Raw genomic sequence first — 71,397 nt, forward strand, 5'->3', positions numbered from 1 at the left:
TAAGAATAGAGATTTGCTATTTTCTAATTTGTGGTTACCAGCTACATAATACGTGTCAGCTGTGCAGATAAGCATGATGTGCTGCCGTCTGATCGCTCTAACGGCAGGCACAACAAATGTTGATGTTGTCAACATCGCTATCAAATACCATCCAGCTAAGTCGCCCGATATGAACGTACTCGAATTGGGTCTGTTTAACTTGCTACAGTCGGCTCAATACCGCACACCAGCGTACAAGATCGATGCTTTAATTGCGGAAGCTGAAAAAACTTACTGTGATCTTTCTAGTAGGACTATAGATAAGTGCTTTTTGACAGCACAAAAAATACCAGAATCTGTCATTGCGTGTGATACATACAAACTCCCCCGAGTTTCGAAGCATCACATTCGCAACGGAGTGCTTCCAATTGCCTTGCGACCCTTTGGCAAAAAGGGCCAGGAGACACCTTAAAAAATGAAGGGCCACCAACTTAAAATTAGTATCTTTTATTTTATGATGAACACTTTTCTACACACCTTGTTTTATTTATTTTCACCTTTTGCGAGATCTAAAATTTGTCAGATTGTAAATACATAGATGTAATTGGTCAAAAGCGTTTTTCAGGCAAACGCGGCACAGACAGCAGCTTTTAAAGAACTATTTTCACATCTTGTAAGACCGTAACAAAATCGATCTCTTCTGGAAACCTCAGCAATTTTCCAACACTGGGAAGCCCACTGCGAAACCAGACGTCCACCTCGTCAAAACGAATGACGCTCTTTTGCTCTGTACTTCGTTGCTGTTTGACTATGATCTACCAAAAAAATACTGCTTTATAGAGCTAAGGCAGGGCTTTCCGTAGTAGGCTCGTTTAGCTAAATCACACCATTAGTTTAATAAATATACCAGCAAAGGAGAAGTGTTAGATTTGAGATGGAACAGAGTGGTACGTCCTAAACGAGTCCTCGGTGCATACTGGTATTCTCCCAATGCACCAGTATAAATACCCTTAAGTGGGGGTATTTTATTTGGAATTAACAGAAAGGAAGCGGATTTAGTATAGAATATGGTTTGAAATACGGAATGGATTTACCAGCGCAAACATAAGCCATTGTTTGCTGGTGTAGCCTGGTGGCCACATCGATTACAATATATACAGGTGGATTCAGACAAATATTTAGCTAAATATAAGGGAATAACTATTTTTTACTTTCATTTACGATGACGCAAAGCATCTCCAGAGGGCGTAAATACCAAATAGAGCGTTAAAAAGCACATATTTGCCCAGTCGGTGCTCTATTGGTATCCGACGATATAAGTTACCTAGCCGTCTATTTAAACTAGCGAATTGTAATTCAGTCAGTGCTCTATAGCTATCTGAGCTAATAACTTACGGATTGGTGAGCTATTCGGAGCACAAGTAGCCCGCAATCACCTGTCCACAAGCGACTTGAGATGTTTTGTAGCGGACGCCCAGGCGAGGGAGCCACACCTCTCAGTCTACAAGTTTATAAGAGCATCTCCAGTCAATGGGTCGCGGCCGCAAGTGGAAGAGCTTTCAATGTGAAGCATTGGTCCGATTGTACCTAGACATATCACAGCATGCCATTAACGACACGGAACAGAAGACATCTTCCTTTTGCAATTCAGTTTGGGAGTCATTCAAGGCTGCTACAAAATCAGTTAACCAGGAGTACTCTCGCTCCGCCACAGCACGCACAATAGCTCGTCGAGTATCTCTCATGATGTAGCCAAATTTGTCGGCTGTCACAGCGTTGTGAAGGCTCGGAACGACTCAGGCAAGAGTGAGGCTGACGTTTTAAATGACGCGCGATGCTATACACAGAACAGCAAGAATCATGCTTTATCTTCGAAGGTTGCTGGTTAATTCTTGGTAGCTGCTCAAAGTTCATCGAGAGAATGAGTAGTCAAAGTTCCACGAAGGATGATTCTATCGTTAATGTGGCGTAGTCGAAAGAGTTGTAGTGGGTTTCGTTAACAAACACATTCCAATTGGGGAAGCTGCCACTTCCAAAATCTAGTACGCCGATTATATTCCCAGTGAGCTCCGTCGAGCAAATGGAAAAGTGAGCAACGCCTTGGTTGCTGCACTTCCTTTCCGCTAAACTAACACTTCTTTTAGTTGCCTTCAGCTAGAACCCGTTCCTAATTCAACCATGAACTATCGTGTTGAATTCCTAACCGCCAGCTAATATACTTGGTGTCCGATCGCCAGTACACTCCTGTGAGCGAGATTTGGCTCTACATCTAGGCCATCCCCTACTACAGCCCCCCCCCCGTGGCTAATCTCGCCAAATGCAGTCCGTCACAATCGGGTTTCAACATTTCAGTGGCCTTGGAGCATCGACCTGTCGATGTCCTTCGCTGCCTGAGTTTACTGCGTAGTTCTCCAGTACTCGTCCGTCATGATGTAGCTAGCTTGATACCACTGCTGCCATGAAGTCGTTATCATGGGTCTATTTTGCGTAAGTCTCCACCATGATCCTCACGGCCTTGTGCATAGACTGCATGGGCTCCCACGAATCTTTAATTTCCTCTAAATCATGCCAATGCACCAACAACTCGTAGTTCTTGAATCTGTAGTTCCAACGATGACCACAGATGTTGTCCACTTTGAGTACGATGCTACGTGTTCCAGAAGCTCTTCGCTTACGCTTAAGTCTTTATCCGAATAGAGCTTGAGTCGAGATGCGTGTACCTCACTCTCCTTGCCGTTGATAAAATTTTTCACACGAAACGAGTGTGAGTCAGCAGGTGTGATGACAAACGGTCAAATCCACGTGACAAGCAACTTATTGCAAACCTTCTCATCAACACGGAACTTCAACACGTAGTCACCCACGGAAAAGTTAACCGGTTGCCCACCACGCTTTTGGTTTAGGTTCAGTAGTGACTGCTTTGCTCGCTGGTACTTCATCTGCCGATGCATCTCCTGGAAATACATTGCTGCATCACTGCATTCTTGAGGCACGCGTGTGGCGGTGTAAATTTTCTGATCGGCCATGTATGACAAGATTTCACGCCACGCCTCCTCCAGTGGCAATTGCCAGAATCCACGTATGAAATCAAACCGTCCAAAATGCTTCAAATCCCTCATATGTTCCGTTATGAGCTGGAGAATGGGCATCCGACCCGCCAGCGACTCTGCCATTGCGTTCGCAGGAATATAGTCGTTCGTTTACCTGTATTCTGATGAGCCGGGCTTCTTCACTGGTACTGCCGGACACGCCCACCTGCTGTTGGGGTACTCGAACACCCACCCAAGCTTCACAAGCTCCTCGTTAAAGTCTTGTAGAAACCTTCTCAGATGTGGCGGGTACTTGCGTGGCTTGCACCGGTACGGTTTTGCTCCTTCCCTTAGCTTAATCCGCAGCGGAGGCACACTCGCAGGAGGATCAGAACCCAAGTTGATTCTCCCCACGTCGTTCATGAAGCTAATTACCCTTATGCTGCCATCCAGTTCGGGCGAAAAGCCATTCCCTAGTGCTCGCTGAATTAATTCTTCGACAGCCTCCTTTTCCTCCTCGCTCGTGAACCTCTGATACCTCGCATCGGCATCCATTTCAACGGGGTCATCATTTTCCTGTGTCGATCGTGCGAGTTGCTCCAGTTGTTGGTTGAAGTCTATTCCGAAAGTACGCAAAATGTCTTGACCGAGGATGAATTTCTCCGCAGTAGCCTCAATCACTAGACATCTAAAGCGCTGCGTCGGTATCACTGGGCCGGTCGCAGTGTGAATGAGAATCCGCACCTCAATCACATCTTGCTGCTCCAGTGGTTGCAGCACCACACGGTTGTCCAATTCGAAAAGCTCGTCCGCTTTGGATCTCCCGATAATACTGTTGACTGGGCCATAGTCAGCACAGTACGGCATCCGCAATTTACCATTGATGCGAATGCTCCTGTCGTCCTCCACAAGGCAATCCTTAATGCGTTTGGCCCTTTGCACGTCTCGTCCAGTGTCTTTCGCTCACCACGACGCGAGCGAAGTAGGTCCTTTTTCTCCTCTTCGCTAGCGTCTGGGCACTTCGAGACGTAATGAGCTACACCACACTTCAGATAGCCTTCGCGTGGGCCCTTGGTCTCACCAGACTTGGAGTCTCTAGCGGAAGATGCACTCGAACGCTGAAAGTTTCCAGGCCTGAACGCTTGGTTTTCGTCCTGTATGTTTAGCACTGCGGACTTGCTGCGGTGGTATTGCTCGACTTGGCGAGCTGAAGTGTTAGTCTTCTTGCGACTACGGTACTCCCAGTCCTGCATCAGTGCCATTTTCACTACCTAATCGAAACGCTCCCTTTCATTTTCATCAGCAGCACGATTCTGGTACTTAATGATGGACTTGATGTTGTCTCGAAGGATGGCTGGCTCAATCGAAGCGACGAGAAGCTTGTATTTTTATTTCACCCCTTCGTTCCCTACAAAACAGCCCTCCAGACTTTCCTCCTCGACGAGTTGCCAAAACAGCCTAAAGTACTGGAAAATTCTCTCCCTCACGTCCGTCTGCGTCAAATCCAGCTTCAACTCCTTCTCGAAGAATGCCGGTATGTTTGGCATTAGGATCTTTTTATCCGTCGCAACGACCCCCTGGAGCGCCCCCATTACCATCCCGTCCGTGACGGTGTCCTTGTCCATCTTCAGCTTAAGATCACACCATACATCTAGCAATGTAGGCTCAAACGAGCTCTTAACACTTCTTATTATTTTGGCTTCATCCTCGCCATGGACCGCACAGCGCTCACGAGCAGTCTCGTCGTAGTTCCGGTTGCCTTACGGCCATTGCACTAGTTCCGCATACGACGTGTCTATGAGGCGTGGCGCATCAACGAGTGGGAATATGGCATTGCCATTTTTCTTTGTTGGAGTTTTGACTTTCAGCAGTTACCGCTGCAGCAGCAGCTGCCTTCGTCATTGGCTTACGTTCCTTGGTATGATTAGTTGTCGATTCCCAACAGCTAAAGGCGACTTTGTAGTAGGTTTCAATAACAAACACACTCCAATTGGGGAAGCTGCCACTTCCAAAATCTAGTACGCCGATTGTATTCCCAGTGTGCTCCGTCGAGCAAATGGAAAAGTGAACAGCGCCTTGGTTGTTGCACCTCCTTTCCGCTAAGCTAACACCTCTTCTAGTTGCCTTCAATCCAAACCCGTTCCTAATTCAACCCTGAGCTATCGTGTTGAATTCCTAACCGCCAGCTAATATACTTGGTGTCCGATCTCCAGTATACTCCGGTAAGCGAGATTTGGCTTTACATCTAGGCTATCCCCTACTACAAGGGTGAGAGCGACCTGTTGGACACAAAATATTAAAGACCGTCGCGGATGACAAAGAGGAACCAGAATCTTGAAGCAGTTGGTTACAGGCAACAAAGATCGCAACAAGGAACACTTGACCCAAATGAATAAAAAAACGACCTATTGAAGAGCAGTTCGCTATTGTTTTCTATAAGATAGATCCTGATATCGAATAATCAAAAACATTTTCACGCTAATGCTAAAAAACGTCTCGCTGCTGTGATGCAGGATCGCTCCTGTGAAACTTCTTCTAGCCCCCCTTCCCCCCCCCCTGCAGCGGGGCTGCCGTAGCTTTAGCGTCAGAGGAAGACGTTCGACTCAAAGAGTCACTAATACTAACTTCCTTATCAAAAGGAGCTTACAGCCCACGACCAGGGCTCAAAGTTAATACCTTAATTTTTATGCTTAAAAATCAGAAGTGTTTTATGTACTATTATTGCGGCCAAGCCATTTAGGGGTAAATGTAATCAAATGCATAACGTGCCGCTTTCAGCCAACGTACTGAGAGACCTTGTTAACTCTCCGGCTTATGTACTGATATTTTGTTAGCTCTCCGGGTACTTCGTACCCCTGTGTGTTCCACACCATGTAACCCCGCTACACTCTCCTCCACTAAGATGTGAACATTCCGTTCTCGAAGCTTTTCTCAGCGAGGTCATGTCTTGTTAAGACAATGGTTGAGCGCTGGCTTTGAGAGCCACAGGTCGGTGGCTCGAGCCCACCAGGGCACAGCCCTCTCGTTCCATGAACTGTTGTCCTTGATTGGACAAGCTTAAGGGCAACACCCATTTCGCTCAGTGGTCGAGCTTTGGCTTTGGAAGCCACAGGTCGGTGGTTTGATTCCACCCAGGTGCAGCCCTCTCATACCATGAGTAGTCCGTACTCGGACAAACTTACGGGCATCGCCCATATAGCTCAATGGTAGAGCTCCGGCCTGGAAAGTCAAAGGCCAGTGGCTCGATCCCCGCCCGGGACACACCATTTTCGCTGTTTCAGCGCATTCACATCTGGATTATGCTCATCGAGCAAGTTGTTTCAAAACAGCTATGTGTCTATCGGGACGCTTGTGCCTGAACCTTGTTCAGCACAACACGAAGCACCTGCTTCCTTCGGGACCACATCCCTAACACCACGAGGTATCTCCACCTCCTGCTCCCGCTGCGAGCAGCGCTCAAATGTACGAGCTGGCTGCTGCAGCCACTGATCAGAGCCTGAGCTCAACTACTGACCTGTTCGCTCCCCACTCTGGTGGGAGGCGCCCAGTGCCTGACGACGCTGTCGTAAGCCACAGTGGCGCTTCGGCACATGATGTGCCTGGTCGTAAGCGTCCACGACGCCAGAGCAATCTTGCCGGAGGATAACCTCAACCGCCCATGTGTTCTGTGAGTGCGGGTAACCCCTCCACCTCACAAAGTACTGGGTACGACCCTGGCGTCTACGCCGCGCCACAAGGCGTTCCATGTGATAGTGAAGCTCACCATGCTCATCGAGCAGAGCGGGAGGAGACCTTGCCTCAGCTGGGCTCTCGTGGGGATGTCAGCACTTGCCGGAACGGTGGCTACGTCCATACGACGCCGGTGTCCACGACGCGAACGTTCCCGTTCACCGCCCATCGGTCGATCTCGAAGAGATGATCCACCTTGTGGATAGGTTGCAGTCATCACAGTTGACTCACAGCCAGGTCTCGTAGCTTGAGGGTCCCGTCGCTCGGCCGAACGTTCAGCTTGCCTTGCTCCTGCATCTCGAGCACTTTGCATGAGCTGGTAGGTTCTTCGCGTTTAATAAACTTGGTCACCGACCTCAAACCTCTCAACATTGCTTCTGCCCTTCGCATGTGCATGTTCCTTCTGCGTGTCTTGGCTTTCAGCCATAGCATCGCCTACTTTACGCATTACGCTCAGTCTCATTGAGACAACGTCATCGACTTGCTTGCGAGCCGCAACAGGGCTGACATCAGCTAGCAGCTCGGCTAGACCTCCCCAATCAAGCCCTGAGCCACTGCGTGGCGGCTTCAGTGGGACGCGAGGGTTAACCAAGCCGTTCACATAGAATGGAGTGTAGCCTATCGAGGCGCGCACTGCATTATTTAATGCGAACTCAACGAGTGGGAGCATCTCGCTCCAGCGTTTTGGCGCTTCAGCGCATACGCTTCGGAGGATATCCACCACAACGCGATTTACACGTTCGGTTTGACCATCAGTCTGCGGATGGTCCGCTGTTGCCATGTCCAAGCGAGTTCCGAGCACTCTGAAGAGGGACGTCCAGAACTTCGCGGTGAAGTGCGGGTCTTGGCTATCCCTTCCTTACAAGCCCTGATCCACTGCGTGGCGGCGTCAGTGGGACGCGAGGGTTAACCAAGCCGTTCACATAGAATGGAGTGTAGCCTGTCGAGGCGCGCACTGCATTATTTAATGCGAACTCAACGAGTGGGAGCATCTCGCTCCAGCGTTTTGGCGCTTCAGCGCATACGCTTCGGAGGATATCCACCACAACGCGATTTACACGTTCGGTTTGACCATCAGTCTGCGGATGGTCCGCTGTTGACATGTCCAAACGAGTTCCGAGCACTCTGAAGCGGGACGTCCAGAACTTCGCGGTGAAGTGCGGGTCTTGGCTATCCCTTCCTTACAAGCCCTGATCTACTGCGTGGCGGCGTCAGTGGGACGCGAGGGTTAACCAAGCCGTTCACATAGAATGGAGTGTAGCCTGTCGAGGCGCGCACTGCATTATTTAATGCGAACTCAACGAGTGGGAGCATCTCGCTCCAGCGTTTTGGGACCTCAGCGCATACGCTTCGGAGGATACCCGCCACAACGCGATTTACACGTTCGGTTTGACCATCAGTCTGCGGATGGTCCGCTGTTGACATGTCCAAACGAGTTCCGAGCACTCTGAAGAGGGACGTCCAGAACTTCGCGGTGAAGTGCGGGTCTTGGCTATCCCTCCCTTACAAGCCCTGATCCACTGCGTGGCGGCGTCAGTGGGACGCGAGGGTTAACCAAGCCGTTCACATAGAATGGAGTGTAGCCTGTCGAGGCGCGCACTGCATTATTTAATGCGAACTCAACGTGTGGGAGCATCTCGCTCCAGCGTTTTGGGACCTCAGCGCACGCTTCGGAGGATATCCTCCATAACGCGATTTACGAGCTCGGTATGACCATCGGTCTGCGGATGGTTCGCTGTGGACATGTCCAAACGAGTTCCGAGCACTCTGAAGAGGGACGTCCAGAACTTTGCGGTGAAGTGCGGGTCTCGATCCGAGACAATTGCCTCAGGCAAGCCATGTTGGCGAAAGCCTCGGTCTAAAAACAGCAAAGCTGTACATTCACCATCAATGGTGTCCGGCACCGCCGCTAAATGAGCCATCTTGCTCAATCACTCTACAAAGACCACAATACCCGTGTTTCCCGCTTTATCCTTGGGAAGACCAAACACAAAGTCCATACTCATGGACTGCCAACATCCCTTGGGGACAGGCAAACTCGCCAATGGTGCTGCCGTGCTTGGCGTGGACTTTGTCCGTTGACACGTCTCACACGTGCGTACATAGGTGCCGACCCATTTATGCATCTGGGCCCACCAGTATACCAAGCTCACCGAGCCATAGGTCTTCTCCCGACCTAAGTGCCCACCTACAAGCGTATCATTAACCTCACAGAGGATTCTATTCTTTAGATTCTCATCATGAGGAACGACTACACGAGGGTTATCCTCAGCGTCGGTGCTGTAGTACAGCAGGCTGCCGTAGAGCGAGTATCGATGCAGCCTCGCGCGTAAGCGCCCAGACAATTCCTTGTCAGATTTTTTAAACGCTTCGCTCCCAAGCGGTCGTAGCAGCGCAACCCACCATGCCGTCCTGTGCATACGCTCCGCATATCAAGTCAGACACTGACGACGTCACTGTCCTGACATGGGCTAATTCGTAGTCCGGCCTGCGCGAGAGCGCATCGGCCACTTCATTAAGCCGCCCCGGCTTGTATTTCACCTCGAACTCGGCAAAGAAGGAAAGCCATCTTGCCATTCTCTGAGAGAGATGAGGCGACTGTGTTGCAGTGCGTAGCGACGCATGATCAGTAAAGATCACAAAAGGCTTAGAGCCTAGCGGGTGTACCCTGAATTTGACTAGAGCATACTTCATTGCAAGTAGCTCTTTGGCATGAGCTGGATAGTTTTTTTCTGCGGCTTTGAGCTGGCGAGACTCAAACGCAATCACGCGTACACGTCCTTCGGCGTCTGCTTACAGTAAAGCACAACCGATTGCAAAATCGGAGGCGTCACAGACGACGCTAAACGGACGGTCCGGGTCCGGTAGTGCTAGGATCGGAGCCTGAAGGAGGCTCTCCTTCACAGCATCAAAGGCTCCGTCGTGCTCGACGTTCGAGCACCACGGTGCGTCCTTCTTAAGGAGATCTGATAATGGTCGAGCCATATACGCGTAGTTCGCGCTGTACCTGTGTAAATAATTGGCTAAGCCTAGCCCCTTGCGTAAGTTTTGGTTCTTGGGAACCGGCCAGTCCACGATGGCCTTGACTTTGGCAGGATCTGCCCGTAAGCCACGCTTCCCAATGAAGCACCCGAGGAAAGTATTTCCTCCGCGCCAAAGACGCACTTGTCCAAGTTGGCTTACAACCTATTAGTGCGCATGCACTCGAGCACCGCTCGCAAGTGGTCAATGTGGTTCTCCACGTCTGACGTTCCGTGCTCAGCACGACTATGGACGAATATATCGTCAAAGTACGTCTGAGCGTACGCCCGGTGGGACCTAAACAGCTGCGTCATAAGACGATTGAGCGCTGCTGGTGCGTTCGACAGCCCCTGCGGCATGACCAGCCACTCCCAGAGCATACCGGTTGGAGTACTTACCGCTGTCAGCGGAATGTCGCTCGCTCTCATAAACAATTGGTAGTAACCATCGACCAAGTCGATTGCGCTGTACAACATACAGCCTACCAGTTTGTTCTGCAGAACATCCTTGTGAGGAATCGGCGTTTCCGCCGGGATAGCGGCCGCATTTAGCTTGTTAAAAGCCTGAACAATGCGCCACTTGCAGTTCGGCTTTCTGACACAGAACATGGATGTCGAGTGCGGAGACTTACTCTCACACACCATCCCTGCCTCGTACCTTGAAGGGAAGAATGTGTCAATGACGTCACACTGTTCTCTCGGCAAAGGCCATTGCCTTGAAACGCAGTATTTGGTTCCAGGAACCATGTCAATCTCATGACACACACCTCGATCCGGCGGCAGGCCCATCGGCGGGGCTTTCGAGACAACGTCTCCATACTCCTTCACCACAGGGAGAAGGGATCCGAAGGACCTTTTAGAATCTCCAATCCACTTCTTGTACTCAGCGCCTTTTTGGTCTCCTCAAGGACCGCGTCGTCCACGACGGATGAGGGGTTCAACTCCTCCTCAGGTCCCAGCAGGACCACCTCGGCTAGCTCGCCCGCCTTCAAGGCTTTCGCCAAACTTGGCAATGGACATCTCGTCCAGCTCTATCAGAGCATCTGCAGCGGGCTAAGTGTCAAGGCTGATGTCGCCTTCTACCTCCCCCAGCACTCCGTTCACGAGTGTGTACAGCCGTTCACAGCAATCGCGTGGAGCATCACCGCTCGTCACGTTGGACACATCGTCCGACGTCGAAGACGTCACAGACGCGCTACGTCTCCTTCTACTCTCCCTCCGCGACCGAGCCCGGCCGGATGAGGGCGATGTGGCGACATCTCCATCACCACCACCGGGTGCAGCCGCACCATCACTCCTCGAAGAGGATACAGTGTCTCGCAAGCCGCTCGGCTGAGAGCCAAGAGGTCCTTGACCCTCACACAGTGAACTAGGTGTCACTTCACTTGCATCTCCTGGGCCGCGCCCATGAGGCCTCGACTCGCAGTCGACCGCGGCCCTCGGGCCACGCAGCGGTAGGGCATCGACCAGATCCTTACCACTCAGTGGATTACGCGCCAATCCGCGTTCGTCCTCACCAGGACCCAGTAGTTGGTCCTTGACCTGACCTGCACCCCTCAGCGAATAACGTGCCGCACCACGTACGCCCTCAGGGCAAACAGCACCCTCGTTGCTAACAATTTCTGACATACCAATGTCCAGCACTACGGCCGCCTCGGCCTCGTGCTCGCACCAAAGCGCTTCTGCTTCCTAGCAGGGGTGGGTTCATGGCTCACCAAAGCTCCACTAGGAGCAGGGTGCGACGCACCCAGCACTTTCGCCTTCCAGGCGATCCATGGCTCATGGCGTTCCAGCCATGACATGCCAAGGATGAGATCATACCTCGCCTCCAAATCTAATACCGAACAGCGTTCCACGCTTTTGAAGATCTCAAACTTCACTCCAAGGTTGACAGAAACGTTCGACACCGTTACCAGTGTCCCCGTCGCGAGACGCACAGAGATTCTATCTCTCATTAGCAATTCCAGTGCCTCAGCCTACAGCTGACTCCCTTCCAGGCTGGAGTGACGGGCGTAGTTGCCCGAGGCTCCTGGGTCAATCAAGACTCTCCATGGCTTTGCAAAGCCCTTCACGTTCGCTTGAACGATCAGCAAGCCCGGCTTGCACACACTCTTCTCGTAAGAGAGTTCAGCTCTCTTCGGGGTTGAGCCCGGTCGCCCTCTACCACCTCGAGGCACAACAGAACTCAGTTCTTCCCCAGTAGGCCGCCCCGCGCCTACTGGGAGCTGTCGTTTCCCGGCGATGACCCGGAGGGTTGGCCCACCGGAGCCTCGCGCTTCTTGCGCAGAGGGCAATAGGCCCTCAAGTGCTTAGTGCTATCGCACCCAAAGCATCGGCGGATGCCGACGCGCTGCTCCGCAGCAAGAAGCTTCGCTTCTCTGTCTTCAGCATAGCTGAGGTCCATCGGCTCCGGACCACTCGAAGCGCTCGCGCTACCAGCGCTCCAACCAGGTCGAGCCGACCTGACGTTGTGCTCGGCATTCAATGCCACATCCACCGCCTTTTCGAAAGAGCTAGGTGTACACGGAATACTTCCGTTCGAGCTGCGCTCACACGAAGTCCCTCCATGAACACGGTCACGCTGAACAGTTCCGGAAGAGGGTCCGCTGCCATTCCGGCGAAAAGAGCTCTCAACGCTTGGCCATAGTCCAATAACTCCTTCTTACCCTGTCGGGTAGGAAGGAACTTCGACCGGGTACGGTACGCCTGATTAGGCGGCGCGAACACACGCGAAATCTGTTGCTTCAGCTGATCCCAAGTGAGAAATGCAGCGTCAACAAACGTGCTGCACGTTAGTACCCATTCGCGAGCGCGACCTCCAAGCCTAAAGATAGCCAGCTCCACGCGCTGATACTCAGACTGGAGCAGGGCTGATCCTATGTCCATCTCGACCTCACGGGTCCAGAGAAGGAGATTCTCTCCATCCTTCTCCTCGAAGGTTTTTACGCTCACCATGAGCGGTTTCAGTCTCATAGACTCTTCACGCGTCATCGACGCCGCCTCCGTTGCGGCGCTCATCTTCTCTTGGACGTGCTCCAAGAGCGCGTTCTCGTAGCGTGAGAACGATTTCAGCCTGGCGGTGACCGCCTCTGGGCCTTGCGATGCAAGATGAGCCACGCCCTCCGGGCCAAGCAAGGACATAAGCTTAGTAAGCGCGTCCTGCTGCGCCGGGGGCAAATTCACGAACACGGGGTGTTCCATCCTCGCAGAGGATATAGTCAACCGACTTAGGAGCGGGGTTGACTACAAGTGCTACCAAGTGCAGCGGGGCTGTCGTAGCTTTAGCGTCAGAGGAAGACGTTCGACTCAAAGAGTCACTAATACTAACGTCCTTATCCAAAGGAGCTTACAGCCCACGACCAGGGCTCAAAGTTAATACCTTAAATTTTAATGCTTCAAAATCAAAAGTGTTTTATGTACTATTATTGCGGCCAAGCCGCCTAGGGGTAAATGTATCTGTTTAACTTTCTAGCATAGTTAGACCTAATCAAATGCATAACGTGTGGCTTTCAGCCAGCGTACTGAGAGACCTTATTAATTCTCCAACTTATGAACTGAGATTTTGTTAACTCTCCGGGTACTTCGTACCCCTGTGTGTTCCACACCATGTAACCCCGTTACCCCCCCCCCCTCCACCCAACGATCGCCATATTCGAGACGATGATCTATAGTACAGCTAGAATAAAATAGCAAATTTCATTTTTTCTTATAGCAACTACATTTCTGAATAATGGTTTCAGATTTTGTAGTGGCTTGTGCTCCAGTTCTCGAAGTGGCGGTATAGGACTTTCCGCATCACAATGGCTGTATTTTCATCTTGCAGGGTCTTCAGACGTTTGCACAACTCTAAAATAGAGCCCTCGTCACTAGTAGCGACTCCAATAACAGTTGCACGCGAACCGGAAACACGGCATTCTCTTTCAGATTGCTCTGATGTTGATTCTATGCCGTACAGATCTCTAACACACACTCTCAGCGGGACTGTGTTATCATTGTATGCTGCAGTAGATGACGTAATTCATTCTGTGCTGGTACCAGAGTCTCGAAGGTACAGTGAATATTTCAAAACTCGACTTTAAAATCCTAAAGGTGCACTCAACATCCTTTCTAATTGCTTCACGAATATTAGTGAATGTCTGATTGCATTAAAGCATATGCCATGCTAGATATATTCCATCTAGTTGTACAAAGCTCCATCAAATTTGTAGCTAACCCTATTGCTGCTAATTTACTTATGGGTTTTGTAAATAGCATTTTAATACTAAATATATAAAACACACGTACTTGCTTGGTTTACCACTACACCCGGACGATTTGCAGGGTTTTGAATTGCGATATTTAAACGTAAAACATGCGTGGTTGCCTCTATTTTCCGCTAGATACCTGATTGGTTAAATATAAATTCTAAAGTATTTCAAGTGCGTTGGCCCAGCGAAAAGTTGAACACATTTTCACAGTCGGCTTCGTATAATTACGCGCGCGAGTTGACACTTTTTGGAGCCGTCCAGGTTTTAGGGAGTGATTACTTGTAGTCCAAACACACTTTGAATGGGGTAATTATATTAATTGCTGTATGGGCGACGTGCTGGGGTATTTATGTGAATTTTCATATGCTCGTAGAAAGGAAAAACACTCCAATTACTAATGTAAATGTTGTTCTTCGAACTGATTTTCTGCACAAATGCTATTGGTTGATTAAACATAGAATATACCCGGGGTTCACTTTTTTTCAAAAGCAGGTGGATTGTCAGCGCCGTAAGCATATTGCCCTGTTCTAACATAGTGGGAACAACAAGACGCTTGGTTTTGGCGGCAATAGGGTTAACACACGGACATGTATTGTTGAGAAAGCTGTGAAGTAGAGGTGATTAGTCGAGTATGTTCAAATCATTATTAGAATCTAGTATACCAAGACAGAGCGCCAAATCCAGCGGTCCGCACTCGCAATGGCCTCCAACACAACGGTAGGGGGTCCTTCTTTCCCTCGGTGGTGTCCATGCCATGCTCTTGGGCCTTTTTTAGCGCCAATGAGTACAATCCAGTGAGTCTAGTAGACCTGACATACCCCTACGCTCGTTTCAGCGAAGGATATCGTGAATATCATTCGCTGTCGGAGAACGCAGGTACTCTTCGCCATAGATTCCAACAATTGACTTGCAAAACGTGCTGAGGATTTCCACGATGGTAGATATAAATAAGCTGCAGTACTCGTCTTGTGCATCCGCTGAAGCACCATTCACCAACTTTCGCAGCGTTGCAATCATTGTTTGCTCTCGTGAAGCTGCCGTTTTACCAACCGCATCAGGTCTCTTCTAAAAAAAAACGAATTCACTGCTGTTAGCCCCGTTGCAATCTTTTGATGAGCACGGAGGGTAGTTCGTAACGACGTTGAAGCAACGTTTCATCTTAGACTGAACGTGGGTCAAGGTAATTACTGCCAAGTCAGATCTGAGTGGCTCAAAAATTAATCCTTAGTTTGTATATTTGGTACGTGTCGCTCGAGCCGTTTACCATCGGTAACATATTCTGGTCGCGGAAGCAAGGTAGTTATTTTTCAGATACGGCCCTGACATTCGTATCAAATAGCACCTTAAATTCGTGAAGGTTGGCTTTAGACGAAGCAGTCAGTGATACGATACCTGGAATGCCAAATCTGTAGGTTTTGAAGCATGGGGGGGAGCGTGGATGTTCGAATTCAAGTTCCGACGCATCTGGCAAGCATATTCACGTACAAGTTTTCAGGCAAAAAAAATATTATCTATATGGTGAACGTGCACCTTTAACCCCTTCCTTACCGACGTCGTAAGATACGCCATATATGAATTCCTATGTCGTATTATACGACGTAGAGCGCACGACAATAAATGATGGCCCAGGCAATACTTTATCCAAGTCATTATAAAATAATAAGATCCGAAAGGTCAAACGAGAAAATTTAGAAACAGGTCAGGGGTAGGGTGCGGAAAGAAGAGACGGAGCTAACGGGACTGCGATACGCGGATACAGAGGGAATGGCCAACGATGCCAGTCATTACAGAATTTGCCGGATGGCCTGCATCCGCTCCAGCTCCCGAGTCAAACCCGCTGATGTTGCTGCAGCGGCCCGTGACATAGATTTCAGACATCTCTGGCGGCAATTGCGAGGTGCAGGATGGACAGCCAAGCGTCCTCGTGGTATTCAGCGTGAGTGGAGCTACGGTAGTCCATACGGCGCGGAAACGTTTGTCGGTGAGGATGCAGTTGTACTGTTTGCTATTGAGTCTGGATTGATCCAGGACATTGAAGGCAGCGAGAGCGCAGACGGAGGTAGCGGGATTGAAACAGCCGAGGACACAGCGACCGAAGGAGTCCAAAAGCTGCTGAGGATGCTGTGGCTGACGACGTCCGTCCGTCTCAAATTGACACTACCGCTCAGCTATCCCAAAACACCTTGGATGGGTTGTTTGGAGCATCCAGCGACTCGGATGTGGAACTTTCGCAGGCGGCGGTGGCTCGGGCGTTTAACCTATCGCTAAGCAACGTACCGTCGGCGGAGCCAGATCTGGAAGCAGCCTCCAACCTGCAACTACTGTCAGACGCGTCTGGAGCCGAGAGCGATGCTACCCCAGAGGCGACGCCAGCTGCACCAACGGACCGGATTTTGCGTCCAAGAAACGGCGTCAAGAGCGACGTGAATTTTGTTCGAGACGACGAGGATTTGGACGCTTATGAGAGCTTCAGCTCCGGGGATAGTGCCGCAGAAGACTTTGACGATGGAAGTGATGATGTTGGCCGCTACGCGGCTGCTGAAGACGACTTGGATTTGGTATCGGACAACGATGCAGTGTAGATGGACGAAGCGTTCGCTACGTCGCTTCAAATTGGCGCAGAGACGCTGAGGAAGAGCTGATTCCGCAGCCAGCGGGGGCTTTACGTGGTATGCAGTGGACACCAGCAACGCCGTCGTTTGAGGAAAACGTTCCCGCTTATCCTGGGCTCAACATGGAAGATGCTTAAAGCGGAAGACTTTGCTGGTGTAGTGGTTACGCCGCCGCCAAAGCGTAGACGTGCACCCGTTCGGTTGACGCACGAGCTGGAGCAGTCGGAGGACTGGGTGACTGTAAGTGGAGTTCAAAACAAATGACGTCAGAGGTCTTGTAAGGGGTGTGCACCCCGAGGACCAACCCGAAGAAAAAATCCTTCGCGGCAACTTACTTCTGTGAGCGATGCTCGGTCGACAACGCCAAGTACTGGCTGTGTAACAAGCTGCGGCATACTTACAAGGGTGAAGCGAAGACGTGCTTCTCTATTTGGCATGATGACTTCGACTGTGGTCAAAGTATTCCTGTGGCGCTGGGCAAGAAGGTCGACCAGCGCCGCCCTGGTAAGACGGTGGGTGAACGGAAGAAGACGCGACGGGAATTGGAGCTCCGCGGCGACGGTGCTGATGACGAAGGAGCAGGAAACGTAGCTGGCGGTGACGAGGATTAGTACTGCCTGGGCCACAGTCTTTGGAGTCAGCACGATGAGCTGATATGCAAGCGATGTTGAGTGTTAGGTGCTAATGTACTTTTTCTCAATTTATGTATTTTTTGTTTCCTGTTTTACCATGTGTTTCGATTTGTTGTGCTCATCTTTTGGTCGCTTCTGCTGTCAACCAGGGTAGCTTACGACATCTAGGAGAGGAAGGCCGCCATCTATGTAGTATAATTGACGACACCTTTTAGCAAAACCTGCTGAAATCTTATGCAGTTTCCCGCAGGCGGTAATGTACGCCATACAAATATACTGTGAAAATCTTCGTCGTATATACGACGTAAAAGTACCGTGATTAACGTGTTCGAAGGCCTGAGTTTCGGTAAGGAAGGGGTTAAAGAGCAGTCGAACCGCAGGAGATATGACGAAACAGGATTTCCATCACGATCTTTATGTCAATAGATTTTGATACATTTCATAACTTCGCGAGTGAAGAGCTAGAAGAAAATTTAACTATATATGTGTTTTCGGCTTAGTGGAAACCCACCGGGATATTACTTTCACTCGTAGCCTTCTGGATGCCTGAGCGTTGGTTAATTCGCAGTTTGTAAGAGCTGTCGCTTGAACTGCTCAAAGGCCATTTGTGATTTATCTTCGGGAAACGAATGTGTTTAGTCATCCTTGGAGTGCTCTACAGCTACGTGTAATTACAGTGCCGACAGCCATCGGCCTTTACTATGTGCATGCGACGTAAATACAGACTACATGAGCTGCGAATCCGCGGGCTGGCCAACCCAGAGCCAAATATGAGCCAACCTCTGTATTGTCGCGGCCAAAAATACGGACTGTTCTCGCCTTTCCCTACCTAACCTCGCTAGATACTTTGTTGAATCCAGCTACTGCAACCTTTCCACCATCTAAATAACAACAAACGCGGACGCTTGCTACCCCTATATATACTTTCTATGGAGTGTTTAAGGATGCTCTCAAATCAGAAAAGTTGTCTAAACAAGATCTTCAGGGATGCATTCTTAACTCGCTATGCTCTTAAAGTCATACCCATTAGGGACCTCACGGCTAATCGCAGGTCCCAGGTCATCGGCTTAGTAAGCCGTCCGAGCCCCAGACAATGTCGCAGGGTGAAAGGTAGTAGTAGGTTCGTCAAAACCTGCGTAGCAAAATTCAGGGGCGCTGAAAACGCTGCAAGCAAGCCCACCATGATGGGGCTACACCCAAATATTATTTTTCGGATTTGGCAAGCGAGCAGGTGGCGTAGGGTCTACGATGTCTCCACGCTCAGAGCGATCGCGAAACTGAGAAATAAGGCCGTCAAGCTTGCCGAGCTTCTGTAGCATCCGAAGTGCTTTTAATGCTGTACCTAATGCCATATCTGAATAGCCGGACGTCTTTAAGAAGCCAAGTTCGCTGCTTTGCGCGGTTTCCCTAAGCGCCAAGACCTCGCTTTTATATGCTGGGGACGAGATATCGAGTGCAAAGCCGAGTGGTAAGAACAGCATAATATATCCTGTAACGTGTCTATGCTTGTACAAGGTCGTCTTCGTCATGGACCGCGAAGCGTATACACGGGGGTTTTCGGTGAACCATTCAAACCAAATTGCTGCCATCGACTGGGGCCATTTCTTCTCTGAGAGAGCGACTGTAGTGTGGTGTAGTGATTTCTTCATAGTTGCGGATAATCGCCCGTCGACAAAGACGCGGCATCGCCCAAGATGTTCTACCAACAAACCCTCAGTCACGTGATGTACGGTGACGCCAAGGTGCAAGAGACTCGACGGCGTCACTACCGAACTCTCAACGGATATTGGATACGGTCCATATGTCACTGAGTCTAGGCTGTCCTTATTATTAATAATGGACTGGCCGGATTCGCATTCAGCGGCCAAGAACTGACCATCTACGGTACGAGCCCTCGGTGGCGGTTGGGATGAGTTCGCGGAAGACTCACCGACCCTTTGAAGGCACGTTCACCGTCTGGGACAATGCGCGAGCTGTTAAAGATGCCCATTTAGAGCAATAACTGTTAATCCTCATCTGCAACTTGCACCATTTGCAGACGGTTTCCAGTGAGGGGGGGGGCTCAGTTTTAGATTGCCAGCAACAATGTATACTTTACAATTGCAAAGTTATTTTGAAAAGGCGCCGAAATGAAAAGTCGCAGCGTCCGCCGTATCGTAAAAAAAAACATCGCGTATCCAGTTTAGTCGCATTTTAAAAAGGCGGTAAAGGCGGGCTGAGACAACCGGTGCAGACGACGCTTGGCGTGCAAGAAGATCCATAACGGATCATTGTTCACTTGATATTTGTAGACTTGATTAGGACTTCTTATTAGGAATAGACCCGAAAGGGTAAACATAAATACAGAACAGAATTTCCACTCAAGCACACAGATCGACGTCCGGCTTCTAGGTAAGCGTCTGGTCAAGCTTGTTTGAGTGTGTTATGTCTGTCGGTGAACTCGAAGCTCTGTAGCGAGGGTTCATCCGGCAAGGCCAAGAGACTGTGTGTTTTGGCCAATTACTATCGGGAGGTTTTACGTGACGGCTTATTGTTGCCTATTTGCACGACTGGGAGTGCTTGAATTGCATCCCTTTTATTCTTCCAGCCGCGTGCGGAACTCTCGGCACCCTCGTAAAAGGCTTACCCGTGCCTGGTACCCTTCCGCTGTTGGGACCCCGAGGATCAATAACACCTATTAACTTTGCTCGTGCTAGTAGGGTGCTCTTATTTTTACTGGTTGGCCTATACAGTACAAGTAAGCTTACAAGGTCCAGTCTGTCCCGGTGCAAGGGCAGAACTCAGTACTTCAGGGCCGCCCGAACGATCGTTTGCTATCCTAGCAGACGTATTGTTGTGGGAACGTCCTAACTACATTTGTAGCTAGAGTTCACGTGGGAATGCCAGCACCACACACCGAAGACGGCCACGCTATCATCGGGGCTGAGCGGGGCGACCAGGTCCCTTTCGAGGAACCTCGCCGACGAGCTAGATGACGTTGCGGGACCAGGACCGGTCTATGAAGACTATGACGATGGGACCGAGGGTTCTAAGCCTTCGGTGGCGAGTGCGAAGCATTCAGCACTGCTGAAGGCCCTCGCTCACCTATCGACAGTGATACACCAGCCGCCAAGCGCGTTTTCGGCCGCATACAAGCGCTGATGCAGAATGATGAGTGGATGCAGCTGTTCAAGCTCATCCCCAAGCGAAAGGCAGACTTGCCCGCGCTTGCGCAGGAACTTCAATATCCAGTCAACCCGGTGTCGACTAGCCAAGTTGCCGAGGATTCAGCTTCGCTACTATTGTCGCTGGGCTTCGAGAATGATACGTACCCATCGACGATGTCGCTATAAGATTGGAGTCCTAATGAAGCCGGGACTGCTCTCCAGAAATGGAAGAAGAAGCTTCGGAAGGCATTTGGCGCTGTCGGCATCAACGCTGGAAAGCAGCCTGTGAGTCGACCAACCGTTCATGATGAAGATCCGTTCTACCGCAGACACCCCAGCGACTCGACCGTACTCCTCCGACCAAGCGTTAAGTTGATCGTGGTGTTTTTGGCACTACCGAAGCTTCATCGTACTTTCACGACTCGCGCATGGTTACGCCACGTTCGGAGAGCCGTATGCAACGCGTGTACGCTGGTAACGAGGGTTTGTTCGGTCGCTGAGGCGGTGCGCGAGTTTCCAAAGGTGGTACCATGACATTTTGGTGCGTACGTTCGACGAGGGGGATCCTCAAGTCGAGTTGATGCGTCAGATGAATGAGCTGGCGACGCTGAACGACGTGGGCCCGACACCGAGGATTGCAATGGCATCGCACCGACCATTGGATCGCATCAAACCGCTCTCAGCCTCTCGCAACAAGAGCGAGAACTGTATGCAGTGGCTCCGTGGGTTCGTCTACGAAATTACTGGAACCGTCACAGATGCCGACAAATGGTGCATTCCATTTGAGTTTAGTCTCCAGGACGGAGTCATTCATTGGTTCCGTCAACTTCCGAAGAAGACGAAGCGCAGGTGGAAGCTGTTGAGTGATGCGTTCATTCGCTACTATTGCTCGCAGTTCACGCAGACGGCACTGTCCCGTTACTACTCTGCAACGCGGGAACGTAACGTACATCTGTGCGACAGCATAAACAGGCTGAATGGCTACGCTCGGAACGCCCGTCTACACTTCGATAAGAGTGGTCGCGACGCAGAAGAACACGTACAGCAGCTCCTGGCAACGTGTGATGATGACAAGTTGGCGGAGAGTCTCTACCATACTCGAGTCACCGACATTCACAAGCTCGAAGAGATCATCGAAGGTGTTCTCAAGGGCAAGGAGAGAATGGTCAAGCGTGGCAGTGAGTACCGATACTCCAAGAGTCGAGATGCACGACGCGACGATGCGTACGCCCGCAACAATCGGCGTGATGACCTTCGCCGCGATGCCAACCGCAATAAACCAAGAGTGACGCTCATTGAAGCCACGGTTGATGGCCCATTAGCTGAATTAGAGGGTCGTGAAGCTGCTCAGGGGGGGGGGCACCGAGTATTCAAACGAAGATCCGAACGCTTACAACGATGTCCAAGACGAGTATAAGCCTGAAAATACGGATGGTGATTTCTGATTGGATGGAAATGACCGATACCTCGCCGCGGCTAACGAAAATGAGCGCCGTGCAGCCGCTGAAGGCACCAACGCACGTTAAGACAATCGTCAGACGCGTGGAAACACGCCTGATCCCGAAAATGGTTTTAATCAAGATCGCCGGAGTGGTGACCGTGGGTTCAATCAGGACCAACGGGGTCGACGCGACTTCAACCGCGACAACAGACGCCCACAGTACGGACCATGCGCGGTGTGCGGTGGCATGAGTCACTCCGCTTACTACCGCAACAAGCGATGCAAGTTCTGCAAACAACTTCATGATGCTGGACAATGCGAGCGTTTCCGCAACTTCCGAGACCTTGCCAAATTCGTGCGCACCAAACGCACGAAGGAGGAGCTCCCACCAGAGCTCAAGGCCGTCGTTCAGGAACGTCATTTAAACTAGGCAGCCCGCCTACTACAACTGGGTTGGTCCCGATCGGGCTGCCACAGTTAGCCGATCCTTCAATCGAAGCAGAGTGTATTTTTGCGTTCATGGGGCAGAGTGAATGGCCTGATAATTTGTAACAAGTGTGAGCGCGACGGAAAATGGAAAGGAGGGGGTAGAATCCTCGGTGGAGGTGTTGGAGAGAGGCTGGAGTGTGCTGATGTTGATGAGGGCACCAGCGAGAGTTCGTTCGGCTTGGTTTCGAGTGCAGCGCGAGACGAGCCCAAGGGTCACTCCAATATGATGAAGTTGAACCCTGGCAAGAGACAGGGGTGGTGGTTGGCCCAGAAATTCGACCGACGGATCAGAATGAGAGCTCTGGTACAAGGCGCTGTAAACGGCAATCGTACGAGGATCCTCCTCGACACAGGAGCGAACGTTAGTGTGATCACTGACGCCTTTGCCAAGCAGTTGCGGCTCGGGGACGTACCTGATCACGGACGCCGTATTGACATTCAAGGAATCATCGAAGGCAAGGTGTTTATGACACGACGAGCGTGCGTCAAGATTACGCTCGGATGGGAGATGGTGTACGAATTCGAGATGTGGGTCATGGCGCAGAGTGCAGGCGTCGACGTGGTACTCAGGACCGACTTTACGATCCCAGCTGGGATCCGGTTGGACCTGTTTTACGGCGCAGCGCAATTGCCGCACGAAGTTCAAATCCCACTGATCAAGACCAAAAACATGATCAACAGTGAAAAGTACGGCTCCCATGTTAACGCCGGGCCACCTGAGCGTTTGGACATTCTAGCGCACGAGTGGCGAGAATATCGACTAGCGAAGCGTCAAGTCGGGCTGGAAGAACACGTACTGTGGTTTCGTCGAGCGGACAAGATAATCCCGTCAGTGGCGAGGTTTCGACATGGACGGCCTCAAAGTATTCGGTTGACCAATGTGTCCGACCAAACTGTGTACCTACCAGCACACGACTCGATCGCGATGTGGATTCCGGATGGGGATTTGCCGCGAGGTGACGGCTATGTGCGTCTGGACTCCAAGAAGGACTAAGATTGGCAAGTGCTGGCCTATGAAGGTTGCAGAGACCGCGAGCGCTTTCAGCGTGAATGTGAAATCTACGAGCAATGACTTGCATCTCAGCCTTCGGCAGTTGAGCGACCGGACTATCCAGAACCCAGTGAGGTGCTAGCACGGCCTCTAGAAGACGCGCTAGTGGACTCTAGTGATCGTCTGACGTGTGCTGAACGCTGGGCACTGATCATGGAGGAACGTGAACGAGTGGAGGCCTGTCTGGCGTCTGGGGTGACAGCCGGGGACTCGGCCGACGGTCAACCTTTCGAAGAACCTTTGGACACTTACACGACAGCTCACGGCGGGGGCAATATTGCAAACGAAGCCTCGGTAGCGCGTACACACGAACTACTGATCCCGGTAAACGTTGTACATACGCCAACGAGTGTTCGTTTCAAGTCTGGGGTGACAACGGAGGCGACAAGTAACAGCACTGAATTAAATGGAGTCAACAGTTTTGACGAAGTTGATCCCGGCCTTGTGTGCCACCAAATCTGCGAACGAGACATCGGTGGTTGACCCAGCGGATGCAGGCATCGCGCGGAAGGTGTTGAATACGGCACCGAGTGTTCATGGCAAGATTGGTGCGAATGACGAACGGTCAAGACAACGGCCGACCGAGGCACTCGACAAATGTCAACAGCCCAATATGGCGGTTGCCTGCGCATTCAATATTGCGAACAACGACTCGGCAGGTGGCCTAGAGATGGGAAACCAGAATGGGAAGGAGATGGACCCAGTACCGACTGTTGAAATCAAAGCGGATGCCGATGTTGAGTCAAGGGAAGAATCCGTAGCGACTTTGGACGGAACGTGCATCTCGGTTGCTCGGGTATTAACGACCGAAGGAAATGAAGCAACGGAAGATACGAGAAAAGACTTCTACAAACACCAGTTAACAACATTGGCTTGGAAGACTACGCGAAAGAACTGGCATTCCTGCCGGACCTGACCGAAGAGATCAACACGACGATAGACTACACTGCGTCTAATGTTGCTGATCCTCAGCTGTCGACTGATCGCCGAGAACATCTGGTCGCGACACTGAAGAACCACGAGCAGATCCTGATTTCTAGTGGTAACGCACTGCCGCCGCCAGCCTACGGCGCGGTATGCGATACCGACACACAGGGGCACGTCCCAATTATATAGCGTGCCCGGCGCGTGCCGCTACAATTTCTCGGCAAACTGTACGAGTTGCTACGCGCTTTGTTGTGAGCAGGACTGATCGTCTTTTCGGACAGTCCATGGGCATCGCCGATCGTGATTGTGATGAAAAAGAACGGGATGGTTATCCGGCTCTGCATTGATTATAAGATGGTGAATGCCATCACCGCAATAATGGAGTATGCAATGCCGCTAGTCGAAGATCTGTTGACTGATCTCGAGCGCTACCTATGGTTCTGCTCGTTGGATGCAGCAAGCGGCTTCTGGGCGGTCATGGTGACCTTGCGAGCACGTAAAGTATCGGCGTTTGTCTGCGCACTCGGACGCTTCGAGTGGTTGCGCATGCCCTTTGGATTAAAGAACGCGCCGATGATCTACCAGCGTATGATTGACAACGCACTCTGGGGGCTCGTTCAACCTAAAGGAGGTTGGTTTGAATACTCGGAGAGGATGCGTTTAGCTGAAGAACAGGCCAAGGAACGTCGTGGGCCAAGCACCGAGGGGTCGTTTCAAACGAATTTCGCGGCAGACCGCGAAGCACCGGTGGAGACCGATCCTGTACTACAACTCGTCAACAGTCCCGTCGCTGACATGTTTGAGAACGGGGAGCCAGACGAATCATCGCTGGTACCTGTGTTCAGTCGACGATCGTTTGTGGATGATATTTGCTTTGATGGCGAGGATTTCGACAGCTGCCTGGCGACGCTGGACCGATTGCTGGCAAGATTTGCACAGTGTCAAATCAGCACTAATTTCACCAAAAGCATCTTCTGCCAGCCCAAGGTGGACTTTCTGTCGCATAAAATTGCGCCAGAAGGAATCAAGGCTGATCCGAAGAAGCTTGCGGCCATTATCGAGCTTTCGTTTCCAACGAGTAAGCGGGGCATGCAGTCGTTCCTTGGAGCGGTTAATTACTACATCCACTTTATTTAAGACTTTGCTGTCTACGGTGCAGCGCTGTACCAGCTTAAAGATGAAGTTTTTGTTGCTGAAGGTGGCATTTCTGTGGCACGTCGTTCCTAAGGCGAGTGTTTCACATTCACCCATCCTCAGGCACTTCGATCGGTCGAAGGCAGCTCGTGTCATGCGCTTCGCGAATGAAGGGCGTTGAGCACGACGCTTATGCAAGAGCGCGAAGGCAAGTTACACCCCGTACGATTCCTCGATCGTGTGCTCAAGGACTCTGAGATGAACTACAATCCTGCTGAGAAGAGAGTTTTGGCGTTGCGGTTGGTGTTGCAGATCTGTTACGTCCAGCTGGCAGGAAAGACGTTACATGTCTATACACGATGCTCGACGTTAGAGTGGGTGCATAAATCGAAGTCTCTCTTCGGACGCGCAGTTCTGTTCGCAGTGCTGCTTTCGCAGTGGCACTTGAAGGTACAGCGCGTGAAGGAGAAGGATGTTGCCTTCGCGCAACTACAGCAGTCAAGCATCACGAGCTTCGTCGACTTGGAAGACTCATTCGCGCCGGTGGCACCTCCAAACAAGGGCTCTCCGACTATTCAAATGGACCCGCATTACTTTACGCCAGGCTTCCCCGTAATTACTGTGGATTCGTCATGTCGTTTGACGGATCAGCGAAGCCAGAAAAGTACTGCGGATACAGGAGCTGTTCATGGGTGTTGAGGAGCCTTCCTGAGTGGAAGATAGTGATTGCTGCAAACGCTTACCTCTCGACCACCACCGTAATCGAAGCGGAAGGCTCAGGGATGATTAATGGCGTCAAGGCAGCTATCGCGCACGGTACCGAGAATTTAGGCATCGCTGGTGACTCAAGGCTCGCGATTAAACAGTCACTAGAGGTGATCGCATGCAGGAAGGAAACTCTGCTAGCGCTGCTGAGTATTCACAAGGAAGTCGCGGCCAAGCTTCGATCGGTTTAATATCTTCACGTTGTACGAGAATACAACGCTGCCGCGGATTCATTAGCCACTAAAGCGCTGAAATCGAAGGTCAGTCGTGTCATCTTGGCTGAAGCTCGCAAGTCGGAATTGGCGTCGCTGAATCACATCCAGGAAATGATCTACGAGCCGGATGAAGACTCGGTAGATGTTTCGTCACGAGGAGCAGAGCGTCAAGTACATGTACTGTCAGGCAGCGAGTCTTCAAAGTGAAAAACTTTCGAAAAATTCGTGGTTGATTACAGCTCACCAGAGTACGATTTTGGTAATATTGCAGTGATGACTAGGCGACAGATGAAAGCAAAAAAACGCGTCAGGTTTGCTGGTGAACACTCAGAGGGGGTCTCAAATGCTCATAAACAGCATGAAGAACGACGAGAAGTGTTCAACGAGGATTCAATAGGCGAGGATTTGCTAGACCATCCTCACAAGACTGTACCAGCGGCATTTCCCGATGCAGAAGATGTTGACTTGGTAGCAATACAGCGTGAGCGACGCAGACGGATAATGGTGGCACAAGATGGGGAGCAGAAGTGGTCTATCATCAAGACGGTGATCAAGGCCAAGCAGAAGAGCTGAGTTATAAAGAAGCTCGAGATGCCTGGAAGTATGCTGACCGGTTCGTGTTATCAGAAGACGACGTGCTTCACTATCTTGGATTGAATCGTCGGTACGACCACGGTTGGCAAGAAGAGCCCAAGCTGCGGCTTGTGGTTCCGACAACGATGATTCAAGAGGTCTTGCAGAACTGTCACGACTCGCTTGAAGGTGGACATCAAGGTGTGGTTAGAACGTTCCATCGTGTTAAGTCCAATTATTATTGGATCGGCTTGTACGCTGACTTAGAGAAGCATGTGAGGTCATGTCCGCATTGCATCTCGCGTAAAAGCCGTCCGCAGCTTCGTGGATACTAGCCTGGCTACGTTCTAGCCGAGCGACCTTTCCAGATCGTCTCGATGGACTTTGTGATCCAACTACCGAAATCTGGCAAGGGCAACACGGCGTTGCTCCTATTTCAGTGCTCGCTCACGGGATTCGTTATTGTCAAGGCTATGTCGGATACAACGGCGCTGAGTGCTGCTCAAGTGTTCGAAGAATGTGTGTACCGACGGTTCGGAGCCCCATCATGGATCAGGCACGACCGCGACCAAGCTTAATGAGCGAGGTGCTCCAAGCATTTGCGGAGATGAAGCAGTCAAGGTCACGAGCGACTTTGAGCTATCGGCCACAGGCTAATGGACAGCAGGAACGCTCGGTGAAGTCAGTGATGGGTTCCGTACGAGTGTACATGGAAGATCCTCTCCAACAAGACTGGGACGAAATCGCCGAGAAGCTGGTGTTCGCTATTAATACTTCTCAGGACACTACGAGGAAAGAAACACCGTTCTACCTCGTTCACGCTTGGGATGCGCAGTCGGGGGCGATGTCGTCATCACTCAAACGAAGACTCGGCAAGCAGTCTGACGCACTGGCGTGGCGACGCGAGATCAATTGACAACACGAGATCGCCTTCACTATGTCCAACGATTATCAGGCTGTAGAAAAAGAGCGACGGGCTAAAAAGAATAATGATGTCCTGGGTCGACTGGAAAAGGCCGCTGTACCTCGACCAAGTGGAAATAAACACACGGTGGACCCTCCAGAAGCTTCGGAAGAGACAAATGTCTTGCAAGAGCCTCACCGAGATATCTTTTTGAGATTGGGAGCCGGGCATGGTTGTTCATGGAACGCGTCAAACCAGGCCTGACGAAGAAATTAACTCATCGGTGGCATGGACCTTTTCGGATCAAGCGCAAGGTGGAAGCGTTGTACGAGCTGGAGCTGCTAGACCGAAGTGGTTATCGCTTCTACCCAGTGGTGCATGAGTCGAGATTTAATGCCGTCAACAAATTGAGCAGTCGACCGCAGACTCGATTGGTACTAAACGCGACTAATGAAGCAAGACTCGATTTCGACAAGGAGTTGTTGCCTGAAGACAGCTGGGAACCAGATCAATTTGCCGGCGAATATGAAGTCGAGGCCATCCTCGACGACAGAACACCACTGTCGACGAGCACGGAGCGTGCTGTACGCGAGTTCAAAGTCAAGTGGGTTTGCTATGAAGATCCAACTTGGGAACCAGCATCCAACTTGTCATGTGGAGGTCTGCTGTACGACTACTTGCGAGCCAAGAAGAGTGAGAATCGGCTGCAGATGGCGCAAGTTGCGTACGAAGACTAGCGTGACTGGATCACGTGTGAACTGTCCACAGGGCGATGCAGCCTGTGATAATAGACGAAACAAGCTACTGCAACAACAGTTTGTATATGCATTTGAAGAACGACATGAACATGATTACGCTGTGGGAGTGGATTAAGAATAAGAAAACATGAATACTGACAGAAGTGCGACCACTGAAAACGAAACCTCGCTGGACCCCTCAACAGTTAGCTGGGATGTCGGAGAACGCTGTGGAACATGCAGCGAGGATTCAAAGTGACTCCAATTGCCTGGCAGCGGTGGCCAAGAGTGTCAACGAAGCTGAGTCCGCACTCTCCTTCTCCTCTTCGTCGGGAAGCTGAACCTCGGCAGCTGGGGAGCCTGCGAACCCTCGGCACCAACTTCAACAGTAGCAGCCGTCAGAGCAGGACGTCGGGAAACCGGTGGCGAGTCAAACAGGTCGCGCCAGGTCGGAATCAGCTCAGGTGGACCCAGAGCCGGATCAACGACCACGCTGCGGTACACATCCACAAAACGCGTACCGCGAGGATTGAATAGCTCCGGATTGCACTGGCACTGGAAGTACGTAGTGTTGTACGGGTGCTGATGCGGTGCGCTCATCCGTCCAGTATGCCAGGGCTGGTGAGCATCGAGAGCCGGAACTTCGGAAAGCCAGTCAGATGTCCGAGGTGCGAACGACAAGTTTTCAATAGGGTACCACGGCTACGACAGCTCCAAAAGCAACTCGGGGTGAATGAGCGGCGTATCAGAAGAGCCGGAAGAAACCCCGCCACGCCATGTACTTCTCACGGTACTTGTTGCGAAGACGATCGGCACGACGATCGCGCTCACTGAAGAGCTTCTTCAGCAGAGCTCTCAGTACCTTCAACAGCTCCTTGTCGTGAGCGACCCTCTTGGCTTCCTCGACGAGACCTCGCTCGATACCAGCTAACGGAAGACAGTGGAGACGCTCCCATAACGCGAACCCAAGGTCACCCTGCTTGCCGCCGTCACCCCGAAGATTCGCCCAGATCATCTTGAGGCGGGTCTCAATTGGGGCACGCTTGGAGATGGGGACGCGTGGATCGAAATTGATGGTGTCGAAGAGACACGCCTGTAGAGGATAGAGCCGCTGGAGTTGCTTTTACGGATGATCAATATTCGAGTAGTCGAAGTACGCTTGGAGACCTTCCAACGTCGTACGGACGATTACTCCACCGGCTGGTTCTGGAAGGGTCATGCTCAAGAGACGTTCGAAACACTTCCTGGTACCCGCATCGGTGAACTCCATGTCCAAGTACGGGAGAACCCACAGTGGCAAGGTGGACGAGGTCGGCACTGGAGGGCGTGAACCAGGCAACTCGCGGTGAGGTAACGGCTCAACCGACGGTGCGCCGCCACGACGCGGCACCGAAGTGTAAGTGGCCGTGATCTTGCGTCCAGGTCCAGCATCGAGAGTCCGAGAAAACGGGCGAGGAGACGCTGGGGCAGAGGGAAAAGATGGTGGTGCCTGTGAACTTGGCGATGACGGAGGAAGCGGACCACCGACTATGATCCGAGAGGTCACCATCGGCGAAGGATTTGGCCGGGGAGGTGGCGGGAGCCGAGCAGGGCCAAGCCTGCTCCAGTTGCCGTCGGAATCTTTAACATCTTCGTCGTCAGCTGTACTAGAATGTTCGGAACATCACCGCCACCACTTGTACCATCAGGAGAATCATCCACCGAAAGTTCATCGTCATCCACGTTATCTCCACGATCGTCATCAACATTTCCATCGTCATCAATTTCCATCGAAAAATCGGTCGAAGAAGCACTTGGCGCGGCAGCTGTTGGAACAGTCGGAGCCGGCTTTGAAGACACGGAGGCTTGTGGAGCAGTTTCAACAGGGGCAAGCCCTGCTGTTGAAACTACTCCCGAGACTTTAATCGTCTTAAAAGTTGTAGCGGACGACGAAGAAACCTTGCTTGATGGGACGGTGTTATCCGATTCACCCCCTTCGTCACTTGAGCCGAACACGAGTCGAAATTGCTCGGCCTCACGTAAAGCCTCTTCGGCGGCGCGTATGTCAGCCGGAGAAGGAAAGACCGTCGACGCTGGCGGCTTGACCACGTCGGGAGGACCTTGAGGTGGAGGCGAAGGCGCGTCAGGAGGACCGGAGACATCGTCGTGGGCTTCGGAGCCCGCATCTTTACTCGAAGACTCGGTGATAGTGTCCTGAGTCGGAGGGACCCCACTTGAATCAACATCCATGATGTCCATGTCACTCTGGTCACCACTGAGGTCTAAAACGACGGGAGTCGAGGATGACGCTGGCTTACGAGGTGGCGACCATGAGCGAGGAGATGACGGTACAGACTGAGACCGAGTCTTCAAATGACGCCGGGGCGACTTGGCAGGAGAACGAAGGCGAGTCTTCTGGCGCTTCTTCTGAGCCGCTTGCTTCCATGCCTTAGGGCTGGTCAGCGAACGACGTGCAGACTTGGGGGTTGAAGTGTTGGCAGGTGGCGCATCACCGAGACCAGCAGCTGCCATAGACGTACGGGCCTTGTCCGGGGCCTCGTCTTCGTCAGAACCGTCCGACTCCTTGCCACCTGGTCGAAGCCGCTTGTGGTGCTTTCCATGAGCCACTTAATGAGCAGTCTGCACCAAAGCTGGAGAAGGAGCTTGAGGGCCATTCGAAGATACGGCAGCAGACCGTATGTGCTGCAAGGCAACCAACGTCTCTTGGTCTAAGTCCAGAGCTTCCAGATCCAGTTCACCCGCAGTGAGACCTGTCACAAGGGATTGTGAACGAACGCTAGTTGCTGAACTCACGGAGGAAAGAATAACATGTAGAACGTACCATCAACAGCCAGTCGCAGGACCACCGGATCCATCCCGGCCAGTCTCACGTGTGCACGGAGAGTACGGTTTACTTGGAGTAGGCGGGTGTTGCGATCTTGCTGGCTCTCAAGGACCTTGAGCGTGTCGTTGTCGGCGTACTTGCCCTTGGAAAGCTTGGCCAAGAGGAGATGAAGTTGCCGAGTCTGTTCGATGCTCGCGCCAATCGAAGACTTGTACACTTCGCGTTCACGGGCCAGCTTCTTGTTCAAGGTGGCGATAAATACGTCCCGCGCTTGGACCTCACAGTACAGACGATTCAAGTCCTCTGAATGTTGTTCCATGATTGAATGAACACTCGCGAGCATGGCATCGTTCTTGACGTTGGACTCGCGGAGAATCTTGACGTCCTTGCGAAGAGCTTCGACTTCGGCGTTGGCAGCCTTGAGGCATGCCTCCGCGTTTTCCCGAGCCATGATTTCGGGTGCCACCGAACGTACGGCGGCAGCAGCGCTCCAGGCTGATAGCTCGGTCGGGTAATGCCGATAGCGCATCGGGAAGAGGCTGTACGGCGGCGAGGACTTCATCAAAGCCCATGGCAGTCTCGAGGCGACGTTGAGTGTGGACATCGCCGTGAAGAGGAGGCGCAACGTTGAGCTGCACTTGATGACGAGCCATCGCAGTCAAGTACGGAATAATCGATGTCATCATATGATCAACCGACGCTTCCGTACCCTGAGCCAGCATGGCGCGCAACGAATTCTCGGTGAGTGGTGGAGGGCCACCAGCAGGCGCAAGCGGACCAGTAGGAGCCAACCCCGTGGATTCAGCGACGACAGGAAGTGCCGCAGGAGATGCAGCAGGAGGAGAAGAGTCCGGGGAGGAAGCGCCGGAGGTCCAGCTGACGACGTTGCCGTCGAAGAGAGTGTGGCAGGCTGGGGGGCGTTCGAAACCTCGGTGTCGCCCTCCTGAGCAACAAGACGAGTAATGCACGGTGATGAGCAAGGTGTCGATGATTCAAGAAGAAGATGAGCTGACTAACCTCCAGCTGTTCACGCTGTCGGCGAGGGCTCAGACGCTGGAGCACGTTATTTAAGGCACGATTGAGGCGCTTGGATATCCTGTGATTGATTGGTGAATTGGAGAATGAAAAAATGTCACAACGGACACCAGTACCGTGGCTTCCATTGCGACAGGGGCCGTTGTGGTGTAGTGATTTCTTCATAGTTGCAGATAATCGCCCGTCGACAAAGACGCGGCATCGCCCAAGATGTTCAACCAACGAACCCTCGGTCACGTGATGTACGGTGACGCCAAGGTGCAAGAGACTCGACGGCGTCACTACCGAACTCTCAACGGATATTGGATACGGTCCATATGTCACTGAGTCTAGGCTGTCCTTATTATTAATAATGGACTGGCCGGATTCGCATTCAGCGGCCAAGAACTGACCATCTACGGTACGAGCCCTCGGTGGCGGTTGGGATGAGTTCGCGGAAGACTCAGCGACCCTTTGAATGCACGTTCACCGTCTGGGACAATGCGCGAGCTGTTAAAGATGCCCATGCGACGGTGCAGACGACGCTTGGCGTGCAAGAAGATCCATAACGGATCATTGTTCACTTGATATTTGTAGACTTGATTAGGACTTCTAATTAGGAATAGACCCTAAAGGGTAAACATAAATACAGAACAGAATTTCCACTCAAGCACACAGATCGACGTCCGGCTTCAAGGTAAGCGTCTGGTCAAGCTTGTTTGAGTGTGTTATGCCTGTCGGTGAACTCGAAGCTCTGTAGCGAGGGTTCATCCGGCAAGGCCAAGAGACTGTGTGTTTTGGCCAATTACTATCGGGAGGTTTTACGTGACGGCTTATTGTTGCCTATTTACACGACTGGAAATGCTTGTATTGCATCCCTTTTATTCTTCCAACCGAGTGTTGAACACTCGGTGCCCTCGTAAAAGGCTTACCCGTGCCTGGTACCCTTCCGCTGTTGGGATCACGAGGATCCATAACACCTATTAGCTTTGCTCGTGCTAGTAGCGTGTTCTTATTTTTAACTGGTCGGTCTATACAAGTTAGTTTACAAGGTCCAGTCTGTCCCGGTGCAAGGGCAGAACTGGGGTCTTCAGGTCCGACCAAACGGTCGTTTGCTATCCTTGCAGACGTATTGTTGTGGGAACGTCCTAACTACATTTGTAGCTAGAGCTGACGTGGGAATTCCAACACCACAATAGCGTCATGTGACTGGATGTCGTCGATGTGGTGTAGCGGGATTAGCAAAATCTGTGAAATTGCTGAGTCCAGCTTACCAACAGCGCCCGGACACCGACTAACGGAGGGGGTCCGTGATCTGCTGAACTTTCCTCACCTGGTGTACCCGTCGGTAGGGCGGGATCTTGCTCTCTCGGTAACTTCCGAAGAGTTCAAGTGGTGAAGTTTGAGTGTCTTGGCGAGACGTGGGAATGGGGTGGAGCAGTAGTGGTAAGATCTTCACTCTGCGTCCGTAGTTGTTTCTGGATCCCAAACGAATATTCGATCTTGGTGGATCCAGGGCCTAGATCTGGAATCTGGCCGTAGGGTTGCCTTGCGGGTGTGTTCTCTTGCCTTTGTTTTCCTTTGCGTCGTACGTACCGCCTCTTGTGGAGGGATCTTAAGAGCTGAGAGCCTCTTAGGTATACCCGGCCAAGTAGTAAATCCAGTTAGCCCTTCAGATCTGCACGTGTAAAGAAACGCTCACGAGGTTGTAGGATTTGGCCAATGTATTATCCAGTTATCACTACCAACACTAGATTCGCAATTCCCAACCTTCACCGAGCTCGTACGGCCAATGTAGCTCCGATTCTTGAGGGCGGGAAGGCACTTGCGTGATACTTTGCAAATTGAGGTCTGATTCATGGGGTGGAGCAGTAGTGGTAAGATCTTCACTCTGCGTCGTAGTAGTTGTTTCTGGATCCAAAACGAATATTCGATCTTGGTGGATCCAGGGCCTAGATCTGGAATCTGGCCGTAGGGTTGCCTTGCGGGTGTGTTCCCTTGCCTTTGTTTTCCTTTGCGTCGTACGTGCCGCCTCTTGTGGAGGGATCTTAAGAGCTGAGAGCCTCTTAGGTATACCCGGCCAAGTAGTAAATCCGGTTAGCCCTTCGGATCTGCACGTGTAATGAAAAGCTCACGAGGTTGTAGGATCTGGCCAATGTATTATCCAGTTATCACTACCAATACTAGATTCGCAATTCCCAACCTTCACCGAGCTCGTACGGCCAATGTAGCTCCGATTCTTGAGGGCGGGAAGGCACTTGCGTGATACTTTGCAAATTGAGGTCTGATTCATAGCTAGCCCTATTGCTGCCGTTGCCACTAAAACCCTGCAATATGCTTGGTTTTACACTTTTTATCCAACCAAATTGTGAGGATTTTTTTTTGAACGAATCATGTGGTTTGCGGAAAACCAAGCATATTGCTTGGTTTTACTACAATAATTGCAATAATTTTTGGTAAACCCAAGCAATATGATATAATATGCTGCGGGTGCGGAGTAAAGCCCAGCAGTTTTACAACTTACCATACAAAATCCAAGTGTGTGTGTAAATTTCCGGCAGCAATAGGGTTAAGCCAATCACCTGCCTCAAATTCTACCTTCTATATCTCTTACCTGCTAAACCCCCTACCAGGCTCGGCTACTTGCCCTTTTTCTTCTTGGTCCATCACCCCAGCTGTATTAGCATCGGGTCCACCGGATCCATGGCGTACTCATAATGAGGTCGCCATATTATGGGTACACTATTCTGGATCCAGGTCACTTTGATTCACCTTACTGCAAGTGTACACTCATCATGGATCTGAGCTCTCCAATCTTCCAACATCGTCTTACGACTGATCTCCAGCACACCACGAAAGTTTGAGATTCCCATATCCTGGATCCAGGTCACTCGGTGTGGGATACTCAATCCCTTGGATCTGGTCTTGGCAACGTGGGACCTGAGAGATATAGCGGTGTATCTTGCCTTCTCGTTTGCCGTTGATACCAGATCCACCTCCAGATGACACCTACCGTCTTTCCTCCATAGGATCCACACTTGATCCACCGCACATGGTATATCCCATATACCCTAGGTATAATCGGGTGAGGGTGGATCCGAGTCTCCACTTGGTGGATCCTGCCTTCCCGTATGTTATCCATGCCGGATCCATCGTCGACCCATTTAGGATGCCGCTTTACATTGGCCCAATTCACTTCGAGCAGCGTGGATCCATGTCGGGCAATTTAGACCCCCCCCCCTTACCACCGGGTGCTGTCACTAATCCGTGATAATGACTCCTTGTCAGATCCTGTCTCTTATTTCTGAAAAAGCACTTCACCATATCGGCTTCTACTAAGCGTTACGCTGCTAGAAGTTAGATCCTGCGTTTCAGTCGTCGAAAGCGTACGTAACTGGCCCTCAACAGCTAACATCCGTTCGTCAAGCCGTTTGTCCTGTAGGATCAATGTATCTATCAACTCCGTTTGCCGCTTGACGAGATCCGTCATCGCGGACGTGTGGTCCTCTGCGTTACCAGCAAAAGCCGCGTCTTGGGGGCGGGGCATGAACGCCTTGCGTAATGACTGGTCCCAAGCCGGCAGCTCTGACCCTTCGACGCCTCGCTCTTCCATGAGCTCTCTCATCCTGGTAACGTACGCGCTAGTCGCACAGAGCCGCAGCATGTTGGGATAGTGCATGAAGATTGAGGCGGCAACGACATCGGCGACATCATCGCCGCCAAATTAAGTCCTGGTTGTTGAGCGCCAGTGTTTGAGAACATCAGCTTTTGCGACTTGTGCAAGGACAGGATCGCCAAGCGCAGCTAAAGAAGAAAGCCTCGCAGTATCTTTGGGATTCCAGCCGCTCAAAACTCGAGCCTCTTGCTGATCAGCTTGAGGCGTGCCAAGTATGTAGCCCAAGGATTTATTGACACTGTCTAGCTGCCATCCATCACGCTCGATACTCCAATTCTCCGCAACACTGCCGTCGTTCGAGTACATGCCCCCCCCCTTGCGGTTGCCGCAGTACTTACTGAGTCCGTATATAATATTTTGCAGCTGAGGTTTCACTAGATACCCTTGTAGTGGATACGTATCAGCTAGCCAATTCTTGACATTATCGTAGTATGCTAGAGACTTTTTTTATCATACCTTGTCGGTGGACTTCGCTAAAGAATATGCATATTTGCCCAGCACAGCACGTAGCACCTTACCAGTCTTATCCGCATCGATGAGTCGGTGAGCGGACGTAAGTGTCATGTCTTCTGCGGTAAGGAATGTCGTGAAGGAGTTTATCGTCGTAAAGGAGTTTATCGCTGTCGTCCGGGCCCTCTTTCTTCTGGTAGGGGTCAAGGATGCAATCGACATCCTTGCCTCTCCGCGCCTTTATATCTGTAGTGAAACCACCTACTGCCCAGTACCGTCGGAAACCTAAGGATATTTTAAGAAAATGCGTTTAAAAAAAAGTTTGTATGGGAAAAAATCTTGAATAAGTCCAACCAAATATGGATGGAATGGTTGGGAAACTGCTCCAGTTCAGAGAGGATCCTCATTGGAATAAATTTAGTCAATGAATGATTAGCTGAAAATGTGGGTGCCTCGATTACCAAATTGACTGTTCTGATGTCTTAACTATGAAAATGTCACTATTGCGAAGTAGGCAACCAAGGACACTTTGCGAAAATAATCGAAGTATCCCCCCAACGTGTAACTATCTTTGTGACGTGGACCACATATTACTGTCTTCGAATAGGTACTGTACTCAGGTTGCGTTCTTCTGGGTCAGCCGCGATGGAGGATGTCGGGCTAGACCGCAAGCTGGTGATCATCGGCCCCACAGACGTGGGTAAGACTTCCATCACCATGCGCTACTGCCACGGGAGCTTCTCCACGCCCACTTCAGCCACGATTGGGGCCTCATTTTTGCAGAAGCGCGTGATCGTTGGAGATGACTCGGGTACTCGGAGGAAACTGACGCTTCAGATATGGGATACAGCTGGCCAGGAGCGCTTCCGCTCCATGGCGCCTATGTACTATCGCAACGCTAAGGCGGCTATACTAGTTTTTGACCTCCAGAGTGAGGCCAGCTTTGAAAAGATTAAGGAGTGGCTCCAAGGTGCGTCAGGTCTGCGCGGTAGTATAGACCCTCAGACTGACACTTTATTTCTTTTAACTTGATTGAGTACAGATCTGCAGCATCATGTGGGTGATGACATAGTTTTAGCTGTGGTGGGCAACAAGAGTGACGTGACGTCCAACTTCGACTTTGCCAAAGCCCAACAGTTTGCTGATGAGATCGGTGCGCTGGTGTTTCGTACGAGCGCCAAGACGGGCGAAGGAGTGCAGTCGCTGTTTGAGAGTCTGGCGGTGCAGCTGCTTAAGAAGCACGATCAGGAGCAGCGAAGACGAGGACGTGACGGGTCCAGAGCGGGCAGTGCGGCGGGTGCCGGTTCGTACGGTTATGGAGGCCAAAGCCCCGTGATTTTGAGTCACACCAACACCACAGGAAACAAGTCATCAAAAGGCGGCTGTTGCTAACTCGTAAGCAGGGCTATTAGCTTAGTTGCACACTTTTAGAACGGCGAGCAAAGCGGTTGGACCAGAGCAAGGAGTTGGAGAAAGAAAGTATTTTACCGGACGTACCCTTGGCCTTTCACGGTGTGCATGCTAGGTAAGGATGTTTTTACTACAGTAGTAATTCGCAAGAAACAAGTCGCGTTCACTTCATTTTCCTGATACAACGTGTCTCACTGCTCGAAAGCCAAGATCAGCACCAACCGGCAACGAACCGAAAGCATTCGTTCCCGTTGTAAGTTCTTCATTTAGTAAGCCGTACTAGCTCTGCCGCTTCTCGTCATGAGCGCGAGTAAAAATACGATGCTACAGACACGCGGGAAAGTATGATATCTGGCAAGACGCCGCACTACGACCCACGAATAGCTACACCACTTCACTCGTGACCCTGCTTGTCGAAAAACTAGCTTACTGCTGGCTCGAGTTGGCAAGCAATGTGTTAATCTTGTCGATCTTGGTGGCGAGCGACAGGTCAATGAAGTAGTTGCCGATCTGCACCTTGAGGCCGCCCAAAATCTCCGGGTCCACGACCGTTTCCAACAGCAGCTTCTCGTTCTTCTCCACACGAGCACCGAGAGCCTTCTTCACCTGGTCCAGCTGGGCCTTGGTCAAAGGGTCAGCCGACGTGACCTTGGCTTGCACCTCACCGCGGTAGGCACCCATGAGCTTCTTGTAGGCAGCGATAACGCCAGCAGCGTCCGGAAGACGGCCGTTGTCGGCGAGCACCTCGAAGAGTCCAGCCACGGGCTTGGAGAACTTAGCCTTCTCCATGACCTTGGCAATATCCTCCTTCTTCGAGGCACGGGCAATCGTGGGGTCGTGCAGGAACGAAGCAAAGTTGGGCTCTTTGGTAATTGTCTCCTCAATGGTCAAGAGCTCCTTCTCCACGGACTCGAGCTGATTCTGCTTGGCAGCCACACTGTATAGGGCGTTGGCGTAGCGGGCGTGCAGGCCAAAGAGCTGCAGCTTCGGCTGCGCCATCTGGCCAAAGCCACCAATTTCTTCCACCTCCTTCGTGGACGAAGCGGCCGCAGCCATACCACGCGTAAGCGTAGGGGCCACCGCGGCCTTGCGCACCGAGTTCTTAATCGTCGAGGACAGCATGCTGGCAGTTGGCAACGGGCAATAGCAAAATAAATTAGCCCAAAGAGACAGTAAGGGTAGAATTTTAGCCCAAACTCCACAGCATATAGGTAGTATGCGATTGCCACGCGCAAAGCACGTCGTAGGCAAAGGCACCCGATCCGGACTGTGTACCTGCCGTTTAACACCTCATCCACACGCGCACTCACCTTCCTTTCCAGCTAAAGTTGCGAGTGGACTTTGGCCCCCTTGACGTGAGGCTCCCAAACCAGCTAGTTGCCGCTACTTAGCACTTACTTCTGTACCACTTAATGACTACCTCTAACAATTAAACAAAATTACACCGCACGAAGATCTGCGTTCGTATGATATTCTTCCTATTAATGAAGTACATGTACACTCCGCGCCACATTAGATCACGCACCCATGTCGGTGGCTGTAGCTCACTCAATTTTTAGAGTTTGGGCGTTACTTAGATATGTTGTTCCTATTATCGCACAGAATATGTCTGGTCCGAAAAAGAATTAACAGTTCTTTAAATCGGCGATAACTTCGGTCGTACAGCTCCAACGGAACCGTGTTTGAGCTAGTTTGAAAGCCCTACTTACGTAGCATCAGCACGATTTTTTAATGAACAAATTTCCCGCCAATTTTGCCAATATCTGACCATTTGAACTATCACTTTATGGAGGGGTGGAGTTTTTTTTCGCTTTGACGTCAAAAATAATCAGAATTAAACTTTAAAATATACTAGAAAAAGCGCAAATGAAGCTTAATCTAGTGGTATATCACTAAAAGCAATTCAATCCATTTTCGTGTCAAATACTCTCAATCCGCGTGCATACAAATCCTTATACGAGCTCATTTTAACCAATCGTACCCATCTCAGAGGGGACATTGACCAATCAAACATGCGAGGTTTTTCAAAGAAAAACCTCATTGTTAATGGACCGGAGAAGTACGTGCTAACGATTGGGATTTTGCAGTTTACACCAGGGCTCCAATACAAACAATTGATTTTGGCACTGCGACACATTAATCACACACGCCTTAGCTTACTGAACTCAAGTACTATGTATCGTAATGATCATGTCTAGTGTACATAAACGTATCAACATTGTATGGGGTTGAGTGAGGAGGAAATCCTACAAACACTCACAAAAGAGACATGCAACACCCAAATCATCCTCAGGGCACCCAGGTAAGAGCAGGGCAGGCTTTCATACAACACGTCGGGCTGTCCACAAATCGTGCAGTCCTTTCAAATATGCTAACGAAAATTCTAACAGATATGAAGGGCCAGCATTCTCTAAATCTCTTCGTACCCGCCTCCACATCTCTCTCCCCCTCCCCCGGTCGTCCGTGCTGCTGGTGCTCGTTGTCCTCTGCTCTCGCCTCCGCCGTATGCTGCCGGTGCTCGTTGTCCTATTGCTGGTGCTCGCTGTCCGTGCTACTCGTCGCTGACGCTATGTGCTGTTGGTGCTTGTCGTCCGTGGTGCTGGTTCTTGTTGTCCGTGCTGTTGGTGCTCGTCGTCCTGCTGCTCTCGCCTCCGCTGTGTGCTGTTGGTGCTCGCTGTGCTGTCCGTGCTGCTCGTCGCTGACGCTGTGCGCTACTGGTGCTTGGCGTCGTGGTGCTTGTTGTTGTCGTCCGGCTGCTGGTGCTCGTCGTGTGTGCTGCTGGTGCTCGTCGTCCTGCTAGTGGTGCTCGTTGTCCTGGTGCTCGTCGACCCGGCGTGTGCTGTTGGCACTCATCGTGTATGTTGCTGGTGTGTGCCGCTGGAGCTCGTCGTCCGTGCTGCTGGTGCTCGCCGTCCTATTGCGGGGGTGGCCTCCCAACGCGTCGTCTGTGTTGTTCACGGAACCCATCTCTATTAATCAAAGGTATGCTGGAAAGCAATTATGCGGTTTTATTGATCTTAACAAATGTATTAACCAATGCTGTATCTTATTCTATCTGCAGCGCTGGGGGATTGAGACAAGGGCGCCCAGGAAGTCTACCACCGTAGACACCTTGACGTTTGTGTGGCCCACGGTATACGAGTCTCTCTCGCTTGTCCATTGCGTGAACGCCACAGACGTGCTTTGCCATCAACGTGTGGATGCATGCCGCAAACTTCTGCCAGTAACGACACGGACACGTCCAAGACACAGTATTTACAGGCCAGCCACCGTCAGGCATTCCTTCAATCTCCATTCTGGCTGTCTGCTCACCGAGCTGAGCCGTGACTGGTAGCGCCTCGCAGGAACGCTTTGCCTCGGGGTCGAAGACACGGGGTACTTGGCGAGAGATAACCCGGACAACCTGGGCTGTAGCGCTTCCACCTTTATCGGCATTGCTTAGCAAATATGCAATAGAGTTGCGGAGACATTGCGGCTCCAAAAGCATTCCGGCTTTTCTCATTGCACTGGCGCGCCGAACAAGGGTGACACGTGGGACTGGGTCCACACCAAATGTTCTTGAAGTGGTGCTTTCGTGAGTGCAGCTTGCCATTAGCTGACGGAGCAGAGAGCCCATTTTCATCCTTACACGCAGCGTGTAATCGCGTTTGAGGGACGCATTGAACGTTTCAACAGGGTTATTCGTCACAGCAAATGCTGGAGGAGTATGGTCAACCTGCCACCTCCAAAATCGACCCGTCAACCATTGGCGCTTGAATATTCCGTGAAGCTCTCAAGACCCGGAATCAGCGCCCAGTCGTTCAACATTCGTGTCTTGACTTCTTCATACTCCAACTCACTGGCGGCAAAGTGCAGGTCATGAACACCTCTAGCCACTACAGGGTAGAGAGAATGGTGGAGCTTCCTCGTCTTCTCATGAACTTTTGCAGCTACATGGTAAAAGCAGATGAGTACTTTAACTTCGCTATCAGCTCCGAGTACACGAGCGACGGCATTGTATTGAGCGTCGTCCGCGTCGCCCATCGCAAATCGCACAGCTAGTTGTTTACCGGTCACTTGAGAGTAGACCTTCCGAAGGGCCATTAGCGCCTCAAAAAGATGTATTTCTTTCCTTTGCGAAGACACAATTATTGCCATGAGATGAAACTTTCGACAACAGTCTGTGATGCCTACGACAAACACAGGGTAGTCAACGTGGTTCAATTTGAACGTTGCATCCATGTGCAGGACGAACGTCGCAGGATCTCGATCTGCCTGGCGCAGTAGCTTCTTCGATGACACCCCCACCAAAAACGGGTTTGCATCAGCTCCCTACTCAGCGTACGGTCTTTCCTCTTATTCCGTTCTCCACGTAAATGAAAATGCATCGAAATCTTGCTCCTGGCCTGTGAAGGCTGTTTCGCGAACCATACGTCTCACGTCGTCGAGGTAGTCGTTGGCACCAACGGTTTTAGCAAGGTAGTTATAGACGAAACGTTGCACGACCTTTAGAGGCGGCAACGTATCGGGGCCAAGCTTAAACTTTCGCATTAATCCGGTACGGATCCGCGCTGGCTTAAGCCCTTGATCCGCCATTTCATGGGCAAAACTCTGCATTGCTCGCGTAATGCGGGGTGGCCGAGGCGACCGGCGAGTACTTACGTGCGAGCCTACCTTGAAGAGATCAAGGAGATCTTCTTGCTCGCACTTCAGCAGCTTTCCGCGCCACTCGCATCCAGCGTACGGCATTGCAGCCATACACTCGTTGCACGCGCAGCGTAACAGGCGCTTTCTCATGTTGTGGGGCGCAGCGTTGGTGCAGACAGTGCATGGAACATGGTCGCTCTTTACAATTTTGTAGCTTTTAAATGACCCCAGAAGTAGATCGATGTCTTCCTGGTTCAGGCCGACAGCAAGTTCCGTCCAGGGTAAGGCGCGAGGCATGGTTCGATGGTGGAGAGGGGGGTGTAGCTGCGTGGAGTCTTTAAAAGTGAGCCAACACATTTGTCTCTTTGCTAGTGTGGTATTGGTTAAAACAGTGCTACTGATGAGTTTTGATTGGGTGCTAAATGAATGGCTATAATAATTAAGGATTTCAGTGTCAGTACACACACTTTGAGTGCTGTCAAACTCTATTCAGTGTTATTAATTGTCCAAAGATGCAAAAAGAGAGGTTTATGGTGCTAGTAGTATAGTTTGGGTGGTACATAATTTGCTTGGGTGGAGTGAGCCACAGCCACCGAATTGGGCGTGATCTAATTTGGCGCGGAGTGTACTAATGTGTACTAATACACGCACATGTATTACATGTAGTAGTTGCGCTGTGCATGATGAACCAGCAATCTAGGTGCACGTTATTCAATTAAATAGTGGTGCCTGCCCACACCACTCGATGTATCGACTTTCGACATTAAAGTTTCTTGCGTAGTTTCAGCCGCATCATCATTGCTTGCTCAGTCTCGTTCTCGTGGCTTCGGTTTGGGAAGTCGAGATCAGCAGCGCTATGACTCAGCTGAACATCCTGCGATCTCATTTGCACCAGCACACTCCAGTCGTCCATGAACCGGTTGAATGCCGTGACTTGCCCTGTCAATTCCAAAGAATCGTGCGTGAACGTCCTGCCTGACCACTCTTGGCCTTTGCAGTGTTCATCTAGAAAATTCAGCTGCATGGCCTTGTCGAAAAGCGAGAACAACAGATCTCCATCCGCCTGTAGACGGTCAGTGTTCGCACTGCCATTGTCTTCACTGCGTTCCTTCTCCATATCTTGTAGCGCGTCAGCCAGCGAGCGCCCCAGCAGTGTCTGCCGATATCCATCCATCGATTTTAAACTTTAATGAGAAATTCAACCAATCAGCGCCCACATTTTTCAGCCAGGGACATCCACCACAGCATATTGAAACCCGACAATGGCACTGCGGGACGACCACGACTTCCTCAGTGAAAATGAGCGCCAGTTCCTGGCAAACTGTCTGCGCGTATCACCGCACTTGCGCGCCGACGGACGCGATCTGCTGCAGCAGCGCAAAATCCGCGTGCAGTTCCGCCGCAGTGAGAGCGAGAGCCAAGCTGAAGTGCAACTGGGTCGCACTCGGTATGCCGTGAACCTCACTAACCGTGCACTATATTTTTCATGAACTGACTTGATATCGTTGCTGATTCTGCAGTGTAATTGGAAACGTGCATGGTGAGATTGTGCCGCCTTTCCCGGACCGGCCGACTGAAGGTTTCCTTCACTTTGCCGTGGAGCTGTCGCCAATGGCGTCACCCAGTTTTGAGGCATCTGCATCTGCAAGTCGAGGCGCTGCTTCGTCAGTTGCAGCAGCAGAGCTGGCGCGACTTGTGGAGCGTGGTTTACGTGAGAGTCGTGCCCTGGACACGGAAGCGTTGGCTGTGGTGGCAGGTGAGAAGGTTTGGGCGATCACGTGTCACGTTCACGTGGTGGACCACGGCGGAAATATCGTGGATGCTGCCTCACTGGCTGCCATTGCTTCTCTCATGCACTACCGCCGGCCAGAAGTAGCAGTGAAGGAGGGTACGACTGGAAATGGAGGGGTCACCGTTTACAGCGTCGACGAACACTCTGCAGTCCCGCTGAGTCTTCACCACATTCCAATTTCCATCTCATTCTGCTTCCTGCAGGCAGCTGGTAGGATGCAGTGCTCTAGTGACAACGATGATGGTGTCGATACTGACGAGGATGGCGAACCCATCATCTTCATGGACCCGACGGACAGAGAGGAGCGCATTACGGACGCACGCATGAGTTTTACCTTTAACTCGTTCCGCGAGCTTTGCGCTGTGCACAAGATTGGCGGGACAGCTATATCTCAGGCGACTGTACTGCGATGCGCAAATGTGGCAGCAGCGCGCGTTGTTGAGCTGACTACATTCCTCAAGGAGGAGGAAGAGAAAGCGGACAAGGAGGCTGTACAACGCCGCCGATCGCTGCTTCGTGGTCGCGCATTCGCTGACATTTCATCAGCTCTTGACGAAGCAACTGCTAAGAGTACCGTCGAGCACGTTGATTTGGGCGCGATGACAGACTTCTCGACGTTGCATGCACCGATCGCACTGCGCGACGACCCAACAAACGAGGAAACTGCACAGCAGGTGACGTCTATGGCGGAATTGCTAGAATCGCTCGAGACTGCAGCTGATCTCACAGAGGAAGAGCCTAAGGCAACTGCTGCTGGTCTTGCGATGACCGACGAAGCTCGGAATGAATTCCGACAACTGGCAAACAGCGAAACAGTGCGTGATTTGATCCACAGTAGCAAACAGGAGCAGCCAAAGCGTGTCCAGCTTGTGAAGAAAAAGCGTGTGATGGGCAGTGACAGCGATAGTGAAGAGGAGGGCGGTGAGCTTCAGAGTGAGTTTGGCGCGGTCTCAAACCCTGCAAAGGCAAAGCCGAGCTCAACGCCATTGAAAAAGACTTCAGCCAAGAAAGGAAGAAAGAAGAAGGTGGCGTCGAGCTCAGATGAAGACGAATTGGATCTAAGCGCCGCCATCAAGCGCAAGTGATTTGACAGGATAAAACTACAGTTTAGAAAAACTAATAGGACAGAGGTGCGTTTCGCCATGCACATTCATCGTTTCCAGTACCGACCGTTTCGAAGCGTCGCTAACGATTGAGACCTAATGCTGTCGGCGTCTGCGCTCGATCGACACGGTCAGTGAGAGGCGAGGAATGCAGAAACGTGTCAAAGTGTGCGTCCGGGTTCGGCCAACCACTAGCAAAGATTTTGATACTACTAACTCCAACGAGACAATCGCTATCAGTGAAGCAGTGGTGATCGATGAGCAACAGCAGGTAGTTTGTGCACAAACTCGTTTGACTTTATACGCTTATGATGCTGCTTCATATCGTTAGACCGTCAATATGTTCACCTTGGGTGGTGGGACGAGCTTCCGTTTCGACCAAGTGCTCTCGCCAGGGATTGATCAAGCTGGTGTTTTTCGGCTGGTGGGCTCCGACGTCGTTGATGGGGCGTTGAACGGCTACAATGGCTGCGTTCTAGCATACGGCCAGACCGGAGCTGGGAAGACGTTCACTATGTCGGGAGGAGGCCCACGTCGTCGCTTCGAGGATCGCGGGCTCATTGCTCGATCATTATCACGTGTATTTCAGCGCACTCAACAGGACGCTGACCACTCGTATGCACTGCGCATGTCATACCTCGAGATTTACAATGACCGCCTCATAGATCTACTTGCGCCAGGTATTGGCAATCATGGTACGAGCCAAGCCTCGAACGATCTCACAATTCTGCAGAACGCACGCGGACAAACGTTTGTGCGGGGACTCACGAAGTCTCTCGTGTCCAGCGAGGAACAGGCACTGGACCTAGTTTTTCAAGGCGAAACCAACCGCGCAGTGGCTGAACATGCGCTCAATGATGCGTCAACACGTTCGCACTGCATTTTCACGTTGTACCTAGAGCGGAAACGTAGCGTCATGTCTTCTGAACTGATGGAAGAAGATGGAATGCGAGAAATAATTGAAGACGATGTGGTATACAGCAAACTGCACTTGGTAGACCTAGCAGGGTCAGAGCGGATGAAAAAGACGTTGACGGAGGCAGGTTCCACAAGGGCCAACGAGGCCTGCTATATCAACCGGTCGCTATCATTCCTAGAGCAGGTTGTGCTTGCGCTAGGGAGCAAAAACCGAGCGCACGTGCCGTTTCGACAATCACCACTGACCAACTTACTCAAGGATTCACTGGGTGGCAACTGCCACACTTTCTTGGTAGCATGCGTATGGCCAGCGCCGGCACACGCCGACCAAAGTCTGGCGACACTGCGATTCGCAGCTAGAATGCGTCGTGTCAAAACTCAAGCGATTATCAACGTTGCAACCTGCGGCGCTGGGTATAAACTGGCAAACGAGGAGAGAGCTGCGTATCGCGACGAGATTCGACGGTTGCGTGAGGAGCTTGTCCTGTACGATGCAATTGCTGGGCAGACGCGGGCCGGCCACAGCAGCAAGGGAAACAGTTATCATGCCGAGGAATTGAGGCGTCAACAGATAACCGAGTTCTTGACAGATGCTGAGCAGGTCCCACCAGTGCAGAGCGCTCGACAAGTCCATCAACTGTTGCAAAGTTTTCGTTCAGTTTGCCTGGAACAGAAAGCATCGGTCGAGTCATCAATAAATCTGGCGAGAAAAACCGAGAGCAAAATGGTGACGCAGATTCGAGCCCTTCGAGGTCACACGCCGCCAGATCTCAGTCCGTCGTCTGAGCTTAGTAAAAGCGCCAACAATATCAACAGAACGGAGCCAACCGCAACAATCCTACCACCACTTCACAGAGGAAATCAAATGCCATGGAGCGAACAGCAAGAATTAGAGCATTGGCAGCAGCAGCAGCGCGAGGCATCAGCCCCTACCCTCGACGAGAGCGACAAAGAGCTCTTCGAACGTTTTAAGTCCATGGGAGGCGCCAATCCCGGTGCGGAGGCTCTGCGCGACCTGGAACAGGCCAAGACTAACCTCCGCGAGGCGAGGGCCCAGTTTGCAACGCTTGTTCTTGCAGTCAACCGCGTAAAAATGTACGTGGTTTGGGACTAGTTTACGAGTCTATTTCTCGGATTAGGTGCTGACTCAAGCGGTTTACTTGCAGGGAGATCGACGGGTACACACTGGAACTACACAAGCTGCGAGACCGCCCAACACCTGATCAGCAGAAAGAGGTGGAAGCGACAGAGGGTAAAATCATGCCGCTGCTACAAGTGCAGGACGCGAAGAAACGGTATCGCACCACGTTCGAGCAGCTTCAGGAGAAGAAGGCAGAGGTGAGCTACCTCGGCAAAATTAAGGCGCAAATGTTGCAGCAAGTAGCACTACAGTTTCAGGTATGGAAAGATCAGCACGAAAGGGACCTGGAGACGCTGGTGGCAGTCGGATGGCCTGGATAAGACAACGAAGCGTATCCTGCTACTAGCGATCTCATTTACGAAAGAACTTAGCGTTTGAAAAATAATCATACGGTTGGAGTGTGTCCGAGCTTGCAGGGATAATTCTTCTTTTTCTTCGAAGTGTTAGAAACCGCAACGTCTTTTGAGACGATCTGAGAAGTTGGAGACTTCTTTTGGAACTTAGCTAGCAGAGTGATGGTAGGAAATGCACGGATTCCCGCACTAGAGATGGTTTCAGATTTGTAAAGGTAAAAAACGTTTAAAATGCTCCAGAATGTTTTAAGCACTTTAGAAGTATCCAAAAGTTTGAAAGCCAGTGAGGATTTCCCAAAGTCGAGATCTCAAAGGCACAGTTACTAGTAAGGAAAACTTTTCGCGCCCATGACTACAACCGAAAAAGCTGCGAACTCGCCACCTCAATTGGAGAGATTGCCGCTCCCGGTAGCATCACCTGGGGTGTACCCAAGCAGCCAACGCTCCGTTTCCGGCAGGGTTCCATCGCCTCCAGGCTCGTCACGACAGAGAACGCTTCGTTACAGCCCCTACCAGAGGGATTCATCACCTCTACGACCTCTCGAAGGCCGCCCAAGGTCACCAGCAAGCTCACGTAGAGTGATGTTCTCGCCTCCCCCAACTCCTCGCCCTCAGTGCAATTCCCCCCTACCCCAACCCCGCCGAACTTACCACGAGCTGTAGCTTCATCTCGATCCCCCCGCACTTCAACGCCTGTTCGATCTCCCCTTACACTCCGTTCCCCGCGTACTCTCCGAACGTCAGGGCGCTCACCCCGTACTCCAGGGTCGTCACGACGACCACGAGCGTCTCCTTTGAAGACAGGACGCCCGCGGGACGACATCTGGAAACACTACACTATCGAACGTGAGAATGGGAAGAAACACGGGCGGTATAACTATTGCGGCGTTCTGAAGAAGAACGGTAAGCCGAGTGGCAACTTGTTGAACCACCAGGTGAAGGCCAAAGAGTGTTCTAATGTTCCAAGAGATGTGCAGATCTCCCTACGACCAACACCATCTTCTGTACCAGCGGTGACACCGTCACAACCGACTGCAGAGTCGGCGAAAAGGGAGATTGATCAAGACACGTTCGAAATGGCACTTGCACGGGTTTTTTGTGTGTGCTCTACCATTTATGCTACTTGAAGCTCAAGTATTTCGCGACTTTATTGCTTTGGTAGCACCGTCAGTGAAGTTACATTCGCGTCACAAGTTGAGTATGGTGCTGTTGAAACAAGTACGAGATGAAATTCGCTCGAAAGTTATTGACCTGATCAACGCACATACCTACGTGTCACTCGTTACGGATGGTTGGACGGATACGAACGGCTCCAGCATTATAAACTTCATGGTGGTTGCCCCAGGGATGCCTTCCATGTTCTGGTCGTCATGGTCCACGAGATCAAAACAGCACACGGCCAGGTACTTTGCTGACGAAATCGACAAAGTTATTGCTGATATCGAGCAGGAGACGACTGCTCAAGTGGTTGGCGTCGTCACGGATAATGCTAGTAACATGCGAAGTGCGTCAGGGCAGGTCCAGACCAGGCAAAACGTTATCAGTGGTGGTTGTGCGGCACACATTTTAAATTTACTGATGCAGGACGTTTCTCGCTTTACCGCCGTTAAAGCTGTTGTGTCAAGAGCCGTGACTATCACTCGCTTCATAAGGGACCATCTTGCTCTATTTGATGAGTTCAAGCGTCTGCAACAAGGGGTTCGAGAGGCTGGAATGAGGGCCAGGATTCTAGTGTTGCCTGTACCAACACGTTGGTACTCTGTCCACGCATGCATGCGGAATGTGCTAAATAGTCAGGAGATCCTGGAAAAACCTTTTTTGAGCCCCAGTTACGAGACGTTTAGAGACCGCTATCGTGGAACCCCATCAAATCGAAAAAAAAACTACGCTACGTTATTGGATTGGTTCGTGACGATGGCTTCTGGAGCAGTTTAAGAACTATTGTGCGCATGTTTGACCCCATTATAGAGGCCCTGCGCGCGCTGGAAGCGGACAGTGGATTTATTTCAGGAGTCTATCAGTGGTTTCAGTGGCTGCGGTATCACACAGCATACGGTGTGACGTCGCCTGAAGGAGAGCAGCCGCAACCAGAGCCAGCAGAAAGCGACTTGGAACAGGAAGGCCATGACCAGGACGGTGCTGGGATCGGGGTGCTCAGTGACGCGGTTGAAATTCTATCTTCTACTTTCCATACTGAGAATCAACACGAAATTGGGGCTACATCGAATCCAGATTTCCGTGATGATGGCGAGTATACAATTATTACGTCAGTTCCACTTGATGAACTCCAAACCTTTTTCCGCGGGAAGATTCAAAAACGGTGGAAATACGTCCACACAAATGCGATGGCCGTTGCTTTCTTGCTAGATCCAGCAACCAACCTCGACGACTTCGTTGGTGATGATGACGAAAATGTTGACGAACAAGTTTGCAATTTGGCAATCAGGTGCGGTCTGATAACCCCTGCCAATGTGGCAGAGTTAACTGCTGAGATTATCAAGTTTAAATGCATGAAACGGAGGGGCGGTGAAGATTTACGACGAAAGTATTCTGAAGCATGCCCGCGGGATTACTGGGGAGCAAAGAATGCAAAGAACTACTCCCTTCTGAATCAGGTAGCTGCGATTGTATTTGCGATACCGACATCATCGGCAGCAAGCGAGAGAGCTTGGAGCATCTTTGATCATATTCACACCAAGCGCAGGAACAGACTCTCAGTCGAAAAGGTTGAAATGCTGGCATACATTTACATCAACTACGGTACAATTCGAAGTAGTGAAATCGACCTTGCTCGACATCAATCGTGCCCTGAAAGCATCGATAACGATCACGAAACTTTAACTTGAATACAATTCCTTTCACCTCCTTAGTTACGAAAAACTGTACCAGCACCACCTCCCTTCAAAAGACATCGTCTCGAGTCGAGACTCTCGACTTCACACGTAATCACGAACGGTGCTGATTGTTTTGCCGGCGGCAATCCTATCGTTTTCCGCCAGCGTCGATATTGCCAATAAACTAATACTGCAAAGTAGCATAAAGAAAAACAACAATTCGTCTTTCGCATTGAGTGTATCTCCTGCTTGGTTTTTGCTAACTCCAGTGCAACTAGCAGTATAATAATGATACAAGTAGTAAGTAAGCCACGACTTACATGCCTTTATCATCGTCGTGACAGCTTTTGTTCCTACGGCAGCTCTGAATGGCCTTACAGCAGTTTTGGGCGGTCATCTTGTCTATCCATCAGCTCTGGAAGCCGTTGTTCTCCTTACAGCAGCTCTGGGAGGCGGCCGCCATCCTTCCAGCAGGGCGGTCGTAGTCGCCCTTTCACCAACTCCAGTCGGGGTCTTCATTCTTCCAGAAGCTCTGGACGGTAGTCGTGGCCCTTCCAGCAGAATCAGGGCTGCCGCCGTCGTTCTTACTGCAGCTGGGGGCGGCCATCAGTGTCCTTCAACAGCCTCGGAGTCCTTGCGGTAGCCCTCAGCGGCCGCTGTGATTCTTATGGCAGCTCTTGGTGGCCGTTGATGCAGCTCTGGTCCTGCTGATGTCCGCTCGGAAGTCCAAAAGTGTCTAAAACTCTGCGCCTCAAGTTGAGAATATTCTTTCTGTTAGTTTTTCATGCTTTTGAATTTTGAACGGAACATTGGACGTTTTCTGGAAGTGTTTTGGATATTTTAAAAGTAGTCCAAAACCATCCCTATTCCGCACTCGGCGGACTTGCCTTCAGTCCGAACGTTTCCGTTAACTAAACAAGTTGTTTGTGAGTGCGTTCGATCTAACTCCAATAGGGTTACGAGCCCGAACTCAAGCGACTACCTGCGCAAACAGCACTACAGCGGTAAGATGCCGTCCTCGAGCGACTCAGACGATGACAGACGCGAGGGCAAGAAGAACATGGAATTTCACATCAACTTGTCCGGCAACTCGGTACAATGGGACGGAGAGAACTGGCCTTTCTACAAGAAAGTCATGACTGTGGCGTTCCCGAGAGATTTGCTCATGCAGATCTCGACTAGCAAGGTCGAGGAAGACGACCAGTGGAGTCAAGATGAGAAGGATGAGCACACAAAGAAGCAAGCCAAGATCAAGATGCTGATCATGGGGTCGCTGAAGACCACACTAGCCCAGCAGTTGATGGACCAGAAGAATGGTACCGTCATGTGGGCTGAGCTGTGCAAGACATACGAGGTTCAGAAAGTGTACCGCTTATGTAACGGGGGTACGTAGCCCTAAGTGTACCCTGGTTACATGAAGTGTGACACGTCATACTTCGGGATATTTGGTACAAAGTACTAAGGTCGTCCAAAGCCAACCATTGGTTAGTGACATTGCTTTCTATGGTGACTCGTAGTTTGTATTAAACCCAAGCTTTATCTACCTATAAATATACTCAGTTTACATTCTACCTTAATTAGGTCACTTCGCTCTCTTTTGAATAAAGAGGGAACCTGTGAACTACCGTTCACTGAGAGTTTCTATACTCTTGGAAGCTAAATTCCTCTAGCGCAAGGTGCTGTGTGACCCCGTCACACTTGGTAGCACTCGTAGTCAATCCACGCCACCGCGGGTAGGCTACATGAACCTCTCCGAAGTTCGTTGCCATGGACAGGAACGACTTCTCCCATATGAACGACTCACAGTTCGAGTCGGTTCGGAAGATGGCAGGCATCTTCGGGATGGAGGCACTGCAGAGCCTGGTGGTGTCAACACCGGCCGAGCAGCCCGAGCGCGTCAATGCGTTTGACGCGTACGAGTAGGGCTTCATCGCGCATGTGCGAAAGAACTTGCAGGCTCCGGCGGTGGAAGCAAATCCGCTTCACCCGAAGCCAATACGGCTGAAGGTTAAGCCGTATGAAGGGAAGGAAGGCGAGAACCTTCACTTCTGGGTCCGAGAAGTAGAGCTCGCGATGGACGCGGCTCTGGTCTCGACCGAGCAACTTCGTGTTGCTTTTGCACTCTCCAACCTTAGCGGCCGTGCTAAGAGTTAGGTGTACACACGGGAAGCAACATCCCTTCGATGTTTCACATCCTGGGCTCAGCTGTGTGAGCAGCTCCGAGCCGCGTTCCTCCCGGCAAACTACGAGTACCTCCAGCGCTCGCGCTTCCTCTCGTGCAAGCACGGGAGGCGTGAGCTGCACGAGTACGTCCAAGAGATACGGGAGCTCACGGCGTCCCTAGTGGAAAACCCACTCAACGAACATATCAAGATGACTGTGTTCATGGACGGCCTTCGAGTGGGCCCCACACGCACCCAGCTGTTCCGGGTGCAGTCAAACACCCTTGAAGAGGCGATTCAAGTGGCTCTTCAGGAAGAGTACAGCCATCGCCAGGCGCGTACGCCGGCCTCAGCGTGGCCTGGGAGTTCCATGTCGACCCCCGGTCGAACGAGCTCTAACGGACCAGTCCCCATGGAACTCGGATCCGCCGAACAGCGTGACATCCGCTGCTCCGGCTGCGGGAAGATGGGCCACTTCAAGCGCGACTGTCCCGCGGAAAGACTCCGCAGACGGTCTTTCCCCAAGCCCGTCCTCAAGGGTCGCTGGCACAAGCCAGGATCCCAGGGACAGGGGAACGCCGGAAACCAGTAGGGGCGGGGCGCCCTACTGGGGAAGAACTAAGTCTTCGTGATGGGTGCGCGGGTGGCGCGTACCACGGGGACTTAGCCCCTGAGAGTCTTCGCACTCTCGAATCGGCGAAGAGCAGCGGCGGGCTGCTCGTAGTACACGGTCGTGTACGGGATACGATCATCCCTTTAGAATCTTGATCGATTCTGGGGCGTCGAATAATTTCGCACGCCGCCAGACAGCTGCTCGTAATAGCAACAAGTTGTCCGATGCTTTGAGAGAAAGCAAGGGCAATGGGACGGTGTCAGTGCGACTGGCCGACGGGAAGGTCGTCACTGCCCCCAATGTCCAAGTCGATCTGGCCGTCAAGGACAGCCTCGAACAGCTCACTGTTCTCGATATGGATCCATATGATATGATCCTGGGCATGCCCTGGCTTGAGAAGCACGAGCCCTGGATCGACTGGCGAGGCAAGGCAATCGGTGCCAGCCGCCCTGCACAGTCCGACTGAGCATTGGTGAGTCATGTTCCCACCTCTGTCAGGATCCGGGGCTCCCGCAAGGGCTGCCAGGGTACCAAAGCATCCGGCAGATGCTTGGGAGTCGTCGACGTATATGACGACTCCGAGGATGTTTTGATGGTGGCAGCGCCCAGAGGGGGCGCTGATCAAGTGGGTAACTTAGGTCCACAAGCGGGTAACTTAGTTCCGCAGACAGCTGCAGCTGTCACGAACACCGAGAACAGATTGTTCAGAGTGGGTAACAGAGCTCCACACACGGTCGCCCAGACCTTAGCTGAAGAGGAAGACGTCGGATACGCTTACTGTGTGGGTAACACAGTGCCACACGCGGTCGCCTAGACCTTAACTGAAGAGGAAGGCGTCGAACACGCTTCCTGTGTAGGTACCATAGTACCACACGAGGCTACGAGTGCCTCGGATGTAGCAGCGCCGACATCCCCAGACGTGGGCAGCAAGGCCCCACGTCACGGTGGCCGTCGTCAACGACGCCGCCGCCGCCCCAAGTCGGATCCGAACCTCGTTCAGAACGACACCGCTTCAAGTGACTCGGAGTCCAGGGTCCGGGCTCCTCCAACAAGGCCGGCGGAAGAGTGTTATCACATCTTCGATGGTGAGACCGGTTTACCCGTCAAGGCATCTGATGTCCACTTGGAACCGTTGCCAGAGGTTGCAGAGATACTGAACCTCGAGGAAATGACGGTTGAGTCTTTCCTGGTCAGCCTCAAGGCTGGAGAGATTGCTGAGATGGTGTTCATGAGACCTGAGGCCACTCGGGAGGAGCTGACCTCTTCCTCTGTCTTGGACGAGAACGTCCTGGAAGACCTAGACAAGCAGCGTCAGGCGCGCTTCGGTTCTGAGATCCTTAAGAACCCCAATGATCCGGTGTATCCTTTGATGACGGAGTATGCGGACGTGGTGAACAAACACCCACCGACCCAACTTCCACCGGATCAAGGAGTACGGCATGAGATTGATCTCGTGCCTGGCACAAAGTATTGTGTCACGAGGCAATGGCCTCTCCCGCGCGAACAGTGCGAGGACATTGTTGCCTTCTTCGCCGCGAAAGCGAAGGCAGGCATGATGCGGGAGTCGAAATCCCCGCACCCGACGCCGACTTTCTGCGTTCGGAAGCCGAACGAAAAGTGGCGCCAGTTCATGCTTGTAACAAGCGGAAACAACGCGACGGTGCCGGCCCAAACACCAATCTCACGAAAGGATGTGTTGTTAAACAACATGGCCGGGAGCGTACTGTACAGTGCGCTGGATTTGGTAGACGGATACTACCAGATCCTGATGCGAGAGAATGACATCCCGCTCACCGCGGTGAGCACTCCAAGCGGCATGCTTTGGGAGTGGCTCGTCATGCCGCAGGGCCTGTCTAACGACCCGGCGACGTTCAATCACCTGGTGACGCAATTGTTCCGCCCTTTGCGTACCTTCGTACAGACGTACTTCGACGACATATTCGTCCATAGCCGTGCCGAGGGAGGCAAGACGGTCATGGAGGTACATCTGGAGCACCTCCGTCGAGTGTTGGACGTAATGCGAACAAACAAGCTCTACGCTAACATCGACAAGTGCGTTTTGGCGTCACCAGATATTACAGTTCTCGGTTGCTTCGTAAGCAACGTGGGCGTTCGGGCTGACCCAGACAAGGTCAAGGCCATAGCAGCATGGCCCACGCCCCGATCCCAGAAGGGTCTTCGAAAGTGGTTGGGCTTGGCAAACTACCTTCACAAGTACAGTGCAGGGTACGCGGGCTTCACTAAGCCCTTGTCGGGCCTCCTTCAGAAGGACGTCGACTGGCGCTGGGAGCAAGAGCACCAGGATGCTTTTGACAGCATCAAGGCCGGTCTCCAAGCGGTCCCTGTCCTGGCCCTGCCGGATGAGACGAAGCCGTTTAGCGTCGTCGGCGATGCCTCCGATTACGCCATCGGATGTGCATTGCTGCAGGCCGACACGGCTGGACACGAACGAGTCATCTCGTTCCAGTCCAGGCAGCTCAAAGCCGCCGAGCGGAACTACCCTGTCCACGACAAGGAGCTCCTGGCAATGCAATATGCCCTTGTGAAGTTTCGTGCTCACCTTCTGGGCTCTCGGCCCTTCGTGATCTACACAGACCACGCATCCTTGAGGACGGCGACTAACTCGCCTCACCTCTCCCACAGGATGGCGAGGTGGCTGTTCTTCTTCGCGGAGTACAACTTCCGCGTCGAATACAAGCCGGGCAAGCTCAACGTGCTTGCGAACGCCCTCTCTCGGCGTCCTGACTATGAGTTGGCCCACATCACACGGGTGACAACGGATCTATATGATCGGATACGCATGGCGTCTCGGGACGATGAGGCCGTCGCGCCTATCGTCAAGTTCCTTATGGCAGGACCGAGCGCGAAGTCCGACTGGCTCTCGTCGCGACAGCGCTCATGGCTCCACCGATATGAGTTGAAGGATGGCCTCCTCTATTACCGGGTGAAGCCCAGTGAACCTCCACGGGTGGTCGTACCCAACGACGAGGATATGAAGTTCGATATCCTCGCTGAGGCGCACGACGCGCCCTCCAGCGGCCACTTGGGCCGCGAGAAGACCTTTCTGTCGGTCTCTCAGGCCTTCTGGAGGACCCACATGTACAAGTGGGTCGCCCGATACGTTAAGACATGTGAAACATGTCAGCGGGTCAAACCCGCAGGGTACCCCTCGGCTCCACTACAAAGCCTGCCCGTACCGGCTGACTGTTGGAAGTCGATGAGTCTTGAATTCATCTTTGGGCTTCCCGCCGACGGACACGGCAACATCGGAATTTTGGTGTTCGTGTGTCGGCTGAGCAAGATGTACCATCTTGCTCCGGTTCCCGTCACTGTTACGGACGAACAAACCGCAAGGTTGTTCGTTGATGGCGTGTTCCGCTAGCACGGTCTCCCGGAGACGATTGTCTCGGACCGAGACCCGCGGTTCACGGCTGCGTTTTGGAAAACGCTGTTCCCTTTACTGGGAACTCGTCTGCAGATGTCCACTGCGGACCATCCGCAGACAGACGGCCAGACAGAGCGCGTCAATCGAGTGCTCGACGACACTCTGCGCAGTGTGTGCGCGGCAGCACCACGTACGTGGTCGACGCAGCTTCCAGTTGTTGAGTTTGCGCTCAACAACGCGGTGCACACGTCCACGGGGCTCACGCCGTTCTACTTGAACGGCTTCCGTCACCCCAGAGTGCCTCTCACTCTTCGAGGAGATACTTGTTTCTCTATTCTAAGTGGGGGAGAGGCTCGGAAAGCCCTTTCCTCCCAGGTCTCGGATGTGAGACCAGTTTTGCTGCGAAAACAAGTGGAATCCTTTATGGATACCAAGCTGAGCGTTGTCAGCAGGGTCCGCGATGCCATGACAGCAGCCCAAGATAAACAAAAGGAGTACTCCGACAAACATGGAAGAGGAACCTTAAGTGTATTTAAAGTGGGGGACTTAGTGTTGCTAGACACGAGGAACCTACCTCTTGGCACTGTCAGCTCTGTCGGCAGCAACAAGCTGAAGCACCGCTTCATCGGACCATTTGCAGTCCTGGCCAGACATGGTGCGTCGTACACCATCGACCTGCCAAAGTCAATGACGACGCACCCGACGTTCTATGTTGGACGTCTTAAGCGGTACTTTGATCCGCAGGGGGTTGCTGACTCGCAGACCCACCTTGACCCAGCTCCTCGAAGCGAGGGCCAGTCACAGACGTCGCCAAGGGCGTCGGAGCCGCAAACTCAAGACCGTACGCCGGAGCCATACGCCGAGTACGCTGAGTACGCCGGGTACGCACCATACGCGTACGTCTGGGAGTGTGCCGCAGGCGGCTCCGGACGTGGCAGCAGAGCCTCGATCCGTTGGATCATGCGGAAGGCCTCGTCCAGATCAGACGAAGAGGCCCGGCGATCCACTTGCAGATACAGGCTCGCGAACTCTCGTTCCAACAGGTCCAGGCGGCCCGCAAGACGAGCGAGCTCGCCCTGATTCCCGGCCTGGGCGGCAGCATCACCGCCAGTCCCAAGGCCACGTGCAATCTCAAGCACGAGGACACGTTGACGGAGGCGGTCAACCTCAGGGCCCTGCGTTGGGCCCGCAGCCGGAGCACTCGAACGAGAGTGGCATTCGGGGGGAGCCGAGTACTCGTACTCGTACGAGGGCATATCCACCCCTGCTAGACCGGAATGGAGAAGTCCACTTCCACGTGGAGCGGATCCTCCAGGAGCAACGGCGTCGCGGTAAGCGACAGCTCCTCGTGAAGTGGAGGGGTTATGCCCACTCCGAGAAGTCGTGGGAGCCGAATGAACGGCTCCTGATTGACTGCCCGAAGGCTGTCACAATCTGGGAACAGAAGCGGCGGCAGCTTCATACGTAGTCCGGGGATTCTTGCCCGAACGAGGTACGGACGTTGACGACACTCCGTACTCGCGCTTATCGTGAGCGCTAGAAGCCGCGCGCCTCGGGATGTCCCTTGGCAGCATGCGCTTGCTGACCATGTGGGCAAACCGAACACGAAGATCACGCTGGTCCAGGATGCGGGACAGCAGCTGATCTTCATGGAGTTCCCGTAACCCCGTGGGCGAGTACTTGAGAGACTCTACCCAAGCCCAGAACATGTCCTCACAAGAACCCCAGTTGGGACAGTTCTCAGGCAGAACCCAGGGGTATTCCCAAAGAGGATAGAGACCACCCCGGCTCTCGGGATTCTTGCGACAAGTCGTAAAGTCCTTAAGAGGGACACGGTGTGGCGCAAGAAGCACACACCGAGCAACCTCCAAGCTGTCAACGAACAACTGTTCCTTCTGAGCAAAGGCACGTTCGTAAATGCCCCTAGAAGTGTGGCCACCCACAAGGCCACGAGGAGCGACGAGAAGCTCTAGGAAGAGGCCAGCCCCAGAGCTCTCCTCGGGAGGCCAATACCCTCTTGAGTTGATGGCAGCTCCCTGGGTGACGGGTGCCACCACCGAACCCCACGCACTCGTTGGGCAGCTTGGAAGTCCTCCTGCTACTGGTCGAGGTCATTCGTGACCTCCCGGGGCTCAGAGATAGCACCCTCCTCCTCCTCTTCTTCCCCTTCTCCTCCTCTTCATCCGAGGAGTCGAAGATGCCCCGATGGGAGTACCGAGTCTCCTTCTCCTCGCGGAGTGGAGACTTAGAGGCTCTACGCTTCTTTGAGGGCTTGGCGCCTTCGGCTTTAGAGTCGGCAAGCGAGAGACGTTTGCGAGGATTCTCTTCCTCATCGTCACCAGCTTTGGGAGTGCCCTTAGCCTTGACGGCCGGACTCTCAGAGCGCACAGACGTCATGGGACTGTGATCACCTTGATCACTTGCGAGCGACTGCACGCTGTCGTCCTTGTGCTCGCTGGGCATGGGCGGTACCCTTCCGCAGAGCCCGCAGGAGCATCGTGCGTGCTCTCGGACTCGGCTTCGTCCTCACTGCCAGGGTTGAACTCACGTTCTACGAACCGAGGGCTCGGACGTTTGTCTGGAGAGACCGAGAGCGACGGGCTGCGGCGATTGCTTGTTCGCTTGACCACAGCCGCGTCACCCGAGGAACCGATCGCCTCGGAGGCCACCTGAGTAGCCTCCTTTAGTGCCGAGCCTTTGCTGTGAGGCTTAGTGCTCTTGGCTTGCGCCTTCCCGGCAGCAGCCTTGGAGCGTGTCTTCGCACCGCTCTTTGCAGTGCCACGAGGCATGGTAAACGGTCGAAGTGGAGACCTAGAAGAAGAGCGCACAGACTGCTGCTCGAGGCTCTAACTGTGAAGTGAGCCTCCGCCGCGCTCGCGCGGCCAAGTCGATGGTTTTCGACTTTGAGAATTAAAGTTTGTGACGAACACCTCTTCATTCTGATTGGTCGGTAAACCGAGCCTAAGTGGGGGAGGATGTAGCGGGTACGTAGCCCTAAGTGTACCCTGGTTACATGAAGTGTGACACGTCATACTTCGGGATATTTGGTACAAAGTACCAAGGTCGTCCAAAGCCAACCATTGGTTAGTGACATTGCATTTCTATATGTGACTTATAGTTAGTATTAAACCCAACTATAAATATACTCAGTTTACATTCTACCTTAATTAGGTCACTTCGCTCTCTTTTGAATAAAGAGGGGACCTGTGAACTGCCGTTCACTGAGAGTTTGTTTACTCTCCGAAGCTAACTTCCTCTAGCGCAAGGTGCTGTGTGACACCGTCACAGCTTACAAGGTGAGCTGCACCGGACTCATCTGCGCGCAAATGGTGATGTGCGTGCACACTTGTACACCATGTTCCGCATCAAGAACGAGCTCGCTGAGCTTATTTCGCTACTGAGCGACCTCCAGATGGTGGCTACACTACTGCGGAGCCTGCCAACGCAGGTTTGCTACAACGAGCTTGGCAAGAAAGTGTTATTTAGATCTAATATGGGCAAGTATACACCAGAATTGCTGCGAGAACTCATTTACACAGCTGAGTCTCGAAGCAAGGACTGAGAAAAGAGTGCTTTTGAAAATAATCAAGGCCACAAGAAGCAAGGTCATTCTTCCGGAAACCAGAAAGGCGTCAGCAACAATCTACTGGAAATGTACCAAGAAGAAGACACTGAAGACTGACATCGAGTGTTTCAACTGCGGTGTTACAGGGCACTACAAGAGCAACTGCCCGGACCTGAAGGAGAAATTTAGCACGAAGAAGCGTACACAGGCCAAGATGGCACGCACAGACGAGAAGTCTGTGAAAAAGGGGCCATCACGGAAGACAAGAAAAGTCATCGACCATGCTCACAAGCGTGACGTGGTAGTGGGGGAAATGGTGAAGCGCGTCTCTAAGAACTACGACCCAAGCCGTTGGTACTTCGATAGTGGAACCAACGCTCACATTGTGACAAGCAAAGAGTACTTCACAGTGATGAACACAATGGAGGACAGCGACTGGAACCCGACGATTTCGGGGTTTGCAGATGGCGTTGATGTCCAGGCGGAAGACTTAGGGACGATCCTACTTGCTAGTATGATTGATGAACAGATGATATTTGTTTTGTGGAAGATGTACTGTATGTACCGGATGCTGGATGCAACCTGTTCTCGCCGGGCCAAACACTAGAGCAAGGCTTCAAGATGTCGTGGGACCACGTAGCAATGATTTTCGGCATGTCAAAGGATGGTAATGAGATTATTCGAGCGAAACGAGATCATCGTCTATGGACTTTTGACGCGCACAATATTGGTGGTGTCAAGACCAGCAACAAGAAGACGACTGCTATCAAGAAGCGCGTGGTGGCAAATTTTGCAGTGACTGATGAAGTTGAAGACCTTGACGTCTGGCACACGCGCCTAGGGCACACGTATCCTGAGTACATTCGTTTGATGGTTGATCGCGGATGGCAAGGGGTATCATGAAGAAACGCGGAAAGATGGATTGGGCTGACTGTCACTTCGGCAAGCAGGGACGCAAGACATTTTGCAAGAAGCTCGAGAGAAATATCGAGAAGGTGAATGACATGAATTGTGCAGACTTGTTGATTCAAAATGGGACGCAGTACAGAGCAGTACTGGTCATTATGGATGGATTCTCTCGATTTGTAACCACTTACCTGTTAAAGTCGAAGACAGAAGGGGAAGTGAATGGGTACCTGCAGCAGTATATCGCATGAGCAGAGTGGCAACACGGACGCCGAGTGGACACTGTGGTGACTCGCCGGTGGTGTACTGAGCCTGACGATGCAGATGACGATACGATAGGTGTTGACGGACAAAGGCAAAGAATTCTTTTAACAATGTAATGCAGCGTTGGTGTACAGACAAGGGAACTGATCACACCAAAGTTGGTCCTAAATCGTCGCAGCTGAACCTTGTGGATCGGACACATCAGACTTTAGTTAACATAACCAAGACTGTGATGCACGACCCGGGGCAACCGCGGTCGTTCTGGACACACATTCTACAGAGAGCAGTATATGTCAAGAACCGAGTGTTTTGTAAGGGGCTGGTCGTACACCGTACGAGATGATGTATGGCACGAAGCTGGACCTTCATCAGATCCGAACGTTTGGATCACTGGTGTATTGCCGCACTCCAGTCACCAAACCACGAAGTTTGCTGTAAACGGCAAAGTGGGGCTTCTTATCGGCTACCAAGAAGATGTTGTAGGCTGTCAAGTATATTTCTCAACAGAGCACCAAAAGGGCTTCGTTGCAGACGTGAAAGTGAACGAGGCGATTAAGTACAAGGATCGGTACGGCAGGTCGCTCAAGACCAAAGTGAACAAGTGGCTGCAGACGTTTACCGAGTATGTCGAAGCAGGTCACTTTGATGATGATAGTGACAGTGAAGAAGCATCACAACAAGCTGAGTTTGATGTGGACTCGGTTCGCGAAGACAGTAACGTATACATGGTCAGTGCTGCTGAGAGTGAAGAGCTGAATGCCGAGGAGACGGCACTGTGGAGGAGGATGGCGCAGAACAGTGTACTCGACGATGCATCGAACAGTACAACGAGCAGGTCACCGAGCAGCAAGTTGGTGAGTGAAGACCAACAAGTGTGGCAAGACATGCTGGAGAATAGCTCGTTGCCTGACTACGAACTTGCGTTAGTTGAAACGCAGTAGGGCGAATATGAAGTCAGCGCCGAAGAGCATGAGCCCGAAGATTGTGATCATGAAGGTGACTTAGAAGATAGTGATCGTGGAAGCGATTTTGACGACGCTCAAGCCGAGAGCGACGACGACGTCAGGGTGGTGGCAAGTGAAGCTGAATATGGAGAGTTTGATAGTGATGATGATATTGCAGACGGAGAATCAGTCGATTATGAACACGACGAGGTTGCTAGCCACGTGACAGACCTAGTGTCAGTCTCTGAGAGCGTGGTGAGCGATGAGAACGGATATGATTTCCTGTTCGACCCGAGTGATGAGCACGAAGCAGAGTGTAACAGTAGCCTGCGCGATGAAGTAGATGATTCTCCAAGGAACCTGGAACAAGACCCAGCCCGAAATGATGTTCTTGGATTTCCTCAGCAGATGCTGGTGGTAAGAGTTCATCCTAGGGACGAAGAGGTTCGGCGCACACAGGACAGGAAGCGTACGAAGGTTAGCGCCCAGTGTGTGATCGCAGCAAGGCGTCCTGGACTTCGAGAACTATCTAAGCATGAAACGTTCGAAGACTTCGAGGTATGCTCGGCATTCAAAGCACTACACGCGGACCGACGCGGCAAGGGTGGTTTACGGGCAAGTGACATAAAAATACCGCGAAACTACAGAGAGGCAATGAGATCAAAACAAGCGAGTTTCTGGAAAGAGGCTATGGAAAAGGAGATGGCTGCACTAAAGTCTAAGGACGTGCCGATGGAGGTCCCAAGAACGGAGATGCCAGCAGGACAGCAGGCCATCAAGACTATGTGGGTTTTCGACGTCAAGACCGATCACTTGGGCTATATTGTGTGACCTTCAAAGCGCGTGTCGTGGCCCGAGGTGATAAGCAGCGTTTTGGTATTGATTTCACAGACACATTCTCAACAGTCGCGCGCATGGCGACATTCAGAATGTTTGTTGCAGTATGCATCATTATGAACCTGGTGATCTACCAGGGCGACATAAGCACAGTCTACCTCAACGCTGCGTTAGGCATCTTGACGAGGTTGAGGGCTATCCGTGTGAGGATTGCGGGATGAGTTACATCATCAACAAGGCAGTGTATGGGTTATGCCAGTCTGGAAGAGAGTGGAGCTCGGAGGCGAATAACCGGTTCGTGGATCATGGGTTCAAGTAGTGCACAACATAGCCTTTCCTCTACGGTAAGGATGGCGAGTTTGCCATCGTTCTTCTCTATGTCGACGACATCTTGTGTGCGACCAAGAATGAGGCGTTCAAGAAAAGTATGTTTGAGAAACTAGACATGGACTACGGCCTCAAGGACCAGGGCCTGCTCAACTCATATCTGGGTGTTCAGGTGGAGCAGAACAAAAACGGTATCAAGATACACCAGACAAAGTATTGTCTGGAAGTCATTGAGCGGTTCAACTTTTGTGACGCTCATCTTAGCAGGATCCCGATGGAGACAAGCATGAGGTTACCGGTAAACGATATTGACACCGATCAACGGAAGCAGATGGTTGCAAATGGCAAGACGTTCCCATACCGCGAATTGGTCGGATCGTTGATGTACTTGACTACCTGTACCAGACCAGATCTCGCGTTTGTAGTTGGTCAGCTCAGTCGCTACGTACAGGATCCTACGCAGCAGCATATTGGCGCCGCCAAGAGAGTACTGCGGTACCTCATCGGGACCAAGACGCTAGGAATCGTGTACTCCAGAGAGAAGACTGGAAATCGGAAACCCGAGCTGTTTGTGGATGGGTATTGTGACTCTGACTGGGGCAATGATCCAGACACACGCAAGAGCATCACGGGTTTCGTGCATTGTATAGCAGGTGGTGCCGTATCGTGGGCATCTCGGCGCCAGAGTATTGTGGCTCAATCCACCGCAGAGGCGGAGTATGTTGCAGCATGCGAGGCATGCATGGACAGTCAGGGACTGCGCAACGTACTGATTGAGGTGTTTCTAGAATTGGAGATAAAGTTTCGCATAGGAATTGATAACCAAGCGGCATTCGTCATGGCGACGAACCCAGCCACAGTCGCAGGACACGGCACATCGAGTTACGTTGGCACTTCGTTAGAAACCAAGTGGCTAAGAGAGCTGTGAATTTGTGGAAGGTTAGAACTGAAGTCAACTCTTCCGACATCATGACAAAGCCCCCGGCCAGCGACAGACTCGAAACTTTATGTTCGATGATCGGCTTGTCTAAGCATCATCCCCACCCTCGACGAGGACGACAATGAGCACTTCGAGCGTTTTAAGTCCATGGGAGGCACCAATCCCGGTGCGGAGGCTCTGCGCGACCTGGAACAGGCCAAGACTAACCTCCGCGAGGCGAGGGCCCAGTTTGCAACGCTTGTTCTTGCAGTCAACCGCGTAAAAATGTACGTGGTTTGGGACTAGTTTACGAGTCTATTTCTCGGATTAGGTGCTGACTCAAGCGGTTTACTTGCAGGGAGATCGACGGGTACACACTGGAACTACACAAGCTGCGACACCGCCCAACACCTGATCAGCAGAAAGAGGTGGAAGCGACAGAGGGTAAAATCATGCCGCTGCTACAAGTGCAGGACGCGAAGAAACGGTATCGCACCACGTTCGAGCAGCTTCAGGAGAAGAAGGCAGAGGTGAGCTACCTCGGCAAAATTAAGGCGAAAATGTTGCAGCAAGTAGCACTACAGTTTCAGGTATGGAAAGATCAGCACGAAAGGGACCTGGAGACGGTGGTGGCAGTCGGATGGCCTGGATAAGACAACGAAGCGTATCCTGCTACTAGCGATCTCATTTACGAAAGAACTTAGCGTTTGAAAAATAATCATACAGGGTTGGAGTGTGTCCGAGCTTGCAGGGATAATTCTTCTTTTTCTTCGAAGCGTGTTAGAAACCGCAACGTCTTTGGGGACGATCTGAGAAGTTGAAGACTTCTTTTGGAACTTAGCTAGCAGAGTGATGGTAGAAATGCACCGAATTCGCACTCGGCGGACTTGCCTTCAGTCCGTAAGTTTCCTATAACTAAACAAGTTGTTTGTGAGAGCGTTTGATCTAGCTCCAATAAAGCGAATGAGCGAGGTTTGTCACGATGGTTTGATTTTCGGTACAAGCAGCGAATAAAGGATACATGGACGTGCTGCGGCTTTCAAAAAACCGACGGCAGAAATTGATACTGGTAGTACGTAGTGCTTCAGAACAATACCTACATGTAGCAATAGTACTTGATGTTCTAATACACTATCGCCAAAATGCATATATTTCTCGGAATGGGCGAGCCTGATTGGCTGTCGTCACAATAAGAAAAAGTGTAGATTCGAGGCCGCTTTTCTCGCAGAATTTCCTAAGTTTTTGACAGTTCAGAAAAGCTCGAGTCTCCCTCTATTCCTATAACAGGCTCTTGCAAATTAAATAATAATAATATAACCAGTCCGGGTCCTGACATCCGATCCTATTTAAGTTCCGTTATTCTAGCAGAAAGGGTCAAATAATCGGTTTATCAACCGGTCGTGTCTTCTGCGATCTGATTGGGCCAGGTTCAACAAACTAAGGACCGGGCAAAATTTTAGTACAGTAGGGTATAGGAAACACTCCAGGAGAATTGCCGACGATGATGGCAGAGGAGGCACGAATGTCAGTCGAGCTGAGAGAGTCTGTCCAGCACACGTACGGTAAGTCCATTCAAAATCACCCTGCAAACACGCAGTGTGCATATACGAAACGCCAAAAGGAGTTTAGAGACTGGTGTGCCGCTAAAGGAGCCGCATTTAGTGATTTGACTCGATTCACTGTGACAGGAAAGAAATTCCATCTCTTTGTTGAGGAGTGTGTCGTCGGAAGAGCGAAGCGATGCAAAATACTCAATATCAAGACGGGGCACGCAAAACAATAGGGCGCGCTACGGCTAACATCTATGTTGCAACAATGGTCAACGACGCCGCCGCCGCCTCAAGTCGGATCCGAACCTCGTTCAGAACGACACCGCTTCAAGTGACTCGGAGTCCAGGGTCCGGGCTCCTCCAACAAGGCCGGCGGAAGAGTGTTATCACATCTTCGATGGTGAGACCGGTTTACCCGTCAAGGCATCTGATGTCCACTTGGAACCGTTGCCAGAGGTTGCAGAGATACTGAACCTCGAGGAAATGACGGTTGAGTCTTTCCTGGTCAGCCTCAAGGCTGGAGAGATTGCTGAGATGGTGTTCATGAGACCTGAGGCCACTCGGGAGGAGCTGACCTCTTCCTCTGTCTTGGACGAGAACGTCCTGGAAGACCTAGACAAGCAGCGTCAGGCGCGCTTCGGTTCTGAGATCCTTAAGAACCCCAATGATCCGGTGTATCCTTTGATGACGGAGTATGCGGACGTGGTGAACAAACACCCACCGACCCAACTTCCACCGGATCAAGGAGTACGGCATGAGATTGATCTCGTGCCTGGCACAAAGTATTGTGTCACGAGGCAATGGCCTCTCCCGCGCGAACAGTGCGAGGACATTGTTGCCTTCTTCGCCGCGAAAGCGAAGGCAGGCATGATGCGGGAGTCGAAATCCCCGCACCCGACGCCGACTTTCTGCGTTCGGAAGCCGAACGAAAAGTGGCGCCAGTTCATGCTTGTAACAAGCGGAAACAACGCGACGGTGCCGGCCCAAACACCAATCTCACGAAAGGATGTGTTGTTAAACAACATGGCCGGGAGCGTACTGTACAGTGCGCTGGATTTGGTAGACGGATACTACCAGATCCTGATGCGAGAGAATGACATCCCGCTCACCGCGGTGAGCACTCCAATCGGCATGCTTTGGGAGTGGCTCGTCATGCCGCAGGGCCTGTCTAACGACCCGGCGACGTTCAATCACCTGGTGACGCAATTGTTCCGCCCTTTGCGTACCTTCGTACAGACGTACTTCGACGACATATTCGTCCATAGCCGTGCCGAGGGAGGCAAGACGGTCATGGAGGTACATCTGGAGCACCTCCGTCGATTGTTGGACGTAATGCGAACAAACAAGCTCTACGCTAACATCGACAAGTGCGTTTTGGCGTCACCAGATATTACAGTTCTCGGTTGCTTCGTAAGCAACGTGGGCGTTCGGGCTGACCCAGACAAGGTCAAGGCCATAGCAGCATGGCCCACGCCCCGATCCCAGAAGGGTCTTCGAAAGTGGTTGGGCTTGGCAAACTACCTTCACAAGTACAGTGCAGGGTACGCGGGCTTCACTAAGCCCTTGTCGGGCCTCCTTCAGAAGGACGTCGACTGGCGCTGGGAGCAAGAGCACCAGGATGCTTTTGACAGCATCAAGGCCGGTCTCCAAGCGGTCCCTGTCCTGGCCCTGCCGGATGAGACGAAGCCGTTTAGCGTCGTCGGCGATGCCTCCGATTACGCCATCGGATGTGCATTGCTGCAGGCCGACACGGCTGGACACGAACGAGTCATCTCGTTCCAGTCCAGGCAGCTCAAAGCCGCCGAGCGGAACTACCCTGTCCACGACAAGGAGCTCCTGGCAATGCAATATGCCCTTGTGAAGTTTCGTGCTCACCTTCTGGGCTCTCGGCCCTTCGTGATCTACACAGACCACGCATCCTTGAGGACGGCGACTAACTCGCCTCACCTCTCCCACAGGATGGCGAGGTGGCTGTTCTTCTTCGCGGAGTACAACTTCCGCGTCGAATACAAGCCGGGCAAGCTCAACGTGCTTGCGAACGCCCTCTCTCGGCGTCCTGACTATGAGTTGGCCCACATCACACGGGTGACAACGGATCTATATGATCGGATACGCATGGCGTCTCGGGACGATGAGGCCGTCGCGCCTATCGTCAAGTTCCTTATGGCAGGACCGAGCGCGAAGTCCGACTGGCTCTCGTCGCGACAGCGCTCATGGCTCCACCGATATGAGTTGAAGGATGGCCTCCTCTATTACCGGGTGAAGCCCAGTGAACCTCCACGGGTGGTCGTACCCAACGACGAGGATATGAAGTTCGATATCCTCGCTGAGGCGCACGACGCGCCCTCCAGCGGCCACTTGGGCCGCGAGAAGACCTTTCTGTCGGTCTCTCAGGCCTTCTGGAGGACCCACATGTACAAGTGGGTCGCCCGATACGTTAAGACATGTGAAACATGTCAGCGGGTCAAACCCGCAGGGTACCCCTCGGCTCCACTACAAAGCCTGCCCGTACCGGCTGACTGTTGGAAGTCGATGAGTCTTGAATTCATCTTTGGGCTTCCCGCCGACGGACACGGCAACATCGGAATTTTGGTGTTCGTGTGTCGGCTGAGCAAGATGTACCATCTTGCTCCGGTTCCCGTCACTGTTACGGACGAACAAACCGCAAGGTTGTTCGTTGATGGCGTGTTCCGCTAGCACGGTCTCCCGGAGACGATTGTCTCGGACCGAGACCCGCGGTTCACGGCTGCGTTTTGGAAAACGCTGTTCCCTTTACTGGGAACTCGTCTGCAGATGTCCACTGCGGACCATCCGCAGACAGACGGCCAGACAGAGCGCGTCAATCGAGTGCTCGACGACACTCTGCGCAGTGTGTGCGCGGCAGCACCACGTACGTGGTCGACGCAGCTTCCAGTTGTTGAGTTTGCGCTCAACAACGCGGTGCACACGTCCACGGGGCTCACGCCGTTCTACTTGAACGGCTTCCGTCACCCCAGAGTGCCTCTCACTCTTCGAGGAGATACTTGTTTCTCTATTCTAAGTGGGGGAGAGGCTCGGAAAGCCCTTTCCTCCCAGGTCTCGGATGTGAGACCAGTTTTGCTGCGAAAACAAGTGGAATCCTTTATGGATACCAAGCTGAGCGTTGTCAGCAGGGTCCGCGATGCCATGACAGCAGCCCAAGATAAACAAAAGGAGTACTCCGACAAACATGGAAGAGGAACCTTAAGTGTATTTAAAGTGGGGGACTTAGTGTTGCTAGACACGAGGAACCTACCTCTTGGCACTGTCAGCTCTGTCGGCAGCAACAAGCTGAAGCACCGCTTCATCGGACCATTTGCAGTCCTGGCCAGACATGGTGCGTCGTACACCATCGACCTGCCAAAGTCAATGACGACGCACCCGACGTTCTATGTTGGACGTCTTAAGCGGTACTTTGATCCGCAGGGGGTTGCTGACTCGCAGACCCACCTTGACCCAGCTCCTCGAAGCGAGGGCCAGTCACAGACGTCGCCAAGGGCGTCGGAGCCGCAAACTCAAGACCGTACGCCGGAGCCATACGCCGAGTACGCTGAGTACGCCGGGTACGCACCATACGCGTACGTCTGGGAGTGTGCCGCAGGCGGCTCCGGACGTGGCAGCAGAGCCTCGATCCGTTGGATCATGCGGAAGGCCTCGTCCAGATCAGACGAAGAGGCCCGGCGATCCACTTGCAGATACAGGCTCGCGAACTCTCGTTCCAACAGGTCCAGGCGGCCCGCAAGACGAGCGAGCTCGCCCTGATTCCCGGCCTGGGCGGCAGCATCACCGCCAGTCCCAAGGCCACGTGCAATCTCAAGCACGAGGACACGTTGACGGAGGCGGTCAACCTCAGGGCCCTGCGTTGGGCCCGCAGCCGGAGCACTCGAACGAGAGTGGCATTCGGGGGGAGCCGAGTACTCGTACTCGTACGAGGGCATATCCACCCCTGCTAGACCGGAATGGAGAAGTCCACTTCCACGTGGAGCGGATCCTCCAGGAGCAACGGCGTCGCGGTAAGCGACAGCTCCTCGTGAAGTGGAGGGGTTATGCCCACTCCGAGAAGTCGTGGGAGCCGAATGAACGGCTCCTGATTGACTGCCCGAAGGCTGTCACAATCTGGGAACAGAAGCGGCGGCAGCTTCATACGTAGTCCGGGGATTCTTGCCCGAACGAGGTACGGACGTTGACGACACTCCGTACTCGCGCTTATCGTGAGCGCTAGAAGCCGCGCGCCTCGGGATGTCCCTTGGCAGCATGCGCTTGCTGACCATGTGGGCAAACCGAACACGAAGATCACGCTGGTCCAGGATGCGGGACAGCAGCTGATCTTCATGGAGTTCCCGTAACCCCGTGGGCGAGTACTTGAGAGACTCTACCCAAGCCCAGAACATGTCCTCACAAGAACCCCAGTTGGGACAGTTCTCAGGCAGAACCCAGGGGTATTCCCAAAGAGGATAGAGACCACCCCGGCTCTCGGGATTCTTGCGACAAGTCGTAAAGTCCTTAAGAGGGACACGGTGTGGCGCAAGAAGCACACACCGAGCAACCTCCAAGCTGTCAACGAACAACTGTTCCTTCTGAGCAAAGGCACGTTCGTAAATGCCCACCGTAGAAGTGTGGCCACCCACAAGGCCACGAGGAGCGACGAGTATGCTCTAGGCAAGAGATCCAGCCCCAGAGCTCTCCTCGCGAGGACCAATACTCTTCTTGAGTTGATGTCAGCTCACTAGATGACGCGTGTCCACCACCGAATTCCACGCACTCGTTGTGCAGCTTGGAAGTCCTCCTGCGTACTGGGTCGAGGTCATTCCGTGACCTCCCGGGGCTCAGAGATAGCACCCTCCTCCTCCTCTTCTTCTCCCTTCTCCTCCTCTTCATCCGAGGAGTCGAAGATGCCCCGATGGGAGTACCGAGTCTTCTTCTCCTCGCGGAGTGGAGACTTAGAGGCTCTACGCTTCTTTGAGGGCTTGGGGCCTTCGGCTTTAGAGTCGGCAAGCGAGAGACGTTTGCGAGGATTCTCTTCCTCATCGTCACCAGCTTTGGGAGTGCCCTTAGCCTTGACGGCCGGACTCTCAGAGCGCACAGACGTCATGGGACTGTGATCACCTTGATCACTTGCGAGCGACTGCACGCTGT

The 71,397-nt window shown here is 52.1% G+C and overlaps 5 protein-coding genes and 1 non-coding gene across 6 annotated transcripts; 4 read left to right on the forward strand and 2 right to left on the reverse strand.

Moving 5' to 3' along the window:
* The first annotated feature begins 6,078 nt into the window (after positions 1-6,078).
* On the forward strand, positions 6,079-6,148 carry PITG_28666. Its single transcript has one exon. It is a non-coding gene; the product is annotated as a tRNA-Pro (tRNA).
* Positions 6,149-37,239: 31,091 nt separating this feature from the next.
* Positions 37,240-37,986, forward strand: PITG_15525 (Rab21/Rab5 family GTPase, putative; the record flags this gene model as incomplete). The annotated part of the gene is made up of 2 exons (XM_002897635.1): positions 37,240-37,564; positions 37,637-37,986. 2 exons carry the CDS (start codon positions 37,240-37,242, stop codon positions 37,984-37,986), a joined length of 675 nt encoding a protein of 224 aa, XP_002897681.1.
* A 444-nt stretch (positions 37,987-38,430) lies between these two features.
* On the reverse strand, positions 38,431-39,126 carry PITG_15526 (ATP synthase subunit O, putative; the record flags this gene model as incomplete). The annotated part of the gene is made up of 1 exon (XM_002897636.1): positions 38,431-39,126. One exon carries the CDS (start codon positions 39,124-39,126, stop codon positions 38,431-38,433), a length of 696 nt encoding a protein of 231 aa, XP_002897682.1.
* Positions 39,127-43,393: 4,267 nt separating this feature from the next.
* Positions 43,394-43,635, reverse strand: PITG_15528 (uncharacterized protein; the record flags this gene model as incomplete). Its single annotated transcript, XM_002897637.1, has 2 exons — positions 43,394-43,569; positions 43,611-43,635. The coding sequence occupies 2 exons, from the start codon at positions 43,633-43,635 to the stop codon at positions 43,394-43,396; spliced, it is 201 nt and encodes a 66-aa protein (XP_002897683.1).
* Positions 43,636-43,892: 257 nt separating this feature from the next.
* PITG_15529 (exosome complex exonuclease RRP45-like protein) lies at positions 43,893-45,745 on the forward strand (the record flags this gene model as incomplete). The annotated part of the gene is made up of 2 exons (XM_002897638.1): positions 43,893-44,077; positions 44,151-45,745. The coding sequence occupies 2 exons, from the start codon at positions 43,893-43,895 to the stop codon at positions 45,505-45,507; spliced, it is 1,542 nt and encodes a 513-aa protein (XP_002897684.1).
* Positions 45,746-45,865: 120 nt separating this feature from the next.
* On the forward strand, positions 45,866-47,904 carry PITG_15530 (kinesin-like protein KIF9; the record flags this gene model as incomplete). The annotated part of the gene is made up of 2 exons (XM_002897639.1): positions 45,866-47,538; positions 47,610-47,904. The coding sequence occupies 2 exons, from the start codon at positions 45,866-45,868 to the stop codon at positions 47,902-47,904; spliced, it is 1,968 nt and encodes a 655-aa protein (XP_002897685.1).
* Between the last annotated feature and the right edge of the window lie 23,493 nt (positions 47,905-71,397).

Source organism: Phytophthora infestans, genomic scaffold (assembly GCF_000142945.1).
Source record: "Phytophthora infestans T30-4 supercont1.42 genomic scaffold, whole genome shotgun sequence".
Taxonomy (NCBI): domain Eukaryota; phylum Oomycota; class Peronosporomycetes; order Peronosporales; family Peronosporaceae; genus Phytophthora; species Phytophthora infestans.